Source organism: Microcaecilia unicolor, chromosome 11 (assembly GCF_901765095.1).
Source record: "Microcaecilia unicolor chromosome 11, aMicUni1.1, whole genome shotgun sequence".
NCBI classification, from domain to species: Eukaryota; Metazoa; Chordata; class Amphibia; order Gymnophiona; family Siphonopidae; genus Microcaecilia; species Microcaecilia unicolor.
The window spans coordinates 190,510,712-190,582,800 of NC_044041.1; the positions used below are offsets into that span (position 1 = coordinate 190,510,712).

The 72,089-nt window shown below is 45.5% G+C and overlaps 1 protein-coding gene and 1 long non-coding RNA gene across 3 annotated transcripts; one reads left to right on the top strand and one right to left on the bottom strand.

Moving 5' to 3' along the window:
* Positions 1 to 13,064: 13,064 nt before the first annotated feature.
* LOC115479749 lies at positions 13,065 to 26,491 on the top strand. The gene is made up of 3 exons (XR_003943750.1): positions 13,065 to 13,729; positions 17,675 to 17,679; positions 26,451 to 26,491. It is a non-coding gene; the product is annotated as an uncharacterized LOC115479749 (long non-coding RNA).
* LOC115479748 (CCN family member 2-like) lies at positions 17,886 to 42,614 on the bottom strand. 2 transcript variants are annotated; one of them, XM_030217925.1, is made up of 5 exons: positions 42,400 to 42,614; positions 30,880 to 31,089; positions 27,875 to 28,126; positions 21,848 to 22,059; positions 17,886 to 19,374 (listed from the first exon to the last, which is right to left on the bottom strand). In XM_030217925.1, the coding sequence occupies exons 1-5, from the start codon at positions 42,587 to 42,589 to the stop codon at positions 19,063 to 19,065; spliced, it is 1,176 nt and encodes a 391-aa protein (XP_030073785.1). In that variant the 5' UTR covers positions 42,590 to 42,614; the 3' UTR covers positions 17,886 to 19,062. The 2 variants fall into 2 exon arrangements, with proteins under 2 accessions (XP_030073785.1, XP_030073786.1); XM_030217926.1 differs by having other exon boundaries at positions 30,880 to 31,093; positions 42,400 to 42,527.
* Between the last annotated feature and the right edge of the window lie 29,475 nt (positions 42,615 to 72,089).

The following is a 72,089-nucleotide window of genomic DNA, read 5'->3' on the forward strand; positions in this document are numbered from 1 at the left end:
TGCATCTACTGGACTCAGGGACTGACTGTGGTTGGAATGCTCGGGCTCGATCTACGTTCTTGTCTGATGTGGGCCATGCTCGAGTCGAGTCCGACATTTTTTGGGAGAAGGTGAGGCGTAAGATTTCTGCCAGAGTGCTTATAATAAATTCAGCCGATACACAGATGTTCTCTCTTCTCGAAGAACTAAAACAAATGCAGCTGCTATTTCTTCTAGGTCTCATCAACAGAGTGATGCGAGCAGCTCGGTCGGGAGGCAGACCTTTGCCTTCAGCTCTTGCTTCCAAGCGTTCTGGAAACTTCTCAGTGGGAAAATCTATTTGAAATAGGAAAACCAGAAATCACTCATGAGTTCTTTATGAGCTCTGATCTACAGCTAGAAGTTCACACAGCTCCTCAGGTGGCACCAGATTGGATGGACACTAAGCCTCTCCCTCCTGCCCTCCCCCTTGCAAGTCCAGCATCTCTCTCCCCCTCCCCCACCCCAGGCCTGGCATCTCTTTTCTCATCTTCACATGCATGTCTTTCACTGGCAGTGATGAAGCCAGGTTGCCTCATCGCTGGTTATAAAGATGGGGCTGGACTCATAGGCGCCAACTTTTCAGAATCATTAGGGATGCTAAACCCAATGGAAATTATCCCTCCCTGGACACCGTCAAGGAGTTTTCTCAATGTAGGGGGCGCTTAAGCACCCACAGAGCTGGCTCCTGTGGCAGGAGTGACCTAGTGTGGGTTCAGGAACCGGTTGAGGAGAGTCTGGTTACTCAGGTAGCTGAGAACTGAGAGTTGAGCTGTGGGTGCAGTGTATCCCCCTTCACTCCCACCCTTTGCGCATGACATAGGTCAGCATTAAAGCTTGTAGAGGTCACGGCAGGTCCAAGGTCTAATAACTCAAATGAGGGTGGTATGGCTTTGGGCAAATCTTGTGCTTAAGCACACAGAACTCTACTGGAGAGCATGTGGTGATGTACAGTACAGACAAATGTCTATTTTTGTTAGTGATTTCAAGACTTGTCAGCAGTGTTTAGGACCTGCTTTTAAATCATTCATTTGTCCAGAAGCACAATAATGTTTGCTACATTGAGCTTCTAGGATCCAAATCTGGGAAAGGGGGATTGCTCACCATGATCCTAGATATTACACAATTGAAATTACTGGAACCCTGAGAAATGCTCAAAAATCCAAACCCTGATTTTCATCCTCTCCAGTTTTATCCATAGTAACATAGTAGATGACGACAGAAAAAGACCTGCACGGTCCATCCAGTCTGCCCAACAAGATAAAATCATATGTGCTACTTCTTGTGTATACCTTACCTTGATTTGTATCTGCCATTTTGAGGACACAGACCGTAGAAGTCTTGTCCAGAACTAGCCCCACCACCCAAATCTCGGCAAAGCTTCTGAGGATCCATTCCTTCTGCACAGGATTCCTTTATGTTTATCCCACGCATGCTTGAATTCCGCTACCGTTTTCATCTCCACCACCTCCCGCAGGAGGGCATTCCAAGTATCTACCACTCTCTTCGTGAAAAAATACTTCCTGACATTTTTCTTGAGTCTGCCCCCTTCACTCTCATATCATGTCCTCTCGTTCTACCGCCCTCCCATCTCTGGAAAAGGTTTGTTTGCGGATTAATACCTTTCAAATATTTGAACGTCTGTATCATATCACCCCTGTTTCTCCTTTCCTCCAGGGTATACATGTTCAGGTCCGCAAGTCTCTCCTCAAATGAAGGTGGCTTCTCCTAATAAGGAGCAGTTGGCAAACTTAGGGTAAGAGATGCTAAGGCAGAGAAGACAATGAGACTGGCATAATATTCTAGAGCCCTCATGTCCATAAACCTCCCTATGCCCAGGGACTGGAGCAGCTCTGTCGGGATCCCAATTATTTGCATTGTGCTGCCATCTAGTGGCAATCAAGGGGAAGCACTGCACTATAGAAATGATGGCTGGATTTTTAGATACACCTTCTCTGAAAGGATCCTGATACTTGTGACCTAGTAAATGACAGCAGATAAAAGACCTGTGTGGCCCATCCATACTGCCTAGTAAAGTGGTAAGGGTTGTTGGTTCCCCCTCCCCATGTCTTTGGGGTTGTAACCAGGGGCGTAGCCAGTGGTGTGCTGGTAAATGCTTAACAACAGGCTCTCTCCCCGGTCCCCCTTTGAACACCCTCCCCCAAATTGCAGAGCTGGCTATAGCCGGGGAGAGAGCCTGGGGGGGGGGGGGGGCAATGCATTACTCCAGGAAAAAAAATTAAATGATCCCAGGTTCCAATCTAATTCATGTTTAATGTGCGATAAAATGCCATAAATAAGTAAATAAATATAAACTTTTAATGTTGAGCACCTGATTTTCAAAGTGAACATATTCCAAACACTATAATGAAAATAAAATGATTTTTTTCTACCTTTGTTGTCTGGTGACTTTGTTTTTCTGATCATGCTGGCCCAGTATCTGATTCTGCTGCTATCTGTCCTCTTAACTCCGTTTCCTGGGCTTCCTTTCCATTTATTTCTTTCCTTTCCTCCTTTCTTCTTCATTTCTGGTCCTCCACAAACTTGACTGTCCAGTGGATCCAGCTTCTGCCTATTTTCTTCATCCATGTGCAGTTTTTCTCCTCTCTTCCTTTTCCCTCATCTCATCTCCTTCTTCACTCATCCCTCCCCTCCATCCATGTCCAGCATTTCTTCTCTCTCTACCCTGCCCTCCCCTCCCTCCATCCATCCATGTCCAGTGACCCTCCTCTCCCCTGCCCTCCTATCACCCATACCCAGCGACCCTCCTCTCCCCTGCCCTGCATCCACCCATGCCCAGCGACCCTCCTGTCCCCTGCCCTCCATCCACACATGTCCAGTGAACCTTCTCTCCCCTGCCCCCCTCCAGCCACCCATGTCCAGCAACTCTCCCTGCCCCCCTCCAGCCACCCATGTCCAGTGACCCTCCTCTCTCCCCTGCCCCCCTCCAGCCACCCATGTCCAGTGACTCCCTTCTCCCCTTCCCCCTCCCCCTCCAGCCATCCATGTCCAGCAACTCCCTTCTCTCCCCTGCCCCCCTCCAGCCACCCCCCAGTGACCCTCCTCTCTCCCATGCCCAGCCTCTCTCCCCTGCCCCCCTCCAGCCACCCATGCCCAGCGACTCCCTTCTCTCCTCTGCCCCCCTCCAGCCACCCATGTCCAGCGACTTCCTTCTCTCCCCTGCCCCCCTCCAGCCACCCAGGCTGTCCAGCACATTCTTCGGGGCAGGCAGGAAAGATGCCCAGTCTTTCCTGCCTGCTGCTGGCGCTGACTCTCCCCCGCTGCCAGATTGCTCTTCAAAATGGCCACCGAGACTTACAAGGGCGGCCTCCAAGACTTCAGCAGAAGTCTCTTGAGGCTGCTGCTAGAAGTCTCGGCAGCCCTTTTTAAAGAGCGATCTGGCAGTGGGGGAGGGTCAGCACCGGCAGCGGGCAGGAAAGACTGGGGATTCACTGGACAAGGGGAGGGGAGAGACGAGACCGACCTACTGACCGACTGACCGACTCTGTAGCTGGGAGGGAGGGAGGAAGGAGAGCCGGCTCGCCCTCAAGAACAACCGGCTCGCAAGTCAGAAAAAATTTAACACTGTATGCAGATCTCTGTCATGCTTATTCATTGTAATCCTAATACAGGACTTAACAAAGATCTGGGTTTTCTAACCCATTATAAACCATAAAATTCTATTGCTTTGTCACCCTCCTATCACCATGCATATCTCCCTGTCCTTTATCCACCTGGCTCTCACCTAACCCACTCCACTCTCATCTTGTGAGACTGTCACTGAAATGCTTTGATGTTTCACTTATATATACCGTTATTTATCAACACTTGCTTATTTCTGATCTGGTGAAGAAGGATTAAATTCAAAAGCTAATCAAAAAATGTATTGTTAATCCAATAAAAAAAGGTATCATCTTATTTTCCTTTCTATGTTTTATTTTATATCTATTGTTTATCTTTAAGAGTGGACTATTTATTTATTCTGCTCATACCTTTTTCAGTAGTAGCTCAAGGTGAGTTACATTCAGGTACTCTGGATATTTCTCTGTCCCAGGAGGGCTCATAATCTAAGTTTGTACCTGAGGCAATGAAGGGTTAAGTGACTTGCCCAAGATCACAAGGAGCAACAGTAGGATTTAAACCAGCCACCTCCAGATTGCAAGACCGGTGCTCTAACCACTAGACCACTCCTCCACTAGCAACATTCCGTGTAGAATCTCAAATAGTAGCAACATCTCAGATAATATCAACATTCCATATAGAATCTCAAATATTATTTAGATTTTGCTCACATCTTTTTCAGTAGTAGCTCAAGGTGAGTTACACTCAGGTACTCTGGATATTTCTCTGTCCCAGGAGGGCTCACAATCTAAGTTTGTACCTGAGGCAATGGAGGGTTAAGTGACTTCCCCAAGATCACAAGGAGCAGCAGTGGGATTTGAACTGGCCACCTCTGGATTGCAAGACCGGTGCTCTAACCACTAGGCCACTCCTCCACTAGCAACATTCCGTGTAGAATCTCCTATAGTAGCAACATTCCATGTAGAATCTCGAGGTGAGTTACATTCTGGTACTCTGGATATTTCTCTGTCCCAGGAGGGCTCACAATCTAAGTTTGTACCTGAGGCAATGGAGGGTTAAGTGACTTGCCCAAGATCACAAGGAGCAGCAGTGGGATTTCTAGACAGGTGCTCTAACCACTAGGCCACTAGGACTAACACAGCTGCCACCTCTCTCTACTCATTGCAATCCTGGAAGCCCCACTGGCAGGGTTGTGCCTCCAGGAGAGGGCTGAGAAGCACTGCAGTACATTTCACTCTGCTCTTTAGGCTTATATTTTCCGTCAGACTGATGCAGATGTTAATATGATGGATTTTCTAGATTGCAGAAAGAAGTGTTTAAAGAGTATTCAAATGTATAAAGGTATTGTAGCAGAAAGTCTTCTAATAAGTGTATATTTTGTTTTACTGTTGTGATTTTAAATTACGTCTGTTTAATTTTGTAATCTGCATTGCTTAAAGTGAAATTTAAATAAACAAATGTAAACATAAGCATAAAGGACCATTTACTTAATTTCTTAGGTTTAGAACCTTTCTATTCAATATTCAAGAAAAAAGTTGAAAGCATTTTATTTCAGAATGCTTTTAATTAAGATTCTGCTGACATGGTGGTGAGGGATGATAAATCACGGTGAGCAGCAGGGGCGTAGCCAGACTTCAGCAGGAGGGGGTCCAGAGCCCGAGGTGAGGGGGCACATTTTAGCCCTCCCCCCCAGCGCCGCCGACTACCCCACCACTTTTGACCCCCCCCCTGGTGCTGCCGCCTCTCCGTGTCCCTTTTGACCCCCCCTTCCCACCATCGCCAACCCTCCCCCACCACTGCCAGGTACCTTTGCTGGCAGGGGTCTCCAACCCCCACCAGCCGAAGTCCCCTTCAGCGCCGGTCTCTGAGTCTGGCACGTTTGGTGATCTGTATTCTGTTTCTGTGAGTCCTGATGAATCACAGAAACCGAGTCTGGCACACTCGGAGACTGGCGCTGAAGGGGACTTCAGCTGGCGGGGGCAAAGGTACCTGACTGTGGCAGCGGGGGAGGGTTGGCGGCGGGGGGAAGGGGGGATTGAATGCGGTGGGGGAAGGTCGGTGGCGGGGGGGGGGTGAAAGAAGGGGGGCCAGGGCTAAATCTGCGGGGGCCCATGCCCCTGTGGCCCCACCCAGCTACGCCCCTGGTGAGCAGAGGCATGATTCTCACAGTTTAAGTTCTCTTACCTCTTCTCTCTTATGATTTCAGTTGTAAATTTCTTCTTTCTATACCTGTCTCGAACTCTGTTTTATTATATACTATGTGAACTGCTGTGTCTGCTACACCTTATAGCAGCATATCAAATTCCAAATAACCTATGAACTGTTACCAGAGGAGACTTTCAGCCAGGGATTTGCAACTTCCTTCCAATGAAATCTGATAGTCAGGGTCAAACCAAGACAGGTGCCAAAATGAATGGAAAAGCTATTCAGATGGGAAGACTTGAGGATTCCCACTAGATCAAAGTATCCAAAGATTCACACTGTGTTCAAATACATCAGAAAGCCTGATTTCTCAAAAGAATCAACAGGGATATAAAAGATAAACTGGTATTAGCTACACTGAAATACAAAGAGATTAAGTAGATTTCCCTAATGGCTTCGTGTCATCGGAGTCAGACTGAGCTAGTTCATCTTTTACTCTATTCTCACTATTAACACATAGTTCAGAGAGGTTTGAATTTGAGTAGCAAATGCTCCCCTGGCTTGTACTTGAATGTCTGAATCATTTATCCTATTCAGTACTTTCTATTTTTGATATTTTTGTCCCTGGGCCCCAACTGCAGGGGTGAAATACACAGCCACACAGAATAACAAACTCCTTGGGGGGGGGGGGGGGGGGGGGGGAACTGAAATGCAACTGTGGGCTAGTTTTATTTATTTATTTATTTTATTTATTAGGATTTATTTACTGCCTTTTTGAAGGAATTCAGTCAAGGCAGTGTACAGTAAGACAATTACAGCGGTAAAAATATTCAAATAACAAGACAAAGTATAGCATTATAGTATACTACTTACAATGTCAACACAATATGTAATAGAACATTTTAATTGACAGTGTAGAGTAAAGCAAAGCAAAGAAGTAACATTTAAATAGGTAAGAAAGTAGGTAGAAAGTAAGATGATTGATTTATAGAAAGGTGCACATGAGATCAGAGAGTTGGTTAAATATTATCCCAGCTAGGGTAAACATGTCCTGCTGCAGTATGTGCAGCCCGTGTCTAGGGCCACCGAGAGAATAGGCCGGGCCCGGGGCAAGGCCACCCTGCCTCCCCCCCCCCCCCCCCGCCGCTGTCGCACCCCTGCCACTGGAGTCCCCAGTCTTACCTGCCTGCCTCCATGGCTCTGGGCCCCCTGCATTCAAAGCGGCAGTCGCAGATCGCCTCTCTTCTGGCCTTCCCTCCCTGTGTCCCGCCCTCGTCTGATGTAACTTCCGGTTTCCGCGAGGGCGGGACACAGGGAGGGAAGGCCCGAAGGGAGGCGATCTGTGACTGCCGCTTGGAATGCAGGGGGCCCAGAGCCGAGGAGGCAGGCAGGTGAGACCGGGAACTGCAGCGCCGGCGGCCTGACCCCGACATGCAAAAGTTATCTTCAATTCATTGTCTTTTAATATTTGTAATATATTGTATTATTTACATCACGTAAAACTATAAAAACTTAAAATTAAAAAAAATATTTAAAATATTAAAAGCCAATGAATTAAAGATAGCTTTTTTTGAAGGTCAAGTGTCCTATTCCGTTTTGATTTGTGAAGTGCTAGTCTTCACCTCCATTTGTGAACGAAGCCAGGATGAGGGTCATTCTGCTCCTACCATCTGAATTATGGTGCAAAAGAGGAGCAGGGAAGGAGGGCGGGGCATAGGAGTGGGTGGGCTAGAGACGGAGGGGAGAGGGTATAAGTGTGGGGCTTACCTATCTCAAAGTGATAAAATGGATTGTCCTATCCCCTGCCAGTCAAGTTTTCTGGATACTCACAATGAATATGCATGAGATAGATTTGCATACCAAGAAAGCAGTGTATGCAGCAATCTTACAGTGGCCATTGTAAGATTGCTGTGTTTAAATTAAAGTTTCTTCAATACTAAGATGTGTGTTCCGCTGTTTTGGACTGCTTGCTGCTACTTGCAGACTACAGGTTCCTCTTTTGTATTCTTTCTTTGGGATTCCCCCAAGACAGGTTTGGGAACCAATGAACACACAAATCGGGGCTCTCCTTATTCATAATTGTGCGTTCAATAATAATTAAAGTATACCAAAGACTGAGTGGCAAAATGGTCTAGTGTAATGGCTCCAAAACGTGTCCTCGTGACCTTAATATCAGAAATATATTTGCTTTTACTGGATCTCTCATCTAGGCAGATATATATCTCATGCACATGAGAACACATTTACTACTACTAATACAAATCATTTCTATAGCGCTACCAGTCGTACGCAGCGCTTCACAATTGAACATGAAGAAAAGACAGTCCCTGCTCAAAAGAGCTTACAGTCTAAATCAGGACAGACAGACAGGACCAATAAGGGATAAGGGTAGGACAGACAGATAGGACACATAGGAATGATTCTAAATGGAATGTTGCTACTACTGGAGATTCTGTTGCTACTATTTGAGATTCTACATGGAATGTTGCAGTTGCTACTATTTGAGATTCTGGAATGTTGCTACTGTTTGAGATTCTACATGGAATCTTAATGTTGCTATTCCACTAGCAACATTCCATGTAGAAGCCTGCCCTTGCAGATCAGCAACGCGGCCGCGCAGGCTTCTGTTTCTGTGAGTCTGACGTCCTGCACGTATGTGCAGGACGTCAGACTCACAGAAACAGAAGCCTGCGCGGCTGCGATGCTGATCTGCAAGGGCAGGCTTCTACTACTACTACAAATCATTTCTATAGCGCTACCAGACTACATAGTTTGTAACCTTTAGATTGTAAGCTCTTTTGAGCAGGGACGGTCCTTCCCCATGTTAAACTTGTACAGCACTGCGTAACCCTGGCAGCGCTATAGAAATGCTAAGTAGTAGTAGTAGTAGTACCAGTCGTACGCAGCGCTTCACAATTGAGCATGAAGAAAAGACAGTCCCTGCTCAAAAGAGCTTACAATCTAAATCAGGACAGACAGACAGGACCAATAAGGGATAAGGGTAGGACAGACAGATAGGACACATGGGGAAAGGGGACTATTGAAGAGAGGAAGACAAGATGAGGTTATGAGCAGGTGACCAGTTAGGAATTAAAAGCAGCATCAAACAGGTAGGCCTTTAGCCTGGATTTGAAGGTGGCCAGGGATGGAGCTTGACGTAATGGCTCAGGAAGTCTATTCCAGGCATAATGTGCGGCGAGATAAAAGGAACGGAGTCTGGAGTTAGCGATGGAGGAGAAGGGTGCAATTAGGAGAGATTTGCCTAGTGAACGGAGTTCCTGGGGAAGGAGTGTAGGGAGAGATGAGGGTGGAGAGGTAGTGAGTGGCAGCAGAGTGAATGCACTTATAGGTCAATAAGGGGAGCTTGAACTGTATAAGGAAACGGAAAGGGAGCCAGTGAAGTGACTTCAGAAGAGGGCTAATATGGGCATAGCGACTTTGGCGAAATATTAATCGTGCAGCAGAATTTTGAACAGATTGAAGAGGAGAGAGACTATTGTCCTAGTGACAGTGCTGTATATTACCATGTGGGGACCAGAGGTGGGTTCCTGGACCCAACTTTTGTTTGTTGGGTTAGTAAAGGCTAGAGGTTAGGGCTCTTCAGCTCGGAACAGAGACAGATGAGGGGAGATATGATTGAGGTCTACAAAATTCTGAGTGCTGTAGAACGAGTAGAAGTAAATCGATTTTTTACTTGTTCCAAAAGTACAAAGACTAGGGGACACTCCAGGAAGTTACATGGAAATATTTTTAAAACAAATAGGAGGATATATTTTTTCACTCAACAAATAGTTAAGCTCTGGAACCTCTTTGCCGGAGGTTGTGTTAGCAGCGGTTAGCGTCTCAGGTTTTTAAAAATGTTTGGACAAGTTCCTGGAGGAAAAGTCCATAGTCTGCTATTGAGACAGACACGGGGAAGCAACTGCTTGCCCCGGGGTTGGTAGCATGGAATGTTGCTGCTAATTGGGTTTCTTCTTGGTGTTGCTTGGCTACTGTTTGGAAAACAGGATACTGGGCTAGATGGACCATTGGTCTGAACCAGTATGGCTACTCTTATGTTCTGAGGATGGGGGTACTGAATGAGGGAGGGGTCTTAGCCAGCATCCACCAGTGACACCTTGCAGTAGAATTCCAGCTGCACTTATGCCATTTTCTGTGACCCCCTCCCCCCACTACTATAAGCGTCATGTAGCTGCAGATCAAGGCTTATGGCACTATAGGTCAAGTTGATGCAGGTTCTAATTGACTTCAAAGCCCAAAGATGAAGGAGAAATCAGTCAGTTCCAAAAGCTCCAAAGATTCCCGGAACGAATGATGTACAGTTCTTTACTGGTGGCCAGGATTTTGGTGCTCCGAGCTGCCCGGGAGACCATGAAACCGATGTGATGTTTCCAGGAAAAATAAACCCAATGGATAAAGTGTGAGATTGTAGAAAAGGATAGAATCCAATTAAAATAAAGCTTAAATGACCTCATAGCTAGAGTGAGCTTTGATGGCGGCTTCAGTGGGTGAGAAATAAAACCTATGCTGGGCAGACTTTTATGGTCTGGGTCCCATAAATGTGAAAAATAAACCAGGATCAGGGCTGGAGTGAGCTTCAACTGCAACTCCAGTAGTTGCTGGGCAGACGTCTATGGTCTGTAACCCAAAATAGGGAGAGAGAGAGAAACAGACAGACAGACAGACATTACATATACCAGTATTTACTCATGAATTAGAACCTGTGCAGCAGGGGCGTAGCCAGACCTTCCGATGGGAGGGGGCTAGAGCCCGAGGTTGGGGCACATTTTGAGTGTCGCCCCCCCCCCCCACCGCCTCGCCTTGCCTTCTCGCCCCCCCCCACCCTCCTCACATCGCCTCACAAACAAAACCTTTGCTGGCGGGGGTCCCTAACCCCCACCAGCAGAACCCGTCTTCAGCGCCGGTCTCCGGCGCAGCCGCATTCACTGCCCTGCTCTTCTTTCTTCTTGCTCCTCCTGTGCATGCTGACGCTCCTTGGGAGGATCAAGAAGAAAGAAGAGCAGGGTAGCGAACGCGGCTGCGCTGGAGACCGGCACTAAAGAAGGCTTCAGCTGGCGGGGGTTGGGGACCCCGCCAGCCAAACCAGGGGCCCGGATGAAATTTGTGGGGGCCCAGGCTCCTGTGGCCCCCCGTAGATACGCCCCTGCTGTGCAGACTACCAGATTCAACTCTGGCCACCTTGTTGACAGACTGGATGGACCATGCAGGTCTTTATCTGCCATCATTTACTATGTTGCTATTGCATGTATGAAAAATGACTGAAGAAAGCTATAGTGATATCATTTAACTGTGTGAAGGGTTTATGAGAGCTTTCCTTCCCGCTTCTTGGATTATTTTTCAGAACCCTCTTTTTTTTGTTGTTTACATTTCTTTATGTATTTTCACACACACGTGGATGTATTTGTTGTGTGCTGCACTGCTTCCCTGGTTTTGCCTCTTACATTTCAGGATCTCCAAAGAACCAACAGATGGCAGCAGAGATCCTAAAACCTATGGGGTCCTTTTATAAAGGCGCGCTGAAAAATGGCTTGCAGTAGTGTAGGCGTGGGTTTTGTGCACATGTCGATCCATTTTTTAGCGCGCCTGCCAAAATGGACGTGAGGCAAAATCAAAATTGCCACGCGTCCATTTTGGGTCTGAGACCTTACCGCCAGCCATTGACCTAGCGGTAAAGAATGTGGGCGGTAATGACCTACGTGCGTCAAATGTCACTTGGCATGCGTCCGTTATGCACGCCAGAAAATAAAAAATATTTTTCAGCTGCACCTAACGGACGCACGCCAAAATTGAAATTACAGCAAGGGCCACGTGGTAACCGGGCAGTAACCCCAATTTGGCGTGTGTTCGGCATAGGTAGGGACCTTCGCTACTTAGTAAAAGGGCCCCTCAGTGTTTAGCAGCACCCAGAGGGGACCTAGTCACCCATACTAAGCTACCTAAACAAAACATGGAGACTAAAGGAATAATCCCAAAAAACAAGGGCGTTACAGCCAGTGGCGTCATGAGGGCAGCTGACACCCAGGGCGGGTTGCCGCTGCGCACCCCCCCGGGTACAGCGCGGCACACCCTCCCCCCTCCGGAGTGCAAACCTCTTCCCCCCCCCCCCCGAGAACATACCTGGAAGCCGGTGAGAGGCAGGCGGGAGAGCCAATTCGCCGAGTGCACGCCGCTGGGGGGTGTCGGTGCCTCGCTGGTTCCCTGCTCTCTCTGCCCCGGAACAGGAAGTAACCTGTTCCCGGGCAGAGAGAGCAAGGAACCAGCGAGGCGCCGACACCCCCCAGCGGCGTGCACCCGGGGCGGACCGCCCCACCGCTCAAACCCTTCCTACGCCACTGGTTACAGCAGTTTACACCAGAGATGCCAAGTTACCCAGTTCCAAGCTGGACAGGCATTTCTGATCACCCCAACCTGGTGCATTATGGGACATGCAGCACTGATTTCAATAGGCAGGATCAGGCACTACAAATCCCACATTGCTTTGGGATGTAAGTTCAAAACTAGGCTGGCCGAAAAAGTCTCCAGTGTGGAACTGGGTAACTTGGCATCTTTGTGACTTGGTGCCTGCACTAGTCTGCCCTGACCAGGTTTTTATTTAGATTTTACTCACACCTTTTTCAGGTAGTAGCTCAAGGTGAGTTACATTCAGGTACACTGGATATTTCTCTGTCGCGGGAGGGTTCACAATAAGTTTGTACCTGAGGCAATGCAGGGTTAAGTGACTTGCCCAAGATCACCAGGAGCAGCAGTGGGATTTGAACCACCCACCTCTGGATTGCATCTGGATTGCAAGACCAGTGCTCTAACCACTAGGCCACTCCTCCAAGGGTGGCATTTGGTTGTAGTTATGAGTGTGGGATAATGCATTTGTGAGTATTTGTATAAGTGTAGGATAGTGTGTTTATGTGTGTCTTTATTGGTGTGGCTGAACAGCAGTGTTTTGCGAGTGTATTTATATGAGTCTGTAGTTGGAAAATGTTGACTGAGTCATTATACGCATCTTTCTCTCCTTCACATTTGCAACCAATTATCAAACAATGAAGTGAAGGGAGCTATTTGGAGAAACAAGGTCTATTAAATTAATTTCAGCAGAGCCTAAATTGTTGAGACATCATCTCAGACTTTTCTAAACAAGTCAACCGCCTCCTCCCAGAGCACACAAAACAGAGGAACCTTTGCAACCGAGTTAAGCTCACACAGAATGAACTCCCACCTCGTTCTGTCTCTAAGCAATCTTAAAAATTACTACACAAAGCAAGAACAGAAGAGATCCGGTGGTTTTTATAAAAATATAAAGAAGCATTTATTGTTGACAGTCAAAGTGCAGCAGCTCTTAATGAGAGAGTGTTGCACTAACTTACAGTACACTGGGCCAACAAGCAGGTTTTATGTTAATATAAATTACACAACTCCTGTACAAAAGCTATATACAATATTAACAATTCAGATCCCCAATACAGAGAAAAAAACACCAGCGGATTACACTTCCAAGCTGATATGTCAGCTGCAGGTAAAACATGACATGGAATCGGAAGAGGAATGAACTGCATGTGTTGACAGTGGGGTTTTTTAAAAGATGACCTTCTCACATTAAACAGTGTCACAGAAGTGTGACTGTGACTTTAAGACTTTGGGCTCCCATTAACTCTTCCCAAATTCCCCCGGATTCTGTATAGGTTGGCCAAATTTGGGTACGGAACCCAGATCCACACGTCAACCAATGAATCAATTATTGGAGTTAACGAGTATTGAATTGGCAGTAATTACGCACAGACCTGCCCTATGCCTCAATTTCATAGCGCACAACTCCAAAGGAGGCGTTGGCCACAGGAGGGGCTTGGACAGGTCAGTGGTGTTCCCAGAAATTAGGCTTGATGTTATAGAATGCCTGCATTTGCACCCATAACTGCCGTCTTTGGTAGGCATAAGTGCTCGCACCCAAATTTAGGTGTGAAATGCACACTGAGGAGTGGGAGGGGGTCCATAGCCCGAGGTGAGGGGGCACATTTTAGCCCCTTCCCCGGTGCCACCAACCCCCCCCCCCACACTTTTGAGCCCCCCCCAGCGCCACTGCCCCTCCCTCATCCCTTTCGTCCCCACTCTCCCGCTGCTGCCAACCTTCCCTCGCCTACGTGCAGGACGTCAGGACTCACAGAAACAGAATCCAGATTAGCAATGCGCCAGAGACCGGCGCTGAAGAGGACTTTGGCTGGCGGGGGTTGGGGACCCCCGCCAGCAAAGGTACCTGACGGCAGTGGCCGAGGAGAGTTGGCGGTGGCGGGGGGGGGGGGGGGGTCGAATGTGGCGGGGGAGGGTCAGTGGTGGGGGGAGTGAAAGCAGGGGGGCCAGGGCTAAATCTACGGGGGCCCATGACCCTGTGGCTGCACCTAGCTACACCCCTGTGAGGAGGTCTTTTACAAAGACGCGCTAGTGTTTAGCATGCGCTAAACACTAGAGATGCCCATAGAAATATACGATCACTTACAATATACTCAACTTCACCTCAATTATATCTTCATTATCGCTAAACACACTGAGGCGCTTTTATAGGATCATCAGATTAGCGTACCGACCTCTAAAGTGGCTAAAGATTATTATGAGCCAAGCATTTTGAAAGAGGCGGTATCGCAATCCTCATAAATCCCGATTTTTGAATTTTTGCTTATTTTTTCAATTTAGCATTTACTTATATCAATTTTCCCAATTTCTTCATTTTTATCTTTAAGTTCCAAAGTAATACTTAGCTTTTCAGCCACATTCGATTGTATATGATGGAGACTCGGTATCACTGATATCACTATAGAAATACATGGCTGTCTCTAATGTTTAGTGCATGCTTATTTTTAGCGTGTGCCTTTGTAAAAGGACCTCTGAGCTAGTATTCTATAAAAGAATACTTCACGCAGAGCACCCTTTCCAGAATACTAGCTTAGCATAGATTATCCCAGCGCCTAACTTTGGACGCAATTTATTGAACCTAGCCTACTATGGGGCCCTTTTCCTAAGCTGCGATAAAAGGGGGGCTGTGCTAGAATCAGCACTTGTTTTTGACATCCACTGAGGCCCCCCCCCCTTTTACTGCAGTGGGGTAAAAGGCTGTCTTTCTGAGCTGGCATTTCAGCGGGGAGCCCTTAACACCACCCATTGAGATGGCGGTAAGGTCTCCCGTGCTAATCAGTCAGTTCCGGCGCTACAAAAATATAGGTCCGGAAATTGCATGAACTAGGGCTGGGTCGCCCGGTGGTAGTTCCAGTCTGATGCACGATAAGCCTGCAGTGGGCTTACTGCTTCTTAGTAAAAGGGTCTCTATGTATAGGAACACCATCTCACCAGAGCTGCCAAGTTACCCAGTTCCAGGAGGGAGATTTGAAGCCAGTCCTGGATTTCTGCCAACCTCATCCTGGTGCATTACAGAAGCGTAGGCAGGTCAAGATGTCAGAGGGAGTGGAGAGTGGATTGCGTAGGCATCATGGACCGGCGGGACCACATCAAAAAGTAGGCGCTATCATCATCAGAAGTCCATTTGGGGGAATGGCTACTCCCCTGGTGACCCACCTATATCTATGCCACTGGTGGTGACCCTAACCCTTGGGTCTTCTTGTCATGTTTGGGACCAGCTCCTTCTAGGCATGGGTGCTATAAGAAATGTTTTAGAAAGGATGTCCAGGAACGGGTGAAAAGAGGTTTCACTCTGCAATTAAGACCAGAAGACAAATACGCAATTTGTTTATATAGGGAGAAAGATCTAGCATAAAATCTTCCCAGTCCCATCCTATAAAGTCTACACTTTTTGAATATATGTCAGTCTTTCCCCTCTCGTATATGCTCTCAGAGGCGTTAAGGATGTGCATTCGGCTTCTGGTTCAGAAAATCTATATACAGAACACAAACTAAACTGACATTAGTAATGCTATTCAGGCAGAACCTTGTTTTGAAAACATTTTATTCTATTTTTAAAACATCTTGTTCTACAGGCGTTGGTTGGATGATTGATCCTGTGAAGGCACCTGTTTAATGTTTGTTTATTTTATTTTGCAGTATTAAGGGTCCTTTTATAACGCTCAGCATGCACTAATGGATGTTAACACATGTTTAATACTGCACATCCTATTTTATACCTATGGACCACATGGTACAGATTAAACTTCAGTAAAGGAGGAGTGGCAAGATGGCGACCTGAAGCTCGTAAGCTCAACGGCCCAGCTGTCCTCTGAAGTTTTCCTCCTACCTGAATTTCTTTTTCTGCATTAGCAAATGCCTCATATCAAGAGGAAGGGGACAACCAAAGGCCAACCGCCGATGGCCAGAACTTCGTCCCCTGTTCAGCAAATATTGGACCGCTACGCGATGAGTTGACCACAGATAGCCGGGTCAGCGAGCCCTGCGTTGAGCGCCGGTGAAGGAGCGTCGACGCTCTTGGGCTTGGAATCAACTCTATCTCCCCCAGCAATCATTCCATATCCAGCGGAGCAAAGGAGTGAGTTAGGAGTGTATGCTGAAACGGAGGGCGTTAGCAGCAGAACTCAGATCGGCGGTGCCACTCCTAAACCCGTGGGAGAAGTTAGCTTGGAGTTTTTGGCTCCTGTGGAGGTTACATTGAGTTCCATCTGGAAGGCGCTTCAGGATCTAACGGTGGCAGTAAATAAGTCTGCTCAAGATACAGCTTTACTTGTGAGTAAAATGGACAGCTTAACCGAATCCTTTGAGAACGTTAACATTGAAACAGCAAACAAAGTTCTACAAGTGCAGGAAGAGGGTTAAGATTATGAAAACTACAACGGATGCCCTGGTAAAAGATAAATTCCTAATCCACTGGAAAATCGAGCAAATGGAAAATTATAACAGACGATTAACATTAAGGCTATTGAATTTCCCTAGAGATTTAGGAATGACTCCTACTGATTTCTTCAAAAAATATTTAATGGAAAATTTGAAAATTTCCTCTTCAGCTATTCCCCCGTGTCAATGCTGGGAATTTGCCTCAACCATTGGGAATTGGATCAGAGATTTAAGATTTGTCTGCGTTGCTGGAAGATTCATTGTCTGAAGTATCTACTCGAGGGACGCTTATTGTTTCGTTTGTATTTGAGCAGGACTTGAATTCAGTGATGAGAATATATTTCAAGTATGCCTCATTACCAGATTTTTCCAGATGTGACTAAGGCAACGCAAGATAGAAGGAAACAATTTCTGCTATTACGAGAGGAAACTAGGACCATCATTTCTACTAGCGTATCCTTGCAAGTGTTTAGTACGTTTCTTGGTCAATAAATATGTTTTCTATGAATCAAGTCAACTACGCACCTTCTTAGACATGAAGAAGCTATCCAGTGGATCGATGGGGAATAAGGATTGAAATTAATAATAAGTGGGGATATTCAGGTTTAAACCATTTTTCTTTCGTATACTGTTTTCAATTGCTCTCCTTATCTTATCTCAGTCTCCCTCTAATTTGTGGTCTAAGGAAGAGTATTGAATTACCTGTTTGAAATCATTTCTTCATATTATTTTCTCTGTATTTCATTGCAAGTTATCTTATTGCTTGTAAAGTTTAAATGGCTATAAATTAAAAAAACTTCAGTAAAAGGACCCCTTGGTAAATTAATTTTTGATTTCGTTGTCGAACTGAATTTGTGTTTATTTCAATCTTATCTTATTTTGTTAATTTTAATATTGACTGAGGGAATCTGTTAGTTTCCTTTCAGTCATGCTTTTGTCGTTTTTTTTCCTGCTTCTTTTATGGCCTCTTTTACTAAACTGCGCTAGCAATTCCTGGCAGAGGAAAATTAATGGACTTCCTCTCATTTGTCCCACGGGAATCTGTAGTGTGATTTAGTAAAAGTGGCCCTTAGTCTGTGAACCATTTGACCTGAGGTCAGATAATGCAGTATAGTCAATTTTTAACATACATAAGGGCATGTCCGGTATTTCTTTTACAAGTCATGTGCTAATGTTCGCATTGATGGGAGACCACATTCTGCCTCTTATTTAGGAGATGCTAAGGGCTTCTGTGTTAGAATGTGCTAACCACTTAGCATGCAGTAATCAGAACATGCCAGCTGGATAGCATGTCCATGACCTTTCTCCGCCCCCTCCAGAAAAAAAATACCGCGCACACAGATTACTTACCTCAAAATGCTTTAATGCGCTTTATGGTAAGCATTCTCAGGCGTACTAAGCACATGTTAAAGCTTAACACCCTTTAGTAGACATACCCCATAGAGTTGATTTGCATGTGTTAAAAACGTTGCTTGTTAATCAAACTTTGCTTGCATTAATTTCTGAAACAAAATCAAAAACGTTCAAAAAGCAATTTAAAAAAATTGAAAAATGATTCAAAAACAAAAAAACAAAAAGTATCTTCCTTTACTCCTCTAAGAGTGACTCAGTGTGGGATGGGTGCCAAATAAATACAATAAGCACAAGCTGAACAGACCAAGAGTCAGAGCCTTGCTTATTTATCCAAATCAGTGGCCTGCATGGTCAGTTAGGAGAATCAGATGCATAATTGACAGCATTGCTTAATCTAGATAATGTGGCTCTGGGATCACGTAGTATAAGTATTAACCAGCTCCCTTTAATTCCTTCTAAGCCATGAGAACAGCCATGTTAAAAGAAAGTCAATGATCTGACATGGAATTGGATCAGATCGGTTCCTTCAGTATGTCTGACCTCATTTATGACATCACTGTTTCTAATGAACCAGTTAAACTCACTGTAGGTGAGATCATTTGTGACGTCATTTGTGACTCCTGCTATCCAGGGCTCTAATTGGTCCTTGTTGATTATGATGTCATAAACGGCACTAGCTCCCTTTCTGGTCTATGCAGAGAGAATTCCACAGCATTCTCAGACTTCACACCTCAACCTTGAACCATGAGTTTTCAAACTTGAAAACAATATGCATCTTAAGTAAGGCACGAAAAGTGGTTTTAAAGCCCCCTCCCACCCATTAAGACAGGCTGGCTGAGTGCCATGGGTGGAGCACTGACAGCGCACACCTCTTCCAGCCCCAGAGCTGAAACCTGCCTCCCCTTGGTCTCACATCCTGCAATAGGGATGGAGGTCCTGGACACCTCTTGGTTCAGCTCAACAACTCCCGGTCCATATGTCACAAGCACAGACACTGGCTGGACCAGACCACCTCTCCTGTATAGTGAGGCTCAGCACAAAGAATTACAAAAAAATAAAAAAAGTACTGAATCAGACAATTTGCCTTTTTCCAGCTTTGAAGCCCCTTCATTAAGGAGTTGTGTTCCAGGTCTACTGGGGGCTTCTGTTAACTGACAAGTAGAGGGTGGGCTATGACGGAGGCATTCGAATATAGTCATTGTTCATTTTCCGGTGGTGCAAGGCCAGGAAAATGTCATTGTCCCGGGGGCAGTCGTGGTGACAGAGACATGATCTGATGAACATCATTTTGCGGGAGAAGACCTCTCCCTCAGGGCACTTGAACTTCACATCCAGGGTAGTGCTGGTGTTCGGCGTGCAACAGCGCCCGTCTGTGCAGCTCCCACAGAACCTGGGGCGGAAGGTACGCGCACTGGTGCAGCCCGAGAACTCAAAGTGCAGACTCTTTTCAGACCGAGGGGCGCGCAGACACTTCTTCCCTTTCTGCCAGAGAGACGCAAAACAAAAATACAAGAGAGCATAAGAAAAATTAAGAAAAGAAAAGAAGTCATGTCCTTAACTCAAGCAACACAATTATTACAGGGCTTCCTTTGATATGAAGGGGTCTATGTACTAAGCAGACCCAAAATGGAGAATAGCGAATCAAGAGAATTTAAGCCCCTTTCCCCCAGATTTCCCCTGCTCTCTACCCCTCCCCTGTCTATTAAAACAGGCTTCATACCCCCCTCTCTAGCCCGTCACTAACCAGCCTATTACTAGAAGCTCCCCACTACCATTCCTGCCAGAAGACAAGCCAGAATAAATTACAATTTCCCAAAGCCAAACCCCAGCTCAAGGCACGAAGTTCATTTTTCCCTTATGAGCCAAAGAAAAGCCACAGACTGGTGCTGACTTGTGATAAAGTCATGCAAGAAAAATCTGAGCTCACTGCTTATGAACCATCTGCCAAGAATTTTCAGAAGGTTTAAATCAGCGAATGGGTTTTGTCTGTGTTTCCGTGTATATTCTAATAGCTCCTGCTGGTTCAGGCTCATGGCTATGCAAATCCCCTTTAGTATATGTTTTCTATGCAACTGTTAAAATACTTGCTTTGTGAAACTGCTTGTAGGTACAAATGTAACCATTTTAGTTCAAACGTCAGCTACAGTTTCAACTAAGCTCTTGCAAACAGATAGATGTGAGGTAGACCAGATCAAGAGACCGAGGACAGCAGGACTCAAGGGAACAAGGTGACTAGAGCCATTGTTCACTGACTTACAGCTCAGGCCAAACAAATCTGCAGCCCTGGACATCTCATCGCAGCTTTTCCAGGACAGCAGTCGTACAAGACTGTTCAATAATTAAAACACAACTTGGAAGATAAAACTAGTCCTCCAGAACTCACTGCAGCTTTCCTGGATGAGGTTCTATGCCTCCAGCTCTTTTGACCAGTTTTCCCTTCCCTAGTCCATGTTTCAACTCAGTCCTTGGGGTACACCCAGCCACTCAGGTTTTGGGGATATCTACAATGAAAATACATGAGATTTGCATACCAAGGAGGTAGGGTGTGCAAATTTATCTCATGCATGTTTATTGTGGATATCCTGAAAACCTGACTGGCTGGGTGTACCCCAAGGACTGGGTTGAGAACTGGCCTAGTCTGTTTCTGTTAACCTGTGTAACATGGCTTTTGTTCTCTGGAGCTGCTGCTGAGGGAGTATTCACGGATCCAGGAGGGAGGGAGTCTCAGGCTTTGCACAATGATGACACTTTGTGGCCAAATCAGTGCTCACATACCAGGTTCTAAATGTAGTGGCAGCTTGTGGCCCTTAGCTGAGGATGGGACTAGATGAAGGAATGGAAAATGGAAAAAAAAGGTGTTATTAAAATGGGGAAAAATCCCTAGGTTGCTGACACCTTTCTCACTAGTTATGTTCAGGTACAGTAGTTATTTTTCCTGACCCCCAGAGCTCATAATCTAAGCTTGTGCCCGAGGCACGATTCTCTCATGATCAAAAGGAGCAGAAATGGGATTTGAATTTGGCTTCCATAGTTCTCAACCTGCTGCTCTAACCATTAGGTTACTATTCCACACCAGGAGGAAACTGCCTGATCAAATTCCCTGTCTCCTTCCCAAATCCCTAAAGAGTAGCGGAGATAGCCATTTGGCTCTCTGACCTACCTTTAAGTAGAGGAGTGTGGTAGCCGTGTTAGTCCACTCTTAAGGTTATCAATAGAAATCAAACAAAATAAAACATGGAAAAGAAAATAAGATGATACCTTTTTTATTGGACATAACTTAATACATTTCTTGATTAGCTTTCGAAGGTTGCCCTTCTTCGTCAGATCGGAAATAAGCAAATGTGCTAGCTGACAGTGTATATAAGTGAAAACATTCAAGCATTACTATGACAGTCTGACAGGGTGGGAGGATGGGAGGATGGGGGTGGGTCGGAGGTATGCATGAAGTCAGAATGATTGAATATTTTAACACCCAACAGAAAGGACTTAACAAGGACCTGGGGTTCCTAGCCCATTATAAACCATAAAGCTGTATGTCTCTGTTGATCACCCCACCCCTCACCTATCCACACCCACCCTGTTAGAATACCAATGATATGCTTTGATGTCCCCATGCATACTTCCTACCCACCCCCATCCTCCCACCCTGTCAGACTGTCATAGCAATGCTTGAATGTTCTCACTTATATACACTGTCAGCTAGCACATTTGCTTATTTCCGATCTGACGAAGAAGGGCAACCTTCGAAAGCTAATCAAGAAATGTATTAAGTTATGTCCAATAAAAAAGGTATCATCTTATTTTCTTTTCCATGTTTGATTTTGTTTGATTTCTATTGATGACCTACCTTTAGAAACGCAAGACCACAATTCCCAGACTATATTGGGTTGTAGATTCAAAAAAAAAGAAAAAAAAAACCCTGACCTATATTTGGTAATCTAGAGCGCGACAGTACCTTAATGATCTTCTCCAACGGGAGGTCGCAGGGCCGCACCATGCACAGCCGAGTCTCCTTCTCCAGGTGGCACCGATGGTTGTCATTGGTGATGCGGGTCGAAATGCCCATTCCACAGCTCTTGGAGCATGTGCTCCACTCCGTGGTTTGCACCAGGCAGTTCTCCTGCAGGTTATTCAGCTCAGGGCTGTAGGCTGGCACCTGCCTATAGACTGATCCAAAAGAAAGAGGGAGAGCAAAGGGTTAAAGCTAGTTCAGTTGGTCAGTCAGTAAGAACCCAGCTAGCTGTTTACATTGAACTGCATTCTTTTCTTTTCTTTCTGTTTTTAATCTTTTGATTCTCGTGGGATGCCAGCATTAAGGATTCTTGTTTCTTCCCCATTCTGTGTTCTACTGATCTCATAATAGTTCCAAAATTAATCTGGCTGTAGATCACATTAACAATGAACGATTTGGCCTGGCCCAGCGGTAGTGTTATACAATGCCATGTTGTGAAACTACGTTCGATTCCCAGGCCAGGATTCTGTCCCCTGGATCTGCCACAGCTGTGGAGGCAGCGTGTCCAGCATCCTAGGTGGACATCTAGGCTGAGAGGCAATTCTATATGGATCGGCTAATGTTAGGTGCCGGGATGATGGCAGAAAAACAGAAGAACAGTAACCCAGACGAAACAGTCAGAACAAGGGTGACAAAGCAAAGGGCAGCAGACGATGTCCAAAATAACACTTTTTATTGCAATATCCAAAGACTCAACATGAGTCATGTTTCAGCCCGAAGGTCTTCCTTAGGGGTCTTTAGTTGGATGTATGTTGATATAGAGTTACTGATATGAGTTCCAGAGTTTAACTTCACTCAACGTGTAATTAAACTCTGGAATTCGTTGCCAGAGAATATGGTAAAGGCAGTTAGTGTCCCGTTGGTGGCCGTGCCACCCTTCAGACTTACCCTGTTTCTGGGAGTCAGTGTCTGTGCTGGCTCCTGCTTGTCTCTGTGTCTGTGTCTGTCTTAGGTTCTCTCTGGCTCTGTGTGCTGATTGCCCTACTGAACCTCACCTGTGTGGGCTTTGCCTCTTCCAAGATGGCTGCCGCCTCTTCGTCTCTGCCAGTATCCAAGATGGCTCCCGCTGTTACTTTCTATGGGATGCCTGCTCTGAGTGTCAAGCCTCTGTTTGGTTGCAAGGTGATTGCTGCACCTGTGGCTCTGGTGTTGATGGGCTTTATTAGTCACCTGAAGACTACAGTCCTGGCCTTTGTATCTAACCTCTACTCACCTCATCTAATCTCATGCAAAGGTCCTGGAGTATAGAGTGCTGTACCCGGTGTCAGTGTTTGCTCTGTGTGAGTGTTCTATGTTTGTTTGACTAGCTAGCTTAGGCACCGTGTAGCTTATAGCCTGTGTATAGCTTTGCTAGTGTTCTATGTTTGTTTGACTAGCTAGCTTAGGCACCGTGTAGCTTATAGCCTGTGTATAGCTTTGCTAGTGTTCTATGTTTGTTTGACTAGCTAGCTTAGGCACCGTGTAGCTTATAGCCTGTGTATAGCTTTGCTAGTGTTCTATGTTTGTTTGACTAGCTAGCTTAGGCACCGTGTAGCTTATAGCCTGTGTATAGCTTTGCTAGTGTTTTATGTTTGTTTGACTAGATAGCTTAGGCACCGTCTGGCTTGTTGCCTGTGCCTAGCTCTTCTAGTTCTCTGTGTTTGTTTCCAAGGTATGACTAGTTAGCTAGGGCATCGTCTGGCTTGTTGCCTGTGCATAGCTCTACTAGTTCTCTATGTTTGTTTCCAAGGTAGGACTAGTTAGCTTAGGCACCGTCTGGCTGGTTGCCTGTGCTTAGCTCCACTAGTTCTCTATGTTTGTTTCCAAGGTTTGACTAGTTAGCTTAAGGCACCGTCTGGCTTGTTGCCTGTGCATAGCTCTGCTAGTTCCCCGTGATTGTTCCCCATGCCAGCTAGCTGTCCGGTTAGCTATTTCCAAGACTATGTTTGTTCCTCGTGTCAGCTAGCCGTCCTGCTAAGCTATTTCCAAGACCATGTTTGTTCCTCGTGTCAGCTAGCCGTCCTGCTAGCCCTTTCCAAGTCTGTGTTTGTTTCTAGTGTTAGACTAGCCGCCTTGCTAGCCACTATTCCAAGATTGTGTTTGTTCCTAGAGTGAGCCTAGCCGCCCTTGCTAGCCACGATTCCAAGACTGTGTTTGTTCTTAGTGTAGACTAGCCAGCTTAGGCCCCGCTGGCTTGTAGCCTGTGTCAAGCCTTGCTAGTCTTCTGCGTTTGGGTCCAGGGCATGACTTGTTAGCTGGGGCACAGCTTAGCTGTTAGCTGGTGTATAGCCTTCCAAGTCTCCTGAGTTTGCTCTGTGTATGTTCCTGTGTATGACTGGGTTGCCCGGGTACAGTGTCCCTATGAGCCTGGGTCCAGCTTACTAGTCATTGTGCTGAATCCTGCTGACTGCCAGAACCCGGATAGTTCCTGCTTGGCTGCCTTGCCTTCGCCTAGGTGCCCGGGGGCACCCCTGGATCTTCATTCCTGCTGCTCCTGTAAGTCCTACCGGCTGCCAGAACCTGAAGGCCCAACCCGAGGGGGTAGGCAGTCAAGTGTAGGTGAAGACTAGGTCCAGGGGGTTCCAGTTCTGTGTGTTCCGCTCCAGTGTGTGTTCCAGCCCAGCGGGTTTCACTCTTGTATGTTCCAGTCCAGTGGGGCCACTCCAGCGTGTCCAGGCCAGTGGGCCCCACTCCAGTGCGCACCCGTCCGGTGCGTTCCAGTTCCGAGGGTTCCGGTGTACAACTCCAGTCCGGAGTTCCGGTCCAGTCTTTTCTCTTTTCTACCTGGAGGGTGATTTTGCCTTAAGGACTCACAAACCCCGCGCTCCCGGGGAAGAAGCCTGAAGGTATGCCAAGGTCCTCGAGAGCGCGGCGAGCGCGTGAGGCGCGACAGTTAGCTTAGCAGAGTTTAAAAAAAGGTTTGGATGGCTTCCTAAAGGAAAAGTCCATAGACCGTTATCGAACGGACTTGGGGAAAATCCACTATTTCTGGGATAAGCAGTAAAAAATGTCTTGTACTTTTTTGGGATCTTGCCAGGTATTTGTGACCTGGATTGGCCACTGTTGGAAACAGGATGCTGAGCTCGATGGACCTTTGGTCTGTCCCAGTGTGGCAATACTTATGTACTTGGGATTCTGAATGGAATCTTGCCACTCTTTGGGGTTCTACATGGAATGTTGCTACACTTTGAAATTCTGCATGGAATCTTGTTATTCTTTAGAATTCTAGAATCTTGCTACTCTTTGGGGTTCTACATGGAATGTTGCTATTCTTTGTTTTTCTGCCAGGTACTTGTGACCTGGATTGGCCACTGTTGGAAACAGGATGCTGAGCTTGATGGACCTTTGGTCTGTCCCAGTATGGTAATACTTATATATGTACTTATGTAGACCATCAGAAGAAAGCAGCAAGAAATCGAATATCATCAGTATAATTTTAGATGTAGCTCTATATCTATCTAGAACTAGAGGACATGAAATGAGATTGAAGGGGGGCAGACTCAAGAAAAATGTCAGGAAGTATTTTTTCACGGAGTGAGTGGTGGATACTTGGAATGCCCTCCCGCGGGAGGTGGTGGAGATGAAAACGGTAACGGAGTTCAAAAATGCGTGGGATAAACATAAAGGAATCCTGTTCAGAAGGAATGGATCCTCAGAAGCTTAGCCGAGATTGGGTGGCAGAGCCGGTGGTGGGAGGCGGGGCTAGTGATTGGGAGGCGGGGCTAGTGCTGGGCAGACTTCTACAGTCTGTGCCCTGAAAATGGCAGATACAAATCAAAGTCAGGTATACACAAAAAGTAGTACATATGAGTTTATCTTGTTGGGCAGACTGGATGGACCGTACAGGTCTTTCTCTGCCATCATCTACTGTGGTTACATCCAACTAAAGACTCCTGAGGAAGCCCTTTGGGCTGAAACACGACTTGTGTCGAGTCTTTGGATATTGCAATAAAAGGTGCTATTTTGGACATCGTCTGCTGCCCTTTCCTTTGTCACCCAGGTGCCGGGATGAGCGCAACTGCTGTTATAGAATACTAGAATAAAGCCACATTTGCACGCCTAACTGAGTATAAACACTTATTCTAGCTCAGCACTTAACTGTAAGCAGTTAGGCACATCAATTCTAGAACTTGCCAAAAAACAAACAAACAAACAAACAAAAAAGCCTCCAAAATCGGGACAAATTCTTTAATTCCACAGCAAGGGATCAAAATGGTACATCAATCTCCTACAGCGTAGACCCGACACGGGCAGTGTTTCGGCGCACAGCGCCTGCCTCAGGGGTCGTTGGATCTGTGGTTTCTAATGATAAAGCCTATTTGGCTTCAGTTACGCTGGGACAAATTCCTCTTTATTGATGAACTTAAGCTTTCCAGCTGGTTCTTTATCATTAGAAACCACATATCCAATGACCTCCCCTGAGGCAGGCGCTGTGAGCCGAAACACAGCCTGTCACCTGCGTCCAATACACACGCCTACAACAGCGCAGGTCATTTTTCAGTGCACCTTAGTAAAAGGACCCCCAAGGGGTATCTAACTTCTAGCACCAGTTGTAGGATTGTATCAGGGGCGTAGCCAGACTTCGGCGGGAGGGGAGTCCAGAGCCCGAGGTGAGGGGGCACATTTTAGCCTCCCCCCTGGCGCTGCCGACCCCCCCAGCCATTATCAACCCCCCTGCCACCGCCACCAACTTTGACGACCCCTGCTGACGACCCTCCCGACCTCCCCTCCCGCCGCCAACCCTCCCCTGCCATCGCCTACCTCTGCTGGCAGGGGACCCCAATCCCCGCCAGTCGAGGAGGTCCTCTTCTTCCCGCGAAGGCCTTTTTCAGTTTCTGACGTCCTGCACATTGTACGGGCTGGACGTCAGACTCACAGAAACAGAACGAAGCCTTGCGCCGGAAGAAGAGGACCTCGCTGGCTGATCTGCAAGGCTTCGTTCTGTTTCTGTGAGTCTGACGTCCTGCCCGTACAACGTGCAGGATGTCAGAAACAGAACGAAGCCTTCGCGGGAAGAACAGGACCTCCTCGGCTGGCGGGGATTGGGGTCCCCTGCCAGCAAAGGTAGCCCACGGCGATGACGGGGAGGGTTGGCGGTGGGAGGGGGGGTCGAGAAGGTCATCGGCAGGGGGTTCCAGGGTGAAATCTACAGGGGCCCAGGCCCCCCTGGCCCCAAGTAGCTACGCCACTGGTAATGATCAGCTGATGTCTAACTGCAGTGACTGGGGAAATGAAGGAGGTGGAGACACCTGGGCAGTTCCAAATGGTCTTATGGCACTAGAAGTCAGAGACTCTTTCCAACTGTAAGCCAAAGGAGTAAGAGAAATCCACAGGGCAGAAAAAAAAAAAGCCAGGGAACAATCTGCTTTCTGATACTAACCCTGGAGGATCCCAGCACAAAGTAATTTCCTTCCCTCAAAACCAAGAGCATGCTGGGAAGAATTTAAATTTGTTCTCCATTACCCTGAATGTCTACAGAAGACATGGCAGGAGAATGCAAGAAATAAAATGCCCTGATAAATGTGATAACCTGCTGCCTTCCTTCTGTTGGTTACTATTTATTCATAAGAACATAAGAGTTATCCTACAGGATTAGGCCATGGGTCCATCTAGCCCAGTGTCCTATTTCCATCAGTGGTCAGTCCAGGTCACAAGTACCTGGTAGAGTCCAAAAAAGTAACAAGATTCTATTATATTTAATCCCAAGGATAAGCAGCAGCTTTCCCTAGGTCTACCTTAATGGTTTATGGGCTTTTCCTCCACAAATTTGTCCAAACCTTTTTTAAACCTAGCTACATTAACTGCTTTTACCACTTGCTCCAGCAGTGAGCTCCAGAACTTAACTAGGTGTTGAGTAAAGAAATATTTTCTCCTGTTTTCCCCAACAGGTTGAGTTGGTCCTGGATAAACCACCCAGGCAGTGGAGCCAAGCCAAGCCTGCCAAGAAAAGACAGAAGCAGCTGACAATCATTCTCCAGGCAAACCTCTCACCTGCCTGGCCTGATTCGAAGAGGTTCTCCCGCTCGCTGTGCCCACACACCCATTCCTCACAGCACTGCCCAGGAATCTTCACCCGCCGTGGAGCTGGGCAGTCAGGAGAGGGGAGGCGCAGGTCGTGAGCACACAGAGGAACACAGCCAATTGCCCCATCCATGCAAGTGCACTGGTATTTGCAGCTAGGCTGGAAGCTCTCTCCACTGCGGTAAACTGTTCCGCCCAGGTCACAGGTCGAGCCCTCCTGAGCTGTAGAACAAAGGGAAAGAATGAAGCAAGATTTTAAGCTGAAGTCATAGGGAAGAATAGGGTTACCATATTTTGTCCCCCAAAAAGGAGGACACATGCCCCGCCCCACCATGCACCCCACCCCACCCCCTTTCACACCCTCGCTCCGTCCCCTGTCACACCCTTGCTCCGCCCCCTGTCACATTTTCCCCTCCCTCCTGTCACATACCCCGTCGCCCCCCCTCCCCTTCATCTCCCTCCCCTTACCCTACTACTGCCCTGGTGGTCTAGTGACCTCTTTGGGGCAGGAAAGAGCCCTCTCTTTCCTGCCCAGAGCGCTGCCCTGCATGCATCCTTCATGTTGGTGATCCTCGGTGCCAATTCAAAATGGCCGCTGAGAGTTGAAGTCTCGCGAGGTCACGTCAACTCTCGGCGGTCATTTTGAATTGGCGCCGAAGGCAGAAGAGGTCACTAGACCACCAGGGCACTAGTAAGTAAGGGGAGGGGAGGCTAGCAATCTGCCCATTTGTCCGGATTTCTGGACAAACGGGCAGGCTAACGGGCGGGTCTGTCCAGGACGGCCCGCCCACCAGCCTGCCCGTTTGTCCAGAAATCTGGACAAACGGGCAGTTTGGCAAAACCCGCCCGGTTGCCCGGACATGCCCTAAAAAAGAGGACATATCCGGGTAAATCCGGACCTATGGTAACCCTAGGGAAGAATCACCACATGACTGTCACCTAGGACTGGCTGATCTAGTCCTGTTTCATCAGGATTTCATGCCTGAAAACCACTTCCAGCCATGCTTGCACTGGGGCAACCCAGGATTGGCTCAGCATCTTCTTGCTGACTTGGAATCTGCTGGCAGTCAAGTCATAGGACAGCAGTTCCCAAGCCTGCCCGCTTGATCCCACAGTTGGTCTGATTTTCAGGATATCTTCAAATGATTAGGCAGAGTCTGAAAATCAGGACAAATTTGGGACCCACAGGCATAAGGAAGGGTCCTGTCACATAGATGATGGCATGATCACTTGCATTTCTGCACCTGGTTTCTTATGCCCAATCTTATGACCCCGTGCTAGGACAGTTCTTGCCTTTACTGGAGACTGATCATTCTGCAACCATTCCCTATCATTTTCAAGATTCATAACTCTTTAACACTACAGCTACTTAGCATTTCTACAGTACTACTAGACATACTGTACATTATATGCAGATACTTTCTCTGTCCGCATCTCACTCCCCACCCCAGGAGCTGCCATCCCACTCCCCACCCCAGAAGCTGCCATCCTAAGATGCTCATTTTCAAAAGAGTACAAATGTCTCAAAAGCAGCACAAAGCTTCAGCTGGATGGTTTTCTCACCACAACGTCCAAATCATGATTTTTGAAAAGGCAGAATTGGGACGTTTCACTGATTTCATCTAAACAGTAAGGGGGAATGTTGGATGTATATTTTAGGTGGGCTTGAAATCTGGACATTTTTCGGTGACAATGGAACAGAAAAAAAAAAAAGGTTCAGGCCAGAAAAAAAAATGTATGTTTTTATCTAGACCTGTTTCAGTCATGACTAAGAAAAAGGTGCCCTAACTGACCAGCTGACCATTGGAAGGACTAAGGCATGACCCCCCCTTAATCTCCCAGTGGTCAATGATCCCCTCCCACCCACCCCCAAAGATGTGATAACAGATACCAGGCTCTATGACAGCTCCAAATATTCTGGCCATTCCTAAGAAAGCAGTAAGCAAGTGGATGGAGTAGCCTAGTGGTCAGTGCAGTGGACAGTGAACAACGGCACACAGGTGTAACTCCCACTTTAACTCATTTCCGTACAAACGTAAGCTCTCCTGGAACATAGAAATACCAACTATACCTAAATATATATAAGTGACCTGCAATCCTGAGGGCTGTTGTAATGGTTGAGTCAGTAGATTTTCTCCGTTCCTGGAGGGCTCACTATACAACATGAAAAGGTTCCGATGGGATTGTACCTGGGTCCTTTTATGTGAAGTCCACTGCACTGACCACTAGGCTGCTCCTCTACACTACTGGGATGTCTGTGCGGCCAGTTCACTCCCTGTGACTTGTTTTTCTCTGTTTTTCCATGGGTTATTTTTTCCCCCCCCAAAATGGTACTTACAGATGGACATGTTGAGCATGAAAACATCTAGCTCAAATCCATAATCAAAAGACAAATTTAGACTTTTTTGGTTTGGTTATGGCTGTGAACTAGACATTTCGTTGAGATGCTTTTGGCAAAATGTCTCAATTCGGACTTAGATGTCATATTGAAAATGCCCCTCCATGTGTCTGCCTAGTTTACCTGATGGTTACACCCAGTGGCGTTCCTAGGCTGCCTGACACCCGGGCCGGATCGCCGATGCGCCCCCCCCCCCCGGGTGCAGCGCGGCACCCCCCCTCCCCGGGGTGCATTTTTACCTGCTGGGGGGGGGGGGGTGCCGCGCGCCTGTTGGCCGAGTCCGCTTGTTCCCTCCCTGCTGCTCCCTCTGAGCGGAACAGGTTACTTCCTGTTCCGGGGCAGAGGGAGCAGCAGGGAGGGAACGAGCGGACTCGGCCAACAGGCGCACGGCACTCCCCCAGCGGTGTGCACCCGGGGCGGACCACCCCCCTTGGTACGCCACTGGTTACACCAGCCCTGACAGGAATTGCCCTCTGATTTGTCTGTCAGCACCGCATTAAATCCTGTACACTAGCCAGACTTCAGGAAACCCTCCTGCATGCTAGGCAGACATGGTTGCACTGAAGATCTCACTTACCCAGGCAGACACCTCTGGCAAAGTTGACATTGGAGAAGTCACAATAGAGACCCCTGTGGGGGTCACAGGGTGCTGTTCTGGAGCAAGGATCACCGAGCTGCTTGGCACACACCTTACAGCACCCACAGGAATCCAGGATCAGACTTGTACCCGCAGGGCAGATCAAGGGCTGCATGGGACACTGGCAAGGATAGGAACATTCTTCCACCTCTGCCTGGAGAGAAAAGCAAACTCATAAGAATTCTTCCATAGATGCTGGAGAGTGGATACTGGGACACCAGCAGGCTCATTTTCAAAAGAGAAGGACGCCCATCTTTCGACACAAATCGGAAGATGGGCGTCCTTCTCACAGGGTCGTCCAAATCGGTATAATCGAAAGCCAATTTTGGACGTCCCCAACTGCTTTCCGTTGCAGGGACGACTAAAGTTCACAGGGGCGTGTCAGAGGCGTAGCTAAGGCGGGACTTGGGCATGCCTAACACATGGACATCCTCGACCCATAATGGAAAAAAAAGGGCGTCCCTGACGAGCACTTGGACGACTTTACCTGGTCTTGTTTTTCTTACAACCAAGGCACAAAAAGGTGCCCGAACTGACCAGATGACCACCGGAGGGAATTGGGGATGACCTCCCCTTACTCCCCCAGTGGTCACTAACCCCCTCCCACCCTCAAAAAAAATCTTTAAAAATATTTTGTGCCAGCCTTTATGCCAGCCTCAAATGTCATACTCAGGCCCATCACAGCAGTATGCAGGTCCCTGGAGCAGTTTTAGTGGGTGCAGTGCACTTCATGCAGGTGGACCCAGGCCCATCCTCCCCTACCTGTTACACTTGTGCTGGTAAATGTGAGCCCTTCAAAACCCACCCAAAACCCACTGTACCCATATGTAGGTGCCCCCCTTCACCCCTTAGGGCTATGGTAGTGGTGTACAGTTGTGGGGAGTGGGGTTTGGGGGGCTCAGCACCGAAGGAGCACCTGGGAGCAATTTGTGAAGTCCACTGCAGTGCCCCCTAGGGTGCCCGGTTGGTGTCCTGGCATGTCAGGGGGACCAGTGCACTACAAATGCTGGCTCCTCCCACGACCAAAGGGCTTGCATTTGGTCGTTTCTGAGATGGGCGTCCTTGGTTTTCATTATCGCCGAAAATCAGAAACAACCAAGTCAAGGGACAACCACCTCTAAGGATGACCTAAATGTCAAGATTTGGGCGTCCCCGACTGTATTATCAAAACAAAAGATGGACGTCCATCTTGTTTTCATAATATGAGTTTCCCCGCCCCTCCACCGGGACATTTTGCGAGGACATCCTCAGCAAAACTGCATAGAATTTCCTGGGAAAGTCACCCTACAAACTCCAGAATTCTGGGAAACGAAGATAATGTTGGATTATTTGTAGTAAATAATTAGCAGATTTTAGTACACACAGCTTCAGCTTTAGAAATGTTAATTTCTTTCTTCATCTCTCTCTCATTCACCCCTGAATAATTCACTGCTGAGTCACTTTAAAGTTGAAGTAACAAAACATCTGTTTACTCACAGTTTGTAGTTAGATTATAATCAGACAGGCTTATATATACATATTACTATACATTTGTATTATCAGCTCCTTCCATGTGCTTAGATGGTAATGGATGCTCACACCACCATAGATCCTCTCAGGTTAGGAGAGATCATGAGCTCCATGTGCTCCATGTGCTGCATGTGCTGTGTCTAACCCCCACAGGAAGTTGCATAGCTGTGTGACCTCTCTAAGTAATTCACATCAGAGGTCACAGAGTAATCACAGAGAAATAATAGGTGACAGGCAATGCATGTAAAATACAATTACATTCCAACAAACCCCTTCTCATGCATAACTGTCATGCAATTATTTATTCATACAAAGTCCAAGCTTTATACGCAGATTCACAAAATGTTCTCTGGGTAACGGTTTGGTCATGATGTCAGCTGTCATCTCACTGGTGTGACAATAGTGTAGACTGATGACCCCTTCTTTCGCCAACTCTCGCACGTTGTGGTATTTCGTTGCGATGTGCTTGGTGCGTGACTGAACCTTGTCATTCTGTGACAGTCGGATGCAGCTTTGATTATCTTCCATTATCTGGATTGGTCTCTGTTCAGCTATTCCGAAATCCAGCAAAAGTTTTTCAATCCACATCAGTTCTCTGCACGCTTCCGATACGGCCACGTATTCAGCTTCTGTAGAAGACAAACTCACAATACTTTGTTTATGACTGGCCCATGAAATTTGTACATTTCCATACATAAACACATATCCACTTGTGGATTTATAATTAGAATGATCCCCTGCCCAATCTGAATCACAGTAACATATTAGTTTTGGATTACTATTGGCTGAAATCTTTAATTTACAATCAATGGTACCCTTTAAATACCTTACCATCCTTTTAACTGCAGTCCAATCTGATTTGGTAGGTGAGCTGACCCTTCTGCTCAAAATTCCTACTGCATTTGCTATATCAGCCCTGTATGTGGTAGCTAGATATAAAAGCTTACCTATGGCTGATCTATATTGGATGTTATCTGGTAAAGGTTCTCTTACTGTTTCATCCTTCAGAAAATCAGTGATCATGGGAGTGCTTACAACTTGGGCATCTTGCATACCTAAACTTTCAATAAGCTCATTTATTTTCTGCTTCTGGCTTAGAAGATAAGAACCATCATTTTGTTTCTCAATTTCTATACCAAGATAGTATGACACATTTCCAAGTTCTTTTATCTCAACATTGTGGTTTAAACACTTTACAATGTCCTTGTACTCTTGCTCACTTTTGCTTGCAATGAGCAGATCATCAACAAAAGCTAAAATGTATGCATATTGTCCATTTGTGCACCTAGTGTACAAGCATTTATCTGCTTCACCTTGCTTAAATCCTAAATTTGTCAATATTTCATGCAATTTTTCATTCCAACATTTTGCACTTTGCTTTAATCCATAAAGACCTTTGTTTAATTTACACACTAGCTTTCTTTGTTTTGTATTTATGAAACCTGTTGGTTGTTCCATGTACAAGTCTTCAGTTATATCTCCGTGAAGAAACGCTGTTTTCACATCAATGTGTTTGACTTGCATGCCTTTTGAGACTGCAATGCTCAGAAGTGTTCTTATTGTCGTGTGTTTCACTACAGGTGCAAACACTTCATCAAAATTTTCTCCATATTTTTGAAGATATCCCTTTGCCACTAGTCTGGCTTTATACCTTTCCACTTTTCCTTGTGCATTCCTTTTTAACTTGAATACCCATTTGCATCCTATAGCTTTCTTGCCAGGAGGTAATTTTGTAAGAATCCAAGTATTATTTTTATCCAATGCATCAATTTCTTCTTGTGCAGCTTTATGCCATTCAGCAGCTTCTTCTGCTGGCATTTTCTCAATCTCATCCCATGTTAAGGGCTCTTGAGCTTCTGCTGACTTTGTTAGGTAAGACAGTCTTGGGGGTGGAACACCTTTGTTTTCCCTGGATGAGCGTCTGACAACAGGTTGGTCTGACCTTTCTGCATCCTCTATATCTGAGAGTTCTTCTCCAATTGATTCCCCTTCTCCAACTGTACTGTCTTCTTCAATGATCCTTTCTGTGTCTGCTTCCTCTGCCTGTTCCTCATTAGATACAGGTGAGTTGCTTTCAGACATCTGCCTTGGTATGGCATTTATATACACTGGCATGTCTATTATGGTTCTAGTTTCATATTCTGGATGATAAGGCTCATCTGGGATAATCCAGCCTTTATCAACCCTTTTGTTTTCATCAAAATATGTAACATGTCTTATGCCAACAATGCCAGTTTTCAGATTCAAAATTCTATATCCTTTGTGTCCTGGAGCATAGCCAACTAAAATGCCCCTTTCTGTTGTGGAATCCAGCTTATGCCTTCTTTGCTTTGGTACATGAGCATATGCTGTACTTCCAAATGTTCTTATGTGTGACAGGTTTGGCTTCCTACCATGCCATGTCTCATGTGGTGTGCGCTCAGCGCCTTTAGTTGGCATTCTGTTTTGTAGGTACACTGCTGTGAGAATGGTTTCCCCCCATAGTCTTTTAGGGAGATTGCTATCTGACAGCATACATCTGGTCATTTCCACAAGTGACCTAAATTTTCTCTCTGCAACAGAATTTTGCTCTGGTGTATAAGCTACTGTTGTGATATGCTGAATGCCTTCTTGTTCTAGAAATGTGCGCATGCTTTGTGAAGTGAACTCACCACCATTGTCGGTCTGAAGAACCTTTGGTTTTCTTTCAAATTTATTGCTCACCATGGCTACGTATTTCTTCAGCATGTCTGTGACTTGACTTTTCTCTTTCAGCAAATAGGCCACACAATATCTAGAGAAATCATCCAAGAATATTAGCACAAATCTGTTATTTCCCAATGATGGGATATTAAACGGTCCACATAAGTCACTGTGTATTAAGTCCAGCACTTTATTACTCCTATTTCCTGTGTATGCAGGAAATGAGGGTCTCACACCTTTTTGAGTAACACAGTCTATGCATTTCTCCATTTTACCAGCATCTGCACTTATCTGAATGCCGGTGGCCAGTTGCTTACTGTAAAGATCCTGGATCACCTTAGAATCACGATGTCCCAGGCGGCGATGCCAGATTTCCAGACTACATTTACCATCATTCTTCCTTACTTGCGCCATATGTGAGGCTTCACCTGAAATGTTCAGCTTATAAACATCATTATGCATAAAAGCTTCAGCATACACTTCATCATTTTTAGAGATTGTGCACTTACTGTTTTCAAAATGAATCGCAAATCCCTTCTTATCTAATGTAGATACACTAAGCATATTACAAACTGCTTGGGGAATATACAAGACATCACTTACAGGAATTTCTTTAACTTCATTAGACACTTTGCATTTTAAGAATCCAATACCTTTTGCTTGGATCTTAGCGGTCCCTGCGTTTGCAGTTTTAAGAATACCTTCCTCTGGACACATTTCCTGAAAGAAATCCTTACAATTGGTTAAATGGCATGTACTCCCCGAATCCAAAATCCAAGTACTTTCATTTGAATTATTATTTACCATAGTCAAAGATTTTTCTGCCATTAGAAAGCCCTTGTGTTTATCTTTGTCCTTCATACATTTCCTGGTTTGAAAATTCTTTAGTTCCATTGGCTTAGGTGAGCTAGAGGGAGTGTTTTGTGTTTCCTTACACCATTTAGATACATGTCCCTCCTTTCCACATGAGTAGCAAATCAGCTTGCCCTTGGGTGGAGTTTTCCCATAGCTCCGCCTTCCTCTGTTCTTTGCCAAGAAATTTGTTTCATTTCTCTCTGACTTGCTTTGAGAACACATCTCCTCAGAATCATTTATTATGCATTCCTGCCTTAGTTTTGATGTTGCCTGTTCAAAAGATTGCCCTTCAATGGCCTCATTTACAGACCTAAAAACATCAAACTTCTTTGATAGTGAGGTAAAAAGAAATGCTCTTTTCAATGCATCACACATGGGAATTCCAGAAAGTTCTAGCTTTTGAAATGAAGACATAAGATACATAATGTGATCATTACATTTACTTTTATCCCTTAATTTGGTTTCATTCAACTCTGCCAACCAAATTGGTTGCTGCTTTGCATATGTAGTTGCATACATAGTTCTCAGTTTATATAAAATGTCCTTTGGTGTATCTTTTCCCTCCACTAATATGGCTTGTTTCTCTGAGAGAGCTTCCAAAAGCATGCACTTCACATAATAGTTTGCATTGTCCCATTCAGCCATATTTTCAGCTGTTCTGTCTTGGTCTAAGCATATATCTAATCTTTTTGCTCGAAGGAAACATATGAATCTTAATTCCCACTGCTGATAATTAAACTCAGTTAATTTAGGCACCTTGAGAGAATAGAACAATGGTGAATTTCTTCCCTCAGCCATTTTCTTAGCCTTCTGTCTGCTGTGTGGGGGGGAGAGAGAGACAGACTGAATCTTTCCTTTAAAACTTAAGAGAAAAATGTGGCCTTTTTTTCTGCCTGGTAATATTTCTCTTCTTTTCAATTCCTGGCCCTGGGCCCATAACCCTTTTGTTGGATTATTTGTAGTAAATAATTAGCAGATTTTAGTACACACAGCTTCAGCTTTAGAAATGTTAATTTCTTTCTTCATCTCTCTCTCATTCACCCCTGAATAATTCACTGCTGAGTCACTTTAAAGTTGAAGTAACAAAACATCTGTTTACTCACAGTTTGTAGTTAGATTATAATCAGACAGGCTTATATATACATATTACTATACATTTGTATTATCAGCTCCTTCCATGTGCTTAGATGGTAATGGATGCTCACACCACCATAGATCCTCTCAGGTTAGGAGAGATCATGAGCTCCATGTGCTCCATGTGCTGCATGTGCTGTGTCTAACCCCCACAGGAAGTTGCATAGCTGTGTGACCTCTCTAAGTAATTCACATCAGAGGTCACAGAGTAATCACAGAGAAATAATAGGTGACAGGCAATGCATGTAAAATACAATTACATTCCAACAGATAAACCAGGACTATTGGTAACCTTAATAAAGGAGACCTGCTTGTAAAGAATCCAGAACAAACAAACAAACCACAGGTGTCCCTGAGAGCTTTAGAGAGGCACTTTCGATACGACGTCTAAATCTGATTTTGAACATTTTGCGAAAAACATCCAAAAATCCAGTTGTGAACATGGTCATTTTCAAACCAAAAAAAACATCCAATTTTTGTTTCACAAATGGCCATTTGCTAGATGTTTTTGTGCTCAGTGCATCTATTTTTTTTAGGACCATTAAAAAAAAAAAAAAGCCCAAGGGGAAAGTGTACAAAAACAAGTCATCGGGGTGTATGGGAGGTCAACGTTCTTAGTAGACTGGTCCCACAGACATCCCAGTAGAGCAGTGGGCAACCTAGGGGGCACTGCAGTGGACCACATAAAAGGTCCCAGGCATTACCCTGTTTGATTCCAAGCAAAAGGTCCCCACCATTACCCTCTTTTATTGTATGGTGAGCCCTCCAAAACTCACCAAAAACATATTGTACCCAACTGAACACTACAATAGCCCTTATGCCTGCAGATGACACATATAGATAAGTACAGTAGGTTTTTTGTGGGCTCATGCTTTCCACCTCAACTGTACCAGTTATAGTGCCCGGGTGCTAAAATAAGCATCAGCCAAGGAAAAAATTTACTCTGCACCCTAATCTGCCTTGAGTGAATTCCTTCAAAAAGGCGGTAAATAAATCCTAATAAGAAATAAATAATCCAGCTTCCCTCCCCTCTAAAGCGGCCTGTAGGGAAGAGGAAGGGAGAGGCCTACAGTCAGATTTCCCAGGAAGCTCAGGAGATTTCATTTGAAACCGCTGCATTTCCTGTCGGACCTGGAGCGTTCCCAGGTCACAGTCAGTCTAAAATGACTTCCAGCAGTCACTTTAGCACCAAAGAACGGCAGAAGAACCAAACTGTCTGCAGAGAAGCTGATGGAGCCAGTTCAAAAATGTCCACAGTGAGGATATGGGGAGACAAAGCATCACTTGTCATATTTTGGATATAAATGCGGGAGGGTATTCACATCCCCCTCCTGACCTAGGCTACCTTATATTCTGGATATCCTCCACCCACATATGGCAGGAAGGATTCTCTCAGCCCTGTCAAAATAACTTAATGCAGAAATGCCAAGTTACCCAGTTCCATGCTGGAGACCTTTTGGCCCGTTCTGGTTTTGAACTTATATTCCAAAGCAGTGTAGGCTTTGTAGTTCTTCATCCTGTCTATTGGCAATCAGTTCTACAAGTCCCATAATGCACCATGGTGGGCTGGTCAAAATATCCAGCCAGGAACTGGGTAACTTGGCATTTCTGCCAACCCCAACCAAGAATACATTATATGTTGTATATCCTTCACCCACTCACAGCAGAAATAATTCTTTCAGTCCTGCCAACATAACCTAATGATAAAGTGCTCAGTCCTGGCTTGTAAATACCCACCTGTTTGCTAATGCAGCCTACAAGGGGCCAGCCAACACTAGGACAAAACTGACTAATGTGGAACGTTGCAACCCCGTCCCCCAGTCTGTAAGGTTTGGATCAAACATTACTTTTTAACTTCCATCCAGTGCAGTCAGGGACTTGTTACTGCGCTTCAGCAAGTGAGATGGGAATTAGAAAGCCAGGAGTGGAATAAGAGCCCCACTGACATGGAGTCAGTGTATGCTATGGAAAAAAAATGAACAAAGTCCATCATGCCTTAGGGATGATAATTAGGTTCTTTTGCTCAATATCAATAGTTTAGATCAGAATCTCACAAATCGTGCGGTCCAGCAGAGTCACCTTACCTCATTCCAGATTTTTAACCCCCCCCCCCCCAGTACCAAGCACTGGGTAGCTTCAGTTCTCACATAATACAGGGAAGCTGGGCTCAGGGCCACCGAGAGACAGAGCCAGGGCAGGGCAGCTGCCCTCCCCCCCCCCCCCCACTTGGGCCACTGCCACCCCTCCTATACTCGGGCCACCACTGCCCCTGCATTTCCCCCACCCTTTACCTTCCTGCGTCTGCTCCTCCCTCGGTCTGTCAATCTCCTCTTCCCGTGTGCCAGGACCCAGGCTATCACGTTAACAGAATCACCCAGGTCCCCTACGCACAGATGCAGGAGAGAGACGGAGCAGAATCTTCTGGCACTGGGCCCCTCTTGGAGGCCGGGCCTGGGGAACCTTGCCCCCCTGCCTCCCCCTCTCGGTGGCCCAGGCTGGGCTTGGAGATGGGAATGTAAAACTAAATCTAGATCTGGATCAACATGTTTCTGATGGACTGGAGTTAGCTGAGAGTCTCATTCATGTGGGCAGCTGGCCTACTTTACACAGGACAATCTTATTTTATTTTTGTTACATTCATACCCTGCGCTTTCCCACTCATGGCAGGCTCAATGCGGCTTACATGGGGCAATGGAGGGCTAAATGACTTGCCCAGAGTCACAAGGAGCTGCCTGTGCCTGAAGTGGGAATCGAACTCAGTTCCTTAGGACCAAAGTCCACCACCCTAACCACTAGGCCACTCCTCCACTGTTGCTACTATTTGAGATTCTACATGGAATGTTGCTATTCCACTAGCAACATTCCATGTAGAAGTCAGCCCTTGCAGATCACCAATGTAGCCGCGCAGACTTCTGCTTCTGTGAGTCTGACATCTTGCACATACGTGCAGGACGTCAGACTCACAGAAACAGAAGCCTGCACAGCCTTCTACATGGAATGTTGCTAGTGGAATAGCAACATTCCATGTAGAATCTCCAATAGTAGCAACATTCCATGTAGAATCTCCAATAGTATCTATTTTATTTTTGTTACATTTGTACCCTGCGCTTTCCCACTTATGGCAGGCTCAATGTGGCTTAGGTACTTATTTGTACCTGGGGCAATGGAGGGCTAAATGACTTGCCCAGAGTCACAAGGAGCTGCCTGTGCCTGAAGTGGGAACTGAACCCAGCTCCCCAGGACCAAAGTCCACCATCCTAACCACTAGGCCACTAGGCTATGCTCTGCCTTGCTCAGTACTGGGGGTGCTCAACATCAACTGGCACCTACAGTGGCTCAGGGTGGGGGGGGGGGGGGGAGGAAGGACAGGATCAGGCTGAGCTGAGCAAAATAGCAACCGTACTTTCTCATAAGACAATGATCTGCCTGAGGGGTGTCAAACCGCAGTCCTGGGAGGCTGCAAAGGAATCAGATTTTCAGGCTACTTTAAATAAGTAGCCACCAGAGAGATTTGCATCTCATACCTCCTGCACATTCATTAGTGGTATCCCGAAAACTGGACTTGCTTGCAGCCCTCCAGGTTTGCAGTTTAACATCCCTAGTCTACCTGTTCTGGAACAGCTCAAGATAGCAGTTAAAACCTAGCCCTAGGTTTTAAAATCACATCCAAGTGGCTTGGGGTCATTTTACAGTTATGAGATAAGACGTAGAAAGTCAGTGGACCTGTAGAATCCCTCCCTCTGCTGTTCCTCTGATGAAGGATCTTAAGTCCCAAACTTATTATTCTGAAGTAAACACATACAGCACCTATCCCACCCCACCCCCAGCACGACGTACATAGTAAAACACAAAATATTGAAAGAAATATTTGGGTGATGATACAACGCAGCAACTGAGTGGAGTGGAATGGAATGGTTACACGTGAATCGCTTTACTCTTTCCAAAAATACTAGGACCAGGGGGCACCTAACGAAGCTACAAAGTAGTAAATTTAAAATGAATTGGAGAAAATATTTCTTCACTCAATGTGTAATTAAACTCTGGAAGTCTTTGCCAGAGAATGTGGTAAGAGCAGTTAGCTTAGTGGGGTTTAAAAAAGGTTTGGACAGTTTCCTAAAAGAAAAGCCTATAAGCCGTTAGTAAGATGGACTTGGGGAAAATCCACTGCGTATTTCTAGGATAAGCAGCATAAAATGTATTGTACTGTTTTGGGGATCTTGCCAGGTATTTGTGACCTGGATTGGCCACTGTTGGAAACAGGATACTGGGCTTGAAGGACCTTTGGTCTGTCCCAGTATGGCAACACTTATGTAATTATGTAAAGTCCAACCAAGCCCCTGTGTATTAAAAACATCTAACGCTGATCTCAAGAACTCATCCCTATGAGTGATACCTTTATATTAAACACAACATCTATTCCTGATACAGGGTTACACATGTGGAAGAGGATTTATAGGATATAAAGAGGAAAAACACCTCTATTGAAACACGGCTCACGCAGATAACAAAGCAGAGAATTTATATCCTTCCCCAGAGCTGCCAAGTTACTCATTCCAGGAGGGAGACTTTTTGGCCGGTCCTGGTTTTAAACTCACTTCCGAAAGCGCCGTAAGAGTTGTAGTCCTTGATGTTATTCATTGAGGGATCCTTTTACGAAGGCGTGGGCGTTTTTAGCGCCTGATAATGATTAGCGCATGCTAAACGCTAGAGATGCCTGTAGGAATATGTACGCGTGAGCTAAAAACACTAGCTCGCCTTTGTAAAAGGACCCTTGAAATCATTGCTGGAGGTCCCATAAAGCACAGAGTTGAGGTTGACAGAAATCCGGGACCAGCCAAAAAGTCTCCCTCCTGTCATGGTAACTTGGCAGCTCTACTTTCCCTGTCCACCTTTCCACTCTTCATTCTATATCCTGGTTTGTATCTACATGAATGGCGCTGATGATGATCAGGATGGTGGCACCCCAACGTAATTAAGAAGGCGATACTTTCAGAACATTTTTAAAAAACTCCAATTTCCCTTCAAAAAGTACTTTTAAAAGGTAGAATGTAAATGGGTGATTATGTAGGAAACTTTTAACAAATTTAGCTGCTGGCTATAGCATAAAAGATTTTTCACTAGCACTGTTGCTTTAGAAAAGATGAAGGGACAGAGAGGAATTAGGGCAGCAGGTGAGTGACACTGACAGCCCGTGCCAGAGCCGCACATCATAGGGAGCATCGCCTGTTAATCAGATCAGAAAACAGACTGGGGTGGGGGTGGGGGGATGGTGTTACTCACCCAGCAGGGAAGGAGGAAGAGCAGAGAAAGAGTGATGAAGCTCCTGTCCATGCTGCAGGATGGGGGACTGGTCCCTTACAGCTGCCTGTTCCGGGATCTCCCTCTTCACTTTCAACCGTCTACCTACCCAAGACTGCTGCAGTTCCTTTAAATACTCTGCACAGGGGTGTGCCCTGCAGCTGATGGGCATGTCAGAGGATTCCCCCTCCCCAGCAAGCCAGTGCCCCATCCAGATTCCAAGCAACGTATCCAGGCTGCTGTACATGGGGGTGTGGGGGTGTGCAAAAGAATCCTCCACATTCCACTTTAACCCTATGAATCCTGATTTGTTGCTTACTTCCCACCCCCTCACTCCCTTCTTTCTTTTTTTTTTTTTTTAACATTTAATTTGAAAAATATGCAGGCTGGAACTGTTTTATCTCCACACCCAAGCCTATTCCTTCTGGCAGCATGAGCTAAGTAATACATAAATGAGGCTTTGTTTAGTCTAATGTGGAGGAGGGAAGGAGAAAGAAGGGGCCAAATTTTCTCTGCACCATATGGGGTAGATAGAGACCCCCCCCCCACCACACCCCACTCAATCCTGTGGCAATGTGAGTAGGTGGTGTTTGGAGGAGAAATCCTGGACCAAAATTCTGTAGTGTTATAAATAAACACCAGAAATCTCTTCTTTGAGTACTTGATGAAACCCACACCTTCCCCAGGAACCTCAAACAATACCATTATCTATTCTTCTTTACATAGTAAAAAAAACATAGTAACATAGTAGATGATGGCAGAAAAAGACCTCCACGGTCCATCCAGTCTGCCCAAGATAAACTCATATGTGCTACTTTTTGTGTATACCCTACCTTGATTTGTACCTGTCCTCTTCAGGGCACAGACTGTATAAGTCTGCCCAGCACTATCCCCGCCTCCCACCACTGGCCCCGCTTCCCACCACCAGCTGTGGCACAGACCGCATAAGTCTGCCCAGCATTTTCCCCGCCTCCCAACCACCAGCCCCAGTACAGACCGTATAAGTCTGCCCAGCACTATCCCCGCCTCCCACCACTGGCCCCGCTTCCCACCACTGGCTCTGCCACCCAATCTCGGCTAAGCTCCTGAGGATCCATTCGTTCTGAACAGGATTCCTTTATGTTTATCCCACGCATGTTTGAATTATATATATGTACACGATGTATATATATACACCATGATCTGCTTCATATATGTTATGCTCCATGTATGTCACCTTGTATATATGCACCTTAATGTAAAACATATGTATCTCAGTTACCCGGAAATGGCATTCGCCATTACGGCAAATGTACGCCACATTGAGCCTGCAAATAGGTGGTAAAATGTGGGATACAAATGCTACAAATAATAATAATAATAATAATACACTTATCTTACCAGTTCCTAGGCTGCACTCTGGCAAAAACTGGGACTCCGGGGGAAGAATCTCCCTGATTTGTCCAGGTGACCCCATTGCCAGCCAGGTTTTGCAAATAGTGGGACTTGAATGCATCCTTTGATCACTTGCATGCTGGGGATATTCTAAAAACCTAACTGGCTGTGGTGTAACCTGGGTAGGTTTGGGAATCGTTGCACTATGTACAGTACCTAGTTGCCTAATTATATTAACCTCAGACCCCACCACAAAATCAATCCTGGCTACCCCACTGCTTCAGACAGGCAACTGGAGTTCATATGTTCTAGTTCTCATGAAGCTAGGAAGCTGAGAGAATCAGATTATATGTGTCAGGACTGGGTAAAAATTTCTCCATTTCTAATGTGCTTCAGCTCTGACTGTACATAAGTACATAAGTATTGCCACGCTGGGACAGAGCAAAGGTCCATCAAGCCCAGCATCCTGTTTCCAACAGTGGCCAATCCAGGTCACAAATACCTGGCAAGATCCCAAAAAAGATCAATACATTTTATGCTGCTTATTCCAGAAATAAGTAGTGGATTTTCCCCAAGCCAAATTAATAATGGTCTATGGACTTTTCCTTTAGGAAGCCGTCCAGACCCTTTTAAAACCCTGCTAAGCTAATCGCCTTTACCACATTCTCTGACAACGAATTCCAGAGTTTAATTATTATTATTTGTTACATTTGTATCCCACATTTTCCCACCTTTTGCAGGCTCAATGTGGCTTACATATAACCGATTTGTATTTGAGTCCTTTGCTGCTTGGGTAATGGAGGTTTAGATACGATCGTGCAGATTTTGTGGTGTTTCTGGTTGGCAGGTCGATGAGGTCTGTCATGTATCCCAGTGCCTCGCCGTAAATAATTTTGTGAACAGTCGCACAGATTTTGAAAGTGATGCGTTCTTTGATTTACACGTTGAGTGAAGACAAATTTTCTCCAATTTGTATAGAGGTGTGGTAGCCGTGTTAGTCCACTCTTAAAGGTTATCAATAGAAATCAAACAAAATAAAACATGGAAAAGAAAATAAGATGATACCTTTTTTATTGGACATAACTTAATACATTCAGATTTGTATTAAATTTACTACTTTGTAGCTTCATCGCATGCCCCCTAGTCCTAGCATACCCTTCAGTTCCAATAGTGAGGTCCATCAACGTACCCCTACTTCTGACCTGTAGTACTGACTGCTATTCCAGTGAGAGCTCCTCCACTCACAGCTCTGCTAGTGTAACCCATTCCTGCCCTGCAGCATCCCCTCCTGTTCCAGTACTGAGACGGTCAGTGTACCTCAATCCTTCTACACTGGCTCAGAGAGAAGGCTGGGGCTCATACTGACCATCACTCTCAATTCTATGCAAAACTCTTCAGCTATGCCTGGAACACTTGGAGGAGGGTTCCAGTAAGCCTGGGTTAATGTTCCACTGGTGCAAACTCAAGGACAATCAGAGGCGCGTGACAGCAGTTTGTAAGGCCTGTAGGGTTTGCATTTTAGAAGCTTAAGGAGTTCCACATGTAGATTGGCTGAATACACATTTTTAAAAATATGCACATAACCAGTACGGCCAGTAATGTGCATTCCTTTATGCCATTGTTTTGAAATGGCTAATGTTACATGGGAACATTTAGCAGCATGGTGATCCGATATTCAAGCACAGTGGTTTGGAAATTGAGTTGTTTTGTGGGGGCTTGAAATGGTGTGTATATCTTTGTAATTAGGTGCTCTGCTGAAAACTCTTACAAAATGAGCTTGTCCTAGAAACAGAGAACAATTAAGGCGGATAAAGATCATATGGCCTATCCCTGCCATCCACTATCCCTTTCTCTCCCTTTGAGATCCTGCGTATTTGTCTCAAGCTTTCTGGAATTCAGATGCAGAGCTGCCAAGTTACCCATTCCAGGTGTAAGATGTTTTGGGCAGTCTTGGTGGAGGAGTGGCCTAGTGGTTAGGGTGGTGGACTTTGGTCCTGAGGAACTGAGTTCGATTCCCACTTCAGGCACAGGCAGCTCCTTGTGACTCTGGGCAAGTTACTTAACCCTCCATTGCCCCATGTAAGCTGCATTGAGGCTGCCATGAGTGGGAAAGCGCGGGGTACAAATGTAACAAAAAAAATGGGTAACTTGGCAGCTTTGCAGAAGTGGTCTTTGTCTCCTCCACCTCCACCTAGGTTGCCAACTAGATTCAGATTCACCCGACAGTTGATCCAGTCCTGGGCTTACCCCCAATGCATGCAGGGACTTGTAGCATTGCTTTTCTTAGGGAATCCAAAGGGGAAATGAAAGCCATAAGTCCCTGCATGCAGCTCTGTTCGGTAAATCTGGATCTAGTTGACAACCTCCTAACCTGCTCAAATGCAAGGTGGGGCAGCAATCTGAAACATAACTTTAGTACCTAGAGCTTTTGATGTTATTACAGCTTGACACAGAATGAGTAGCATTTCCTTTGTGAAAAGATCATTGAGAATAGGACCCGAACATAGAGCAACTAACATACAATCCTTCAACCCCTAAAAGAGAACAGCACCACTCTGTGGCCATACAAAAGATTGCACTCTCTGCAATATAGTAAGCTTTAACACTGGCTGTTGTATATCTCAAAAAATCATCCCAAAGTCTCAAGTCTCATCATAGCTACCAAGTAAGCCACTTTCAGGAGTGAGGTTTGTTGGCCAGTTACATTGTAAAACAATGTGATATTTGTAGAACCTGATTCTACCCACTGGCAGGTCCTATAATGCAACAACAAGGAGAGTCCAAATATCCCGCAAAAAACCCACACATTTATCCAAAGGCAGCAGCTGTGGTGGCAACAGTAGCAGCAGTCAGCACATCAACCCCCTCCTCTTTCAACCCCACCCCCACCCCAGGTGGCCAGCATCTCCCCTCTCTACTCTTTCCATGTCCAGCATCACATCTCCCCTTTCTTAATCTCTCTCTCCCCTGTCCAGAATTTCATCTCTTCTTCCCTCCTCTCCCCTCAGCCCCCTCTGTGTCCAGGATCTCATCTCCCCTTCTCACCTCCTCTCTGTGTCCATTATCTCCCCCCTCTTCCCTTGCCCCACCTGCTGCAACTACCCTACCTCTACCAGGTCTGAGGCTGCACTCACAAATAAAAGTGTGGTAGGAGGGCCTTGAGCACAGGCACCCCTTTGATGTAATATTCCTGTCAGATGGGCATCGGGGGGGGGGGGGGAGGGGACCATGATATAGCAACACTTCAGCACAGGCCTGTGTTTAAAGGCCCCGTACCACTTCAAGTGCTGTGCCGCCCCACAATTCCACTGCCCTAGGCTGAAGCCTAATCTACCCTGTGGTGGGGCCAGTTCTGCTAACAGGAAGCCCACACAGGAGGAAGGAGCAGGGCGGCAGGGCCTGTGGATGTTCACTGACTCACAGGCTCCATGCTGACTGCCACTACTAGACATAAATCATAGTGGAGGTCCAGAGGGAGGGGGAGCAGATCCTTTTTCTGTGACTCCATGTGTGTTTATCAAATATCTTCCCCAAGAGCTTGCACACAAAGTTATGCCTGCTGCTCTGTATCCCTGGGGAATTTTGAGTGCCTACTCAAGTGTGCAAAACACCATTCCACTTGCTCAAATCACTGCCATTGTGAGCAGAGAGGAAAGAGATCTCGTTTAGTTGCATTTTCATGAAAAACAGGAAAGAACATAGTCGCTGCATAACATCAGCAGGGACTTTCTGTACATTTCAGTTGCTATCAGACGCTTTGCTTCCCGGTGTCCTCTGAGACCCTGTAGGCACCTTGTGAAAGGATTCACTGCTGGAGCAGCAATTTCTGGCCTCACCTTTCCTTTGCACGTGTGCCGAAAACACCCCAGAGGTGAAGGGTTGGCACCACCTTAACAATTTCCTGAAGGTGGATGGGCAGGGATGGCAATTGGAGAGGCAGGAGGTAATTATGTTGCTTTTATAAAATAAATGCAACATTTATGCCTAAGTGTTTTTTTTCCGCCTAGACACCCTGTTTCAAAATTACCCTCCACCGTACAGCAGCTGTTGTCTGAATGAGCCAGGTTCTGTTCCAGTGGCGTAGCCAAGGGTGGGCCCAGGTGGGCCCAGGCCCACCCACTTTGGGCTCAGGCCCACCCAGTAGCAGCACACCTATGATGTGGCTGGCAGGGATCCCCAAGCCCCATCAGCCGAAAACTCCCAACTACTCTCCCTCCTGCATACCTCGCCTGCAGTGAGCAGCGACTGATACATACTGCTCGCACTGGCCCCACAGTCTTCCCTCTGATGTATTCCTGCCAATGCGACAACAGGAAATTGTATCAGAGGGAGGGCTGTACGGCTAACATAAGCAGTGTGTATTAGTTACTGTTCGCCGCCGGTGAAAATCTGCTATTTAAAAGGTATGTGGGGGAGGGAGGATGTTTGTGAGACCATATGGCATGCAGGCGAGAGGGGGCAGACCAAATCACTTGTGGGACAAGATGGTGTTCTGCCCACCCATCTTGGGCCCAGGCCCACCCAAAATTGGGTGTCTGGCTACGCCTCTGTTCTGTTCACTGAGGAATCAGGAAGAAGCTGGAAGATGTCTGGTCCTCATACCTGTAATGCCATAGGATGCCGAAAGTAGGTGCATTCAAAGACTGATGCCGTTTTTCTGTCACGTCTTGATACAGCGTTTCAGGCGAAACTTTGGCCACAGTCGATGTGAATGAATGTCTACAAGTTGAAAAGCACCAATTCTACTAAAGCTAAGTTTGCTTGTTCGTATCTTTCCTTTTTAGAGTGTGATGTGGCAGCTAAGAAAGCAAATAGAATGTTAGGCATTATTAGGAAAGGAATGGAATGGAAAACAAAAGTGAGTACATTTATGGTGTGACCGCACCTCGAATATTGTGTTCAATTCTGGCCGCCACATCTCAAAAAAGATATAGTGGAATTAGAAAAGGTACAGAGACGGGCGACAAAAATGATAAAGGGGATGGGACGGCTTCCCTATGAGGAAGGCTGAAGCGTCTAGGGCTCTTCAGCTTGGAGAAAAGACGGCTGAGGAGAGATATGATAGAGGTCTATCAAATAATGAGTGGAGTGGATCGGGTAGACGTGGAACGTCCGTTTATGCTTTCCGAAAATACTAGGACTAGGGGGCATGCGATGAAGCTACAAAGTAGTAAATTTAAAACAAATTGGAGAAAATGTTTCTTCACTCAACGTGTAATTAAACTCTGGAATTCGTTGCCAGAGAATGTGGTAAAGGCGGTTAGCTTAGCGGGGTTTTAAAAGGGTCTGGATGGCTTTCTAAAGGAAAAGTCCATAGACCATTATTAAATTGACTTGGGGAAAATCCACTGCTTATTTCTGGGATAAGCAGCATAAAATGTATTGAACTTTCTCAGGATCTTGCCAGGTACTTGTGACCTGGATTGGCCACTGTTGGAAACAGGATGCTGATCTTGATGAACCTTTGGTCTGTCCCAGAATGGCAATACTTATGTACTTATGTAGAGTCACTATGTTTTGGTCCCCTGGATTTGAAAATAAATGATGTTTTAGCGATCTTTTTCTGAAAAGGGATTTTTATGCCAATGAGGAGTTTAAACCCGTTAGTTATGCCATCACCCTTTACAAAGCAAAAATTGGGTTGAGGAGCGGAAACTGAGGCTTTTTCCTTTTTCAAGAATTTTTTCTGATTGCACTTCATTTATACATTAAGGTGTTAAAGTGTTGTTGTCAACTTATTTTTACAAGAGTGTTTTATAGCAATATATTGAAGCTCTTTTCAATCTCTTTTTTAGACTGGATATTAGGTGACTTTACTAACCTCATGGCATTTGACATGTGCTAGAACGACCTTGTCAGAGAAATCACGAGACTGGCATTCCGAAAGCCATGAAAAAGCGTAGCTGTACTAGTAGACTTCCTTGGGATTGACTGACTTCCTTCCTCCTCCCCAGCTCTGGAATGTTGTGTGTGAGGCTCCAGGTCCCCATTGTGAATTCGATAAAGGGCACAAGGCTCTTGAAAACCAATCAGAAATATATTAAGTTGATCCTATAAAAAGACCTCACCTGCCATTTGTTTCTTACCAGCACGGTGACACAACAGCCCATGGCAAATTCAGTCTTATAATGATCAACCCAACGTGTTTTGTCTGTCGAAACATGTCGACTGATCATTATGACTGAATTTGCTGTGGGCTGTTGTCTCTCTGCCAGATGAACTTTGTGGACAATTCTTTGTTTTTGTTTGAACAAAGTTTTAGAGCTTCAGGTTAGTGTGGAGTATCTACTGTTTTGAACTCCAGGTTCGTCTAATACCACCACCCCTTTTGGAATGGGCCTACTCTTAGGGATCCTGCTGGGTACTTGTGACCTAGATTAGCCACCATCAGACAGGATGCTGGGCGTGATGAACTTTTGGTCCGATCTAATATGGCACATCTTATAGTCTTACTCATATTCATTCCTTAAGAACATACGATGCACCAAGATGGGTTCACAGCAAAGATCCACCAAGCTCATCATCCAACCTCTAACAGTGACTAATCTGGACCACTTGTAATCAAGCAGATCCTGAAAGTACATTTCTTCCCTGGAGACACACCAAGTCTATCTGCCTAATAAATGTTCTACGGACATTTCTCTGTGCACCACCCTTCAAGCCAGGCCACTAGCCTCCAAACCATTCTCTGCTGACAGTCCGTTTCCATTCATTGCCATGAACAGCAGAGCAGTGAAATTAATACGACAGTTGCAGGTTAAAAGGGATTGATCAAGATCCTTTGTGTGGCCTCTCATGACTTCTAAAACAAAAAGGGAATCTTTGCTAACTGGTGGAGCATAGCTAGAACTGACATCTCAACACATCCTTCCATGAAGACCTTCTTGGTACCACCTTGCTGTTCGAGCTCCATGCTTGCATCTTTCCCCTTTTCCTTATTTATTTGAGACCACAGCACCTCACCTATGTCAAAGATTACGAAAAACACTTATTTGATGGTAAAATAGCTTTGGTTGTGACCTTGTCTTGTGGGGTTGATAGACAGATTGACACCATGGTACATTTTTGCCAGCTACCCATCTGTCTGGCTCTCTGTTTCATGAGGGAAGAATGTTCTTTCCTCTTTGCTGGTTTGCTTCAGTTGATTGTTTCCATGTTCACCTGTTCGTAGCACTGACCTCTGGGTCATGTCTGTCCACTCCAGTGGACACCCCACCCTATCCACCCTGTCCCATCTGACAGAGAGTCAGCTGTTTGATGACTTTTAGCAGAAAAGCTTGTCTAGGAGCCAGAGGTCCTGCACCTGTTCTTCTGCTCACCCTGTCTGCCAGAGTAACACAAAGCCTGTATTATCACAGCAGGACTAAGCCTCTGCTCTGTTCTCATTCTTTTCTACAGGCAAAGGGATTCTGCATGCTCAGAATTTTGCTCACCGAAGCAGTGTATGCAGGGTACATAGCGTTTCCAAGGTAGTGCCCAGGCTGGTGTTGTAAAAGACAACAGCTCATCTGCATCAGAGAAACCTGTGATACAGTCAGGGGTGGTCCAAGGCAATCCGCCCCCGCCCTCGTGCCCATGCCAGGTCTAGCATCTCCCCCCTTCCTCACATTTACCTTATTTTTTCCCCAAAAGTTGGCAGCGATTCCCATAGACTGCCCTGCCGCTGGCAGTGGGCTCTTCGCTACTGCGTCCCGCCTGTGAGGAAACAGGAAGTTACGTCAAGAGGAGGGCCGCAGTGGGAGAAGAGGCCGGTGCTGGCGGCAGGGCAGCCTATGGGAATTGCTGCCACTGCCGCCTTTTGGAAAAGAAACAAAAAAGGTAAAGGGTTGAGGAGAGTGCTGCTCCTGGTGCGTAGCTCCTGCCTGAGCACCCCGCCTCAGATGGCCTAATGAATAGATATGGATGGACTTGAGTGTAAATTTTAAGGGGCTTCGACATTAGCTTCAGAACTTTTAGTGCAAGAACAGTGCTGGGCAGACTTCTACGGTCTCTGCCCTGAGAATAACAAGGACAAATTAAACTCGGGTATACATATAAAGTATCGCATACCATGTAAATGAGTTTATCTTGTTGGGCAGACTGGATGGACCGTACAGGTCTTTATCTGTCATCATTTACTATGTTACTCTTTGGGGTTCTACAAGGAATGTTGCTACTAATTGGGATTCCAGAATCTTGTAACTCTTTAGGATTCCAGAATCTTCAGAACTTTTAGTACAAGAACAGTGCTGGGCAGACTTCTACAGTCTCTGCCCTGAGAATGACAAGGACAAATCAAACTCGGGTATACATATAAAGTATCATATACCATGTAAAATGAGTTTATCTTGTTGGGCAGACTGGATGGACCGTACAGGTCTTTATCTGCCGTCATTTACTATGTTACTCTTTGGGGTTCTACATGGAATGTTGCTACTAATTGGGATTCCAGAATCTTGTAACTCTTTAGGATTCCAGAATCTTCAGAAGATTGCTGGGCAGACTTCTACGGTCTGTGCCCTGGGAATGGCAAGGACAAATCAAACTCTGGTATACATTATCAAGTATCACATAACATGTAAGATGAGTTTGTCTTGTTGGAAAGACTGGATGGACAGTACAGGTCTTTATCTGCCGTCATTGACTATGTTACTATGTTAAGTGTCACTGAGAATGACCAGTTTGCCACAAACATGCAATTTAACTGGCCAGTTAAATCGCAATGACTATCGACACCGTAGTTGATAAAATAGTATGGACTTATGCACTAAGCTATAAAGTACACGCTAGACTCACATCAGGCGAAATTCAGTCAATAGCACCCAAAGTTAGACACTGGTGTCGTGTTCTCGAGGGCCTTGGCATTCTGTCAGGCTTCTTCCCCGGGAACCCTGGGTACGTGAGTCCTTGGACCACGGCTGAGGAGCGGCAGTGGCAGGCAAGATCACCTTCGGAGCAGAGAAGAGACAAGGCTGGACTGGAACCCCAGACTGGAGTCCTGTACTGGAACACTTGGGACTGGAACGCACCGGACCGGAACACACTGGAGTAGGCTTCACCTACGCTTAGCTGCCTTTCCCCGAGGGTTGAGCCCTCAGGTTCGAGCAGCCGGTAGGGCTTACAGGAAAACTAGAACTGGAACCAGCAACAGGAACAACAGGAGTCAGGATCCAGCGGTGCTCCCAGGTACCTAGGCTAAAGCAAGGCAGACAGGCAGGGAAGAGGACACAGGAGCTACATACAAGCTAAGCTCAAGAGAATGGGAATGACAGCTACACTTGCCAGAGGAAGGGTTAGACTGGAGCTTCAGTAGCTAACAGATAGAAAGGAGAGAAATGGCTGCAGCATCAGCCGCTGACCAACCACAGACAGGGAGCAGCACCACTGCACAGGGATAACAGAAAGGCTAGAAGCCCACAGAGAATAATAAACACAGAAAGGCTAAAAGCCTGCAGGTCAGAGAGATACACCCAGAAAGGCCTGGAAGCCCACAGGTAAAAGGGATATAGGCAGATAGACTGGAGGCCCTCAGAGCAATGGGCACAGAAGGGCTGGAAGCCCACAGAGCAATAGACACAGAGACTAGAGACAAGACAAACACAAACACAGACAGAAGCCAGCAGAGCTGCTGACCCCCCGAAAGAAGGTAAGGCTGAGGGTGGTCACGGCCACAGACGTGACAACTGGTGTCGTGATCTGCATGTGTTCTGCACATAGTGCCCTTTACAGAACACTAGCTTAGCATGAATTTTGCACCTAACTTTGGGCATGAACATTGACGCCTGACAAAAGCTGGCGTAAATGCTGGTACCCAACTAATTTATTTATTTATTTTTGGCGCTTGATATACTGCAACTTGTCCATGCAGTGACTATGTGGTTTACAATATAAAAGCAATTGGAGCAGATACATAAGGAAGGGAGACAATTATGTGGATCAGCCAAAGGATTCAGTAAATAGATGGGTCTTGAGTAAAGTCTTGAATTGGGGATAGGAGGCTTCTAACAGATGCAAGGTCGGAAGGAGTTCCAAAGGGAGGGTCCTAGAAAACTGAACCTGGTCTCATGAGAGATCGAGAGGCGAAAAAGTAGATTGCCAGAAGCAGATCGAAGGGACTGGGAAAGAGTATAAGGGGTAAGAAGAGAAGCCAGGGTTGAGGGAAGATGGGATTTAAAGAAGGTTTGGACGGCTTCCTAAAGGAAAAGTCCATAGACCATTATTAAATGGACTTGGGGAAAATCCACTATTTCTGGGATAAGCAGTATAAAATGTTTTGTACTTTTTTGGGATCTTGCCGGGTATTTGTGACCTGGATTGGCCACTGTTGGAAACAGGATGCTGGGCTTGATGGACCTTTGGTCTTTCCCAGTATTGCAATACTTATGTACTTATGACAAGACAAAGGAGCTTGAACTTTAGAGCAGAGACTGGAAGCCAATGCTCAGAGCAGAGGAGGAGGGGTGATGTGGTCGAAGCGTTATGCAGAATGGAGTAACTTAACAGTGGTGGGTTGAACAAGCTGAAGGCGTTTAATGGACAACAAAGGAGGGCTGGCATACAGAGAATTACCATAGTCTATATGAGAAATGACCAGGGAGAGAAGAAGAGTGCAAACCAAACAGGGGTCGAAATGAGAAGGATGAATGCTGTGGAGGGCAAAAAAGGAGGAACAAAGGACAGAGTCAATTTGCAGCTTAAAGTTTAAGTGTGAGTCAAATGTGACACCAAGAATCTTGACAGCCTCTCGGAGAGGGATAGGACTGCCATTCAAGACGGAGCAGGAGGGTGGTGGTGAGTGGGGTCATGAGAAAGTGATTGTATCACACTTGGAGGTGTTAGTAAATAAGTGACTTTCCCTAAGCCATGAAGAAACCTTAGACAAACAGGCATCAAGAACAGAGGGAACTGAGAAGAGATCAGACGTACGATAAAGAAGCCACCCCCTCCCCCCAGAGGAAGGAAGGGGGAGATGCTGCTCCCAAAAGAGTGACGCCTGAGGCCCCCATCTCAGGTGGCCTAATGGTCAGGCCGCCCCTGGCCCTGTGTATTTTGATAATAAACACCTACCACTTATACAGCTGTTCCCTCAGTTGTTCCTTGGAAAGAATTTGGACAAGTTACATGTGCAGGGGTGCCATCACCTGTGACCCTGAACCAAAAGATGACCTCCAGTGAACCATGGATAAAACAGCAGAACATTTCAAGTAAAGGCTAAAAATAACCTTCAAGACTCCCTGAAGAGGAACTGGCTGGACTGTGAGAGGAAGTTGGAATCTGTTGGAGGAATGGTAGGAAGTGTTTGGCACTGACCCTTTAGAGGTGGTTGGATAAGGATCAAAAAAGGGGGATTGCTGGAAATACCAAGCACTAGACTCATGAGGCACACATCATTTGCCTCTCTCGCTCACATCTCTTCCTCAGTGGGTACCAAAATAAGATCAAGGGGAGGAATGCAAGATAGCGTCATTCACATTAACAGTGTTATTACAACACGAGAAAACAGACAATCTAAAAATAAATGAAGGAAAATGACCACAGAATGTTAATGTTTCCAAAGCCAAAAAAGTAAGAATAACGCACTAATGGACTTGGAAAAAAATAATGGGAAAATATTTAAAAACGTATTTCAAAACTCTACTTACAAAACAGCTTACAGACAATGAATTGTCGTCTTCCGCCAGGGTCGCTTTACTCATACTACCCCTCTCCTCAAGACCCTTCACTGGCTCCCTATCCGTTTTCGCATCCTGTTCAAACTTCTTCTACTAACCTATAAATGTACTCACTCTGCTGCTCCCCAGTATCTCTCCACACTCGTCCTTCCCTACACCACTTCCCGTGCACTCCGCTCCATGGATAAATCCTTCTTATCTGTTCCCTTCTCCACTACTGCCAACTCCAGACTTCCCGCCTTCTGTCTCACTGCACCCTATGCCTGGAATAAACTTCCTGAGCCCCTACGTCTTGCCCCATCCTTGGCCACCTTTAAATCTAGACTGAAAGCCCACCTCTTTAACATTGCTTTTGACTCGTAACCACTTGTAACCACTCGCCTCCACCTACCCTCCTCTCTTCCTTCCCGTTCACATTAATTGATTTGATTTGCTTACTTTATTTATTTTTTTTGACTATTAGATTGTAAGCTCTTTGAGCAGGGACTGTCTTTCTTCTATGTTTGTGCAGCGCTGCGTACGCCTTGTAGCGCTATAGAAATGCTAAATAGTAGTAGTAGTAGTAGTATTATCCCAGGAAGGCAAAAAATCTTGTCCTCGGAATGCTACACTGACCTTTCAACAAGTAGATCAATGAACTTCAAATAATCATTGAGAACTTTGGCTTGTTATAGATCATATCATTCATTCATTCATTTTAAGCAGGAAGGGGGAGGTGGTGGGGTGGTCCGCCCCGGGTGCACGCCACTGGGGGGGTGTCGGCTTCGCTGGTTCCCTGCTCCCTCTGCCCCGGAACAGGTTATTTCCTGTTCCGAGGCAGAGAGAGCAGGGAACCAGCGGAGCCGACGCAGCTCCCATCGATGTGCACTCGGGGTGGATTGCCCCTCGCCGTTTCCCTATACAAGTACGAATGCGCTCCGGGGGGGGGGGTTGTGCAGCGGCGACCCGCCCCGGGTGTCAGCCGCCCTCGCTACGGCACTGATTTTAAGTATTTATATACTGTTTTTATTTATTTATTTATTAGGATGTATTTACTGCCTTTTTGAAGGAATTCACTCAAGGTAGTGCAGTAAGAATAAATCAAACATGAGCAACAGACAATTACAGCAGTAAAAATATTCAAATAACAATACAAAGTATGGCATAGTAGACTACTTACAACGTCAACACAATACGTAATAGAACATTTGAATTGACAGTATAGGCTATATGCAGAGTAAGAAGAGTTAAAAAGTAAGGTGACTGATTTAAAGAAAGTTGCACATGAGATCAGAGAGATGATTAAATGTTATCTCAGCTAGGGTAGGAGTGGATAAACATGTCCTGCTGCAGTATGTGCAGCCCGAGTCACTCCTTGTGTGTGTGAGCGAGACTAAGTTAGTTTCTTCTTCCATTAAAGGTAAGAGAATAAGAGAAGTTAGAAAGTAAGGTGACTAATTTAAAGAAAGTTGCACATCAATTTCTATCAATCATAATGTATTATAAGCCACACTGAGCCTGCAAAAAGGTGGGAAAATGTGGGTTACAAATGCAATAAAATAAAAAATAAATGAGATCAGAGAGATGGTTAACATAGATAGGTAACAGAGATAGCCCAGCTATCTCCCGCAGTCCAAGCTGAACCCGGTTATTCAATGCCGGGCTGATTCCAGTGACCGGCTTTGAATATTTTGGGGTTTTTTTCTGGACGGTTGAAGATAACCAGCTATGTCGATATTCAGACATGGTCGGTTATCTTTAAACTGGCCAAAGATATACCAGGGTTTGACGCGGCCAAATATGACCACCAAACCCTGTTTATTTATTTATTTATTGCATTTGTACCCCACATTTTCCCACCTATTTGCAGGCTCAATGCGGCTTACATAGCACCGTGAGGCGTTAGTTGCCTTCAATGATAAACATATACAACGTGATGTTATTATCAAAGAGGTTCATGTGTTGCAGATACAGTAGGAGAGTCATTGAAAAGAAGAGTTATATAGTGTTCGTTACGGGATTTAAAAATCGGTGGATAGCTGGTTATATCACATGTTATAACCAGTTACTGCCAGCTGTTAACTGTGAATATTTAGCGGAGGATAGCCGGTTAAGCGCTATTTAACAGGTTAAATAGCGCTAAATATCAGGCGGATAGAGTAGACTATAAATGTACTTGGTAACATATGTAACTTTGTAAGTCTATGTGCTTTGAAATGAGTCTCAATATATCTCTATAAAATACTATCACAAATCCCGCAGAAATTGTGCCTAGATTGAAGATGTGAAGATTGCAGCTGCCCAAAAGCAGGTGCAAATGTACACTTGCACAATATACAAACTTGCACATATTTTATGAAGTATATGTGTAAATTGTGACACCCTTGCCATCCACACTCTAGCCAAACTCTCCTCCTGAACACACCTACACTGAATGTGTGCATAAGAATGTGTAATCGTGCCATCGCACGTAGTTTTGCACAGTATCAGGCAAGTACCCACCTGGACATTTCCCTTGAGACAATTCCCACCTAGGACAATTTCCACTTAAGGGGGATCAATAGAAATCAAACAAAATAAAACATGGAAAAGAAAATAAGATGATACCTTTTTTTATTGGACATAACTTAATACATTTCTTGATTAGCTTTCGAAGGTTGCCCTTCTTCCTCAGATCCACTTAAGGGTGACAATTCCCACCAAGGACTCCCCCCTCCCAGCCATTTTTTTTTTTTACCGACAGTAGCTTCTTTCTTGTATCTGATCCCATAAGTCCTGGTGGTGCTTTTTTTTTTTTTTTACAGCATCTGGAACATGGAGGTTAGAGCAGTATACGTGTAACATGGTGTCAGAATTATTGAGCAGTATGTCAATTGATTTTGCTGAATCAGATATAAAAATTCAGCTTTTAAAAGACATATTGAAACTGCAACAGAGAAACTGGCTTTCATTTCAAGTCCCTCTTTCTTCCCTCCCCCCCTCTTTCCTGGGAACTTCTGATAGCAGGGCTAGTCAATTACAAACACTTAATAGAGACAAAAGGTACTGGGATATAGCTTCCTTCTCCTCCCACTTGAAGGACTGGTAACAAAAGCATGACTAAGGTGGGTACCCGAAGGCTCATCAAGACATCTCCGAAAACCAAAGACCCAAGAGACAGAAAGTCTGGAGAACCCATTGAAGACAAAGACTTCAGAGGAAAAGCATAAACAAAACATTTGCCTGTCATCAGATGTATACCTGCCCCCTTCCATCAGCTATCAGACAAGAAGATGCCAGGACATCTGCATAAAGGAAAGACTTGTAATGTGATCATGTGAACAAACTACAATAACCATAATGCCTTGCAAAATATCCAGTGCAAAACCAGGAAGCAAATGCACACAGGACATGCACTCATATTTCCCTGTAAACAGACTGTATAAAAGCCTGGAAAAGCCCAGCTCAAAAAGCTTCTTGGGACCTGACCTGCAGCTTACCTGCCTGCTATGAGGCCCTCTCCTGCAACCATGTGTTTACCTCATGCTGTTCATACTTTGTAACAAGGACTTGTAAGTAACATAACTTTTGATCTAGACTGCTACCTTACTTTGAAGTACAGACAGTGCCGTAGCGAGGGCTAATGGCACCCGGGGCGGGTCGCCGCTGCGCACCCCCCCGGGTGCAGCACGGCATGACCATGCCCCTCTGCAGCGCACCCCCCTCCGGAGCGCAACCCCCCGGACCACATTCTTACCTGCGGGAGGGCCAATCCGCCCCGAGTGCACGTCACTCGGCGCTGCGTCGGCCCTGCTGGTTCCCTGCTCTCTCTGCCCCGGAACAGGAAGTAACCTGTTCCGGGGCAGAGGGAGCAGGGAACCAGCGGGGCCAGCACCCCCCGAGCGTGTGCACCCGGGGCGGACCGCCCCTCCCGCCCCCCCTTCCTACGCCACTGAGTACAGATTCTCTGTAAGATCTCTTAAAAGAACTACCTTTCATTGCAATATTATTTACATGATTTGTATTTTAAATAAACCCTTTTTGAAGCTAAATATATGGTCTTTTGTGTCCAAAGTGGATGCTTTTAAATCTTGCAGTACAGAATACTGCAATTGTTAATCTTGTTGCTTTAATCGGCAACTGGTGGAGAATTAAATATTAGTGAGTGCTCTAGCTATCCCCAAGATAAATAATTTCTTCTTGTAACATACGGATGTACACAGAGGATGTATAATAACGGAATAACTTTTCATAGGTAGAGTAGTAATTTGTCATAATTCGTAATCAGTGTGTCATTTTGAGGGGCTGAATTAGGTTGAAACCTAGTTTGGGGGTGTGTGGGTGGGCATTGTCCCTCTACACAAACTTCATGTCTGGAAGGGGAAAGGGATGTGTAAAAGATAATGTTGTGTGGGGGGTGAGGGGGTATTGCCCCCCCCCCCCCCCCCCGCCCACACCAATGATCTGGAAGAGAAAAGGGAGGGAGATTACTTGTCCTAGTGTGTTTTTTTTTTTTTTTTGAGGAGGGGGTTGACTTATGGGTGGGAATTGTCCTCTCTGGTGTGCTGGGAATTGGTTCAGTGGGAACTGTCTGGTGGGAACTAACCTAGAACTTTTTGCACCTAGGCGATTTGATAAGAGCAATTAAACATGCATCCTAAATTTCAAAATAAGCAGTGGGGCTCTTCTTTTTAACAGTTTGCCTCTCTCCCTTTCCTTGCTGGCAGAAGCTGTGATAAACCTGCCCATCTTTCCAAACAGACAGAAGTTGTGCTTTCAGGAGCAGATGCTGTAAATTCATGTTTGACGTCCCAGTGCACTGTTGGAGCATGGACTATGAAGCTCGTTAATTACTCACTCAGGAATGCAATGGTGTTAAATCTTACTCATGCCTTGATTAACTGCAAATAAACCTCCGTTAACAAAATGCTCAGCTCAAGGTACATGCCTGTACCTGTAGATTTCTAGTCCAGGTTACCACCAAGTCCTTAATGCACCCCAGTCTACAGCACAGAGGCTTCAGAACAGGGTCTGATCTCATACCAATACCCAGTGCCACCCTACTTAAACAGGACCCACAGGCATGAACATGTTCAAGAAGTCAGGTCCAAGTGCATTTTGTTTCATTAACATTCATGCACAATGTCTGCCCAAGGTGTTGATTCACTTTCAGGAGACCTACTGGCAGCCTTGCTGGCATATTTCTCAGCTTACCCTCCTTATGAAAGTGATACCCTTCCAGGACGCTCTCGCTCACCTAATCAAGCCTTTTTATCTCAACAGATTTCAATAACATTCTTTTCTCTTCCCTAATTTAAAAGGAGAACAAGAAGAAGCATCTTTGCTGAAAATGATGGCTCTGTGTTTATACAGGTCGGTCTCCTAATTACAATTAGTGACACCATCAGGGAGTTGGGTATTGTCCTACATAATCAATTCACTTTTGCTTCTCAGATATAAATCCTTCTTTGTTCATTATTTGCAAGAAATAAAATATGCCCAATATTCCACTCACGTATTCTTCACTGTTTTGACTACTATAATGAAAGAATTGTTCCCTCACTGGGAGGTCCTTTTACTCAAGTGCGCCAAAAAATGGCCTGTGCTGGTGTAGACATATGTATTGGACGTGCGCAGGTCCATTTTTTGGCGCACCTGCAAAAAAGGCCTTTTTTGGGGCCAAAAATGGACATGCAGCGAAATAAAAATTGGTGCGTGTCCATTTTGGGCCTGAGACCTTACTGCCACCTATTGGCCTAGCGGTAAGGTCTCATGCGTTAACCGGGCGGTAATGGTCTACGTGTGTACAGTGCCGATTACCGCCCAGTTAGCGCTGCGTGCCAAAGCTATTTCAGCATGCTTAATGGATGCACGTACTACTACTACTACTAATAGCATTTATATAGCGCTACCAGACGCACGCAGCGCTGTACATTTGACATAGAGAGACAGTCCCTGCTCAAAGAGCTTACAATCTCAGACAAGACATTACGGGCAAGGGAATTACAGGGTAAAGAGGAACAGGGGAGGAGGAGGGCAAATGAGTAGTGGTTAGGAGCGAAAGGCAGCAGTGAAAAGGTGAGCTTTCAGCATAGATTTAAAACGTAAAAAATGAAATTATCCCCTGGGCCACGCGGTAGCCGGCGGTAGTTCAAAATTGACACCCATAGGATGTGCAGCTTACTAAAAGGGCCCCTGGGTGCTTATGGGTAATCCAGAGTTCAGGGGTCAAGCTTCTGTATGGAGCTGAGAAGTCTCTCCATTAAAAGATAACACTGGTTGCTCATGACTTTTCTTTTCTTAATTTAATCTTGAATGTTTTTTGTTAATTTAAGTTTCTAGTGTATTGCAGATATACCTAGAATTGTAGATCCAGTGATAGGTCTTTAAGTTGTGTTATTTTAGTCGGTAAGTTCACTCTTGTGCTTTAAATTTGCATTATTTTTTCTTTTCATTTTTAATTGTATACTACAATCAGTTTTGCAGTTTATAAGTATGATATAAATTAATACATGAATCACTTTTCCGATTCAGTTTAAGATACTTGCTCTTCCTGCATTCTACTATGATGCCCCTGTATTTCTCATCAGCCCACAGTCCCCCTCCCCTCCTCTTTGATCACTTAGATCCGCACAGGATAATTTTCTGTGGTTCCAGCTTTCACAAGAATCGGTCTTGAAATGACACTTTGCACTGCTTTTTTGTGTTCTGGCTCTCGTTCTTTGGAACTTATGCCTTTGAAGGGTTAAAAGCCAGGCTTTTAATCTATTTCATTCTTTTTGATGTATATTTCAAACAACCCCTCTTGGGCAGCACCAGGTCCTGGGACCTGCTGAACATCCTTCTCCCTGTTCCAGTGCTGGATATTATGTTGCAGTTTTGATTATTTTCGTTACAAAGAACCTTAAAGGCTCCTTTTCCTAAGGTGTGCTAATGGATTTAGCGTGCACTAAATGACAAGATGCCCATTATGTTCCTATGGGCGTCTTGTTGTTAGCGTGTGCTAAATCTGTTAGTGCACCTTTGTAAAATAACCCCTAAATCTTCCTTTATGAGGAAGCTTTCAAATTACAACTTTAAATATATCACACAAGACAGAACTTAGGCCACCGCTGCCAACAGGCCTAACACATTCGTTTCTGGCTCACACTGTCCACTGTGCAACCACAGGTTTCACTGCATCCTCCGCTGGTAGGCATTGGAATCCACGAGCTCTTTCCTTGGCATTGCACCATTATGGGTTGGGTTGCAGAAAAGTCAAATGAAGCATGAGCGCTTCTGAGCCAGGAGCACAGCAAAGGCATAAGACATGAAGGAAATTCCTGGGAGGAAGTGAGATCGTCCGCAAGCACACTAGCTTCTTATAGTGTTGCAGCAGAAAACAAAGCTAATCTATTCTTCCTCCACCTGCCCTTACCGGGACTTGAAGCCCCACGTGGCAGGGTCCAGGCAATGTAGCACCAGCCACTCCATCTCACTGGCCTGTCCCTCCAGCAGCAGTAGTAGCAACTTCAGCACCCAGAGAACCACACAACCAGTGGCGTTCCTAGGGGCGCTGACACCCGGGGCGGATCGCTGATGCGCTCCGCCCCCCGGGTGCAGCAACCCCCCCCCCCCCCGGCGAAATAACCCCCCGGGTGCAGCGTGAACCCCGGTGAAAGATCCCCCCCCCTTGTTACGCCAGTGCACACAACTGCTACTGCCCATCCAGGAGCCTCTTCTTGTGCTGAAAGGGGGTTCAGGAACCTGCCAGTACCAGGGGCGTAGCCAGACACCCAATTTTGGGTGGGCCTGGGCCCAAGATGGGTGGGCAGAAGAACTCCGCCTTGTCCCACAAGTGATTTGGTCTCTCCCTCTCTCACTTGCATGCCATGTGGTCTCTCAAGCATCCCCCCCCCCCCCTCCTTCTCCTGCATACCTTTTAAATAGCAGATTTTCACTGGCAGTGATCAGCAACTAATCAGCACTGCTCATGTTGGCCCCACAACTTCCTGTTTCTGCATAGGTGGGAATACATCAGAGGGAAGGCTATGGGGCCAGTGCGAGCAATATGTATCGGTCGCTGCTCACTGCAGGCAAAGATCTGCTATTTACAAGGTATGCAGGAGGGACAGTTGTTGGGAGTGGTGGGACTTGGGGATCCCTGCCAGCCACATCATAAGTGTGCTGATACTGGGTGGGCCTGAGCCCAACGTGGGTGGGCCTGGGCCCACCCTTGGCTACGCCACTGGCCAGTACCTCATGTTTTTTTTTGTCACTGCATGAACTTATCATCAGGCACTGAGGTTTTAGCATGTAATTCTGTAACTTAAATGTAAATCATGTGAGGGGACAGACAAGACAGACCTTCTACTGTAGATACCATCACTAGAGTGAAAAACACCCCCCCCCCCCCAAAAAAAAAAAAAATCCTGAATAAAACAAAATTTGAACAGTCGGAGCTAGACTCATGGGACCTGAAACTGTGAGACTAACCTGACATGGTTCAAGTTTAGAGAGAGCAAAATATTGCTGCAAAAATGGAAGACACCTTGTTTGTGAGGCAGCTGTACAAACAGCAAGGCAAGGAGAACGGGTGGCAGATTCCAAAGCATGTTAGTTGTTGCCTAGGAGTAACAGATATGAGAGAACAAGAGTGGATGACGGCTGGGGGGACAGAATAAGTGATAAAGACTGGGTGAAGGCTGTGGGTATAAAAGAGAAAGAGAGAAAGAGAGCAAGGGCGTAGCCAGAAAACAGATTTTGGATGGGCCTAGGCAAGAAGTGGATGGGCATCGAGTGTTCTCCCCCTACCTCCAACAAAAAATATCTCAGCTGGCAGGAAAATTAATCTTTTCACCTTGGCAGTCTGCAGCACGCGTGCGCTGAAAACTGAGCATGTGCAGGTGCTGGTATTGTAGAGAGTAGCATTTGCGTTACCATCAGAATCCCCACCAGCTACCACTAAATGTGTGCTACTGTTGGGTGCGCCTGAGTCCTAAGTGGGTGGGCCCCAGCCCACCCAGGCCCACCTGTGGCTACGCCACTGAGAGAGAGAGGATGAAGTTTGGGGGGTATGAGAGAGAGAGAGAGAGACTGGGTGAAGGTTTTTTTTTCAGTGGAGGGTGACAATGTTGGAGGAGTGGGGAAAGAGAAATGAGAGAGGTCTCAACTACGGGCCTCTAAGTTTTTGGCTCGTTTCCTAGATCTAATAATTGTTTTCAGCACAGTCCTTGGGATATACAAAGAATATTTATGAGATAAATTCGCATGTAACAGAGCCACTGTGTGCACGTTCATTGCAAAGAGTTTGAAAACCAGACTCACTGAGTGTATTGCATCACTGACGGAATTACTTCCACGTTGTCAGAGTAGTATCAGAGCTGCAGTTATCTCCATTGGATGCAGGCTGTTTTATTCCTAACTTGTGCTTCGTATAGAGGCAGGCGCAGTTGAGCGCTGAAACACGCCCCGTGTCGGGTCCTTTCTCATTAAAGATTGTATCATTGTTCCAGTTCTTGAGGGGTTCGATTCCCACTGCAGCTCCTTGTGACTCTGGGCAAGTCACTTAACCCTCCATTGCCCCAGGTACAAAATAAGTACCTGAATATAGGTAAACCGCTTTGAATGTAGTTGCAAAAACCACAGAAAGGAGGTATATCAAGTCCCAGTTCCCTTTCCCTATTGGAGATTCTACACGGAATGTTGCTACTATTTGAGATTCTACATGGAATGTTGCTATTCCACTAGCAACATTCCATGTAGAAGCCTGCCCTTGCAGATCAGCAACGCGGCCGCACAGGCTTCTGTTTCTGTGAGTCTGACATCCTAGACTCACAGAAACAGAAGCCTGCGCGGCCGCATTGCTGATCTGCAAGGGCAGGCTTCTACATAGAATGTTGCTAGTGGAGGAATAGCCTAGTGGTTAGTGCAGCGGACTTTGATCCTGGGGAACTGGGTTCAATTCCCACTGCAACTCCTTGTGATTCCGGGCAAGTCACTTAACCCTCCATTGCCCCAGGTACAAAACTAAGTACCAGAATATATGTAAACCACTTTGAATGTAGTTGCAAAATACCATAGAAAGGCAGTATATCAAGTCCCATTTCCCTTCCCCTTTTGTGCTTTTCTTGTGCTGCTTGACTCTGTGTACTTTTGGACTCTCTCTTTGGTTGCTCCAAGGATAAATCAAGACCAGGTATACATATGAAGTATCACATGCCATATGTAGTGAGTGTCTTGTAGGGCAGACTGGACGGACCCGTGCAGGTCTTTATCTGCCGTCATCTACTATGCTGCTACTATGTATGTCTATATCGTGTGATGGCCTTTTTTGAAAAGGGTCGAGAGACGGTTCCTGATGGAGTCTCTTTCCTAACAAATGTATTTATCTAAGCTCTACAAAGTGAGCTGACCTTTCCTATAAAAGGGGCGGGTGATTTTCAGCTCTGTGCCAGCAAAAAATATTCATATACGCTTAATGGATTTTACTAAAATATATGAACCTTTCTTTGTTTCATTCTGTAGTGTAACTTGTGGCGGGTGTGGACCGTGAGCGTTAAATTCAATGATCACAATGTTTTAATTGGTATTATGTAAGGGGAACAGCCTGGAAGCAGTACCCTGTTCAACAGTTTCTAACAAGCACTGGATCTGGAGAAAGCCCAGTTTGCTGTTTTTATTTATTTGAGGTTTTTTTTTGTTTTTAAAGGGGCGGATAGTTTTGCATGAAAGTCAGGGACATAAATAATAATAATTTGTTTTCATCCCAGTAGTACCCAGCATGCAAAGTGAATGAATGATGCCTGTGGTGCTGACGGCTGGGGGTGGGGGTGGGGGTGGGGGTGGGGGTAGGGGGAGGAGAGCAGGCGTTCTCTCTAATGTAATAAACACTTTTGGCTAGAGGACTGTAAAGACTGCTCATGCTCTCTTACAGCACCCTTAGAACTAAAAGGAAAAAAGGGAACAGATTAAAAGATTGTGCAAAAAAGCCTGCAAGTCAGTTTGCTGACACAGGTTTGACATATAGTAACATAGTAGATGACGGCAGAAAAAGACCTGCATGGTCCATCCAGTCTGCCCAACAAGATAAACTCATATGTGCTACTTTCTGTGTATACCTTACCTTGATTTGTACCTGCCCAGCACTAGCCCCGCCTCCCAACCACCAGCCCCGCCTCCCAATCTCGGCTAAGCTTCTGAGGATCCATTCCTTCTGAATAGGATTCCTTTATGTTTATCCCACGCATGTTTGAATTCCGTTACCGTTTTCATCTCCACCACCTCCTGCTAATGTCCACTAATGACTTCTGACATCTACATGTCTCTTAACTGTTAGCCACCAACATCTCTAAAATTAGAGTACATAGTTATACTACCAATAACTATTAATTTTTCATTTATAGCCCAACTACAACGTACACAATAAAATTCATAAAAATGAAAAAGACCCATAATCTCTCTTAAATCAGCCAATAAATTACCATAGATTTCAAGACCCTTCTCTGAATTCCAATAGACCTCTTCCTGGGGGTGCAGGCACCACTGGTTAAGAACACCCTGGTCTATACACTATAGTCTGTTCTAGATAGAGGACCAAGGCTCTCTTGGTGTATCACATGGTTTTTATTTTCCTATAACCCCAGGAAAGGAAACTAAATTGCAGGCATGAAATGGTGCAAATGGTGAGATACTTGTCCTCCTCCAAGACCCAAACATAAGAATTAGGGCTCAAGTCTCACAGTGATCTTTGTACCAGTGGGTTTGCTTGCACTGTATTTCTGTGGAATATTTCCCCTTGCAGTAGTTGAAGGAAATATTAAGTCCTTGGGCAAGGGCTACAGTGAGGGGCAATGATAGGGTTTTGGGTACTTCAGATGAACCTTCAGCCTTGTACCCTAAAGGCCAGAAAAGGCTAAAAGAGAATTTGAAAAGACGCTTGCTGTAGAAGCAAACACTCGTAGCACAACTTTTTCAGGTACATTAGAAGCAGAAAACCCGTGAGGGAGTCAGTTCCACTGTTAAAATCATAAAAGAGTGAAATAAGCACTCAGGGAGGACTACGCCATAGTGGAGAGGCTAAATTAACTCTTTACATTGGTCTTTACTGAGGAGGATGTAAGGTGCCAAAAATGGTATTTAAGGGTGATGATGCAAAGGAACTGAAATAAATATCAGTGAACCTGGAAGATGTTATAAGTCAAATTCACAAGTTAAAGAGCAGCAAATCACCCGGACCAGATGGTATACACCCTGGGGAATTGAAAGAAATTAAACTGTAAATCTACTATTGTAATCTATAACCTATTATTAAAATCATCCATAGTATCTGAAGATTGGAAGGTGGCCAACGTAACGTCAATTTTTGAAAAGGGCTCCAGGGGTGATCCAGGAAACTACAGACCTGTAAGCTTGACATCACTGCTGGATAAAAAGATAGAAATTATTTAAAAAGAGCAAATCTATTGAAAAAAATACATAAATATAGCTTAAAGGGACAGAGTCAAAGTGGATTCAATTTGGAATCTTTTTTTTTTTAAGGCTTGAAGGTGGATGAAGGTGAACCGATAGATGTAGTGCTATCTAGATTTTCGGAAAGCTCATAAGAGACTCCTGAGAAAATTAAAAAGTCATAGGATAGGAGGCAATGTTCTGTTGTGGATTGGGAGCTATTTAAAAATAGCAAACAGAAAATAGGATTAAATGGACAGTTCTCTAAGTGAAGGAAGGTGAAAAGTGGAGTGCCACAAGGATCTGTACTGGGACCAGTGCTTTTTACATAAGTACATAAGTAATGCCATACTGGGAAAAGACCAAGGGTCCATCGAGCCCAGCATCCTGTCCACGACAGCGGCCAATCCAGGCCAAGGGCACCTGGCGAACTTCCCAAACATACAAACATTCTATACATGTTATTCCTGGAATTGTGGATTTTTCCCAAGTCCATTTAGTAGCGGTTTATGGACTTGTCCTTTAGGAAACCATCCAATCCCTTTTTAAACTCTGCTAAGCTAACCGCCTTCACCACTTTCTCTGGCAACGAATTCCAGAGTTTAATTATACGTTGGGTGAAGAAACATTTTCTCCGATTTGTTTTAAATTTACTACACTGTAGTTTCATCGCATGCCCCCTAGTCCTAATATTTTCGGAAAGCGTGAACAGACGCTTCACATCCACCTGTTCCACTCCACTCATTATTTTATATACCTCTATCATGTCTCCCCTCAGCCGTCTCTTCTCCAAGCTGAATAGCCCTAGCCTCCTTAATCTTTCTTCATAGGGAAGTCGTCCTATCCCCGCTATCATTTTAGTCGCCCTTCGCTGCACCTTTTCCAATTCTACTATATCTTTCTTGAGATGCGGCGACCAGAATTGAACACAATACTCAAGGTGCGGTCGCACCATGGAGCAATACAACGGCATTATAACATCCTCACACCTGTTTTCCATACCTTTCCTAATAATACCCAACATTCTATTCGCTTTCCTAGCCGCAGCAGCACACTGAGCAGAAGGTTTCAGTGTATTATCGACGACGACACCCAGATCCCTTTCTTGGTCCGTAACTCCTAACGTGGAACCTTGCATGACGTAGCTATAATTCGGGTTCTTTTTTCCCACATGCATCACCTTGCACTTGCTCACATTAAACATCATCTGCCATTTAGCCGCCCAGTCTCCCAGTCTCTTAAGGTCCTCTTGTAATTTTTCACAATCCTGTCGCGATTTAACAACTTTGAATAACTTTGTGTCATCAGCAAATTAACATATTTATAAATGATCTGGAAAAGGAAACGATGATTGGGCTGATCAGATTTACAGATGACACAAAACTATTCAAAGTTTTAAAATTACATGCAAACTGTGAGACATTGCAGGAGGGCAGTGAGAAGCTGAAAGACTGGGTATCCAAATGGTAAATGAAATTTAATGTGGACAAGTGCCAGGTGATGCACATTGGGAAGAATAAACCCAAATTATAGCTATGTGATGCTAGATTCCACATTAGGGGTCATCACAGTTTGAAATGTCATTATGAACAGTATGTTGAAATCTGCTTAATGTGTGACAGCTGCTCAAAAAGCAAACAATGTTAGGAATTATTAGGAAAGAAATAGAGAATAAAACAAAGAAAATCACAGTGCCTCTGTATTGCTCCATGGTGAGACCATGCCTTGACTACCGTGTGTAATTCTGATTGCCACATCTCGGAAAAAGATAGAGTGGAACTGGAAAAGGTACAGAGAAGGGCAACCAAAATGATTGAGGGGATGGAACGAGTCTCATAGGAAGGAAGGCTAAAGAGGTTTGGGCTCTTCGGCTTGGAGAAGAGAGGGCTAAGGGAAGATATGATAGAGCTATGAAATCCTGCATACAGTGGAACGGGTACATGCAAATGGATTGTTTACTCTTTCAAGAAGTACAAAGACTAGGGGACACTCCATGAAGTTGCAAAGTACTACATTTAAAACAAACAAGAGAAACCGTTTTTTTTGTTTTTTTTACTCAACATGTAGTTAACCTGTGGAACTCATAGACAGAGGATGTTGTAAAAGCAGTTAATGTAGCTGGGTTTTTGAAAAAGGTTTGGACAAGTTCCTGGAACATAAACAATTATTAAGGTAGTCCTGGGGAAAGGGAAATGGGACTTCATATACTGCCTTTCTGAGGTTTTTGCAACTACATTCAAAGTGGTTTATATAGTATATTCAGGTACTTATTTGTACCAGGGGCAATGGAGGGTTAAGTGACTTGGTCAGAGTCACAAGGAGCTGCAGAGGGAATTGAACCCAGTCCCCAGGATCAAAGTCCACTGTACTAACCACTAGGTTACTCCTCCACTCCTTTGGGATTCTGGAATCTTGCTATTCTTTGAGGTTCTACATGGAATGTTGCTACTCTTTGAGATTGTGCTTGGAATCTTGTTAATGGGACTTGATATACTGCCTTTCTGAGGTTTTTGCAACTACATTCAAAGTGGTTTAGATATATTCAGGTGCTTATTTTGTACCAGGGGCAATGGACTTGCCCAGAGTCACAAGGGGCTGTGGTGGGAATTGAATTTAGTTCCCCAAGATCAAAGTCCACTGCACTAACTACTAGGCTACGCCTTCACTCCCACTGTTTATCCCTGAGTTTAAGTTATATGGAACCTTTTGGGACTCTGCCAGGTGCTTGACTTTTGACTTGGGACTGGCCTACAGGATACTGGACTTGATGGGCCCATTGATCTGACCCAGTATGGCGATTCCTAAGTTTTTATGATCTTACCCAATTGACTTTCAGATCCCCCCCCAACAAACAATATGAAGGAAATTAAATGAATGGTTTGAAAATAGCCCAGTCTCCTTATGGTGATTTTTTTTCTTTTAGTTTTGTCTGGTTGTCAGGATGTATCATTTTGCTTCGACTGCAGCTGCTCTTTGCCACTTCCCAGCTGCTGCCTTGTCCTGGCATAACCTCCCCCCTCCCCTCTGGGTGCCTTATGGTTAAGTCTGCCCTTGTGCAGTATGTTAAATTTGTACCAGAAAGTTGATTTGTGTCTCTTTCGGTTTGATTCTCTACTCTGGCAATTCATCTTTCTCTGCTAACACTACAAAGTATAGGCTAAAAAAGTAGGGGAGATGAACTACATAAGGGAGGTAGGGGGTTTTGTGGTGCCCATGATGCACTTCGCCTGCATATTATACTAACATGGTAAACGGCAGCAGATAAGGACTTGAATGGCCCACCCAGTCTGCCCGATTAGGTGGGTAGGGTAGTGTCTGTGTGCCCTTGTTTAGGTTGCACCTGCTGCTCTGTACAGGTTACTCCCCTCTAAAGTGTGAAGGCAGGGACGCAGAGAGACTGAGCCAGGCTCGGGGTAGGGCTGCCGCTGCCGGCCCCCCAGGACCACCGCTGTCGTCCCTCCCAGGACCGCCACGTAGCCAGACCATAAAAATTGGGGAGGCAGGGCCCAAAGTGGGGGAATACATAAGTACATAAATATTGCCATACTGGGACAGACCAAAGGTCCATCAAGCCCAGCATCCTGTTTCCAACAGTGACCAATCCAGGTCAGAAGTACCTGGCAGAAAAACAAAGAATAGCAACATTCCATGTAGAAGCCCAAAGAGTAGCAAGATTCCATTCAGAATCCCTAGTACATAAGTGCATAAGTATTGCTATACTGGGACAGACCAAAGGTCCATCAAGCCCAGCATCCTGTTTCCAACAGTGACCAATCCAGGTCACAAGTACCTGGCAGAAAAACAAAGAATAGCAACATTCCATGTAGAACCCCAAAGAGTGGCAAGATTCTAGAATTCTAAAGAATAACAAGAAGCCATGAAGAATTTCAAAGAGTAGCAAGATTCCATTCAGAATCCCAAGTACATAAGTATTGCCACACTGGGACAGACCAAAGGTCCATCAAGCCCAGCATCCTGTTTCCAACAGTGGCCAATCCAGGTCACAAGTACCTGGCAAGATCCCAAAACAGTACAAAACATTTTATTCTGCTTATCCTAGAAATAAGCAGTGGAGTTTCCCCACGTCCATAGACCATTATTAAATGGACTTAGGGAAAATCCACTATTTCTGGGATAAACAGTATAAAATGTTTTGTACTTTTTTGGGATCTTGCCAGGTATTTGTGACCTGGATTGGCCACTGTTGGAAAGAGGATGCTGGGCTTGATGGACCTTTGGTCTGTCCCAGTATGGCAATAT

Excerpts from the sequence above, each read along its gene's own strand:
- LOC115479748 (XM_030217925.1), bottom strand. The coding sequence starts at position 42,589 with ATGCCCATCAGCTGCAGGGCACACCCCTGTGCAGAGTATTTAAAGGAA. Across the intron at positions 28,127-30,879 it reads TGCCAGAGGTGTCTGCCTGG|CTCAGGAGGGCTCGACCTGT; the intron begins GTAAGTGAGATC and ends TTTGTTCTACAG. Across the intron at positions 22,060-27,874 it reads CTTCGAATCAGGCCAGGCAG|TCTATAGGCAGGTGCCAGCC; the intron begins GTGAGAGGTTTG and ends CTTTTGGATCAG.